The following is a 60,948-nucleotide window of genomic DNA, read 5'->3' as shown; positions in this document are numbered from 1 at the left end:
ATTCACAACTGAAGGCTCCAGTCAGTTTGGCTGTAGTGATAATCCCATACTGTGAAGCACTATTCTGGAAACTTGGACATTGACCTAAATGCTTACTCAATTTGTTTGTGTGTTTGATAATCATATTTCAGTTTGTTTTCACTCCCAAACCTGATCTGATTTATTTTGAAAGACATTTTGCAGAAGATGGCCTGGCAGGTTTAGGAGAAGAGTGTCCATTATTAAGTCATGCTGGGACTGGGCACTCTAATTTCTCCCCCTACTTTTGTTGCATTATGCTACTTACATAACATTTTAAGGAGACACAGGTGTTTTGGTACACTGGTGTTTTGGTACACTGGAAAGTACATCACCTGGTGGCTCTTGGCTTCACTAGGCTGTCCTTACAGAACATTTTTAGGAATTAAGAAATCTATACGTGTGCAGATTCAGGATTCAGTTCAAATATGTTATTTACCCCTTCATCTTACTCTTTTCATGTGATGCATTGTTCCAGCAGCAGCACAGACTCAGTGGACAGCCCACCATTGAACTCTGCATTCCAGCTGACTCCTTTCAGGAAGATACTAAACCATGATGTGTGCTTATAAATGCTTAGCTCTGCCAATTCCTTTAGGCTCAAAACATCAAACACCAAGGCTTTCTGAAGAAGTAGCCTCTTAAGTTTGATATTCAGGAAATCCGTAATGAAGCAGGTTTTTCTTTGAGGCTGTTCAAATAAAATCATGGACTTTTGATATAGACACAATTTAAAACCCCTTTTAATGACTAGACACAAACATTAGGTCTGTTCAAATCAGACCACATGTCCAAAGTCAGTCAGAGTGCACAAACAGTTGTGGTTTTCTTCTGGGCTTCCAAATCCAGCAGAAACCTGATGGCTTCTGTAGCTCTTGGCTTCTCCTGTGTCCAGGAACCTGGACTTCTGGCCCCAGTCCTTGGTGGTGCAGCTCAGAACCTCTCAGCTGCTCTGCTGGCCACCGCCCTAATATTGCCATAAACTTTGGATGGAGGACTTCCTGCAGAAGAAGGCACAAATCTAGTCAGGAAACTGCCACAAAAAATGGATGTGTTGTCCTCACACCTGTGTTAAAATTGGAGAACTAAGCCAAAGGGTGAGAAGGATGGGCAAGGTCAGTCACCATCTTACTGCAACTGCAGAGCTCAACTTCTGCTTCCAAAGCGGGTTGCTCCCTTTGGCTTTTGAGACCCCTTAGGGAATGCTGCAGCTAAATCAAAATGCAGAACATCTTTCTGCAATGTGGTGAGGGTTTTGGAGCCAGAAAGCAAGTCCTGGATTCCCTGCTTCTCCTCTTAAGAGTCACAAGCCAACTGCCAGCAAGCTATTTGCTCCAAATGGAGATGTGGGCAGGACAGGGAAGAGGGTGAGAGTCACAAAGCAGTTTCTCAAACTGCAAGATTCATATGTAGTGAAGATTAGATAAGAGGACTTACCTAAAATTAGGTTGCAAATCGCTGTTCGTGCCATTTTAATGTTCTGAAAAGATCCCAAAATATGAACTTTTCTGTAAAAAGAAAAGTAGCAGTAGTTAACAGAAAGTAACTTAAGAGATTGCACAGTTAATAGAGAATTGGAGGTTAGAGGTAAATGTGGAATTTTGTATCAGTGTAATAGTTTATTTTCTACACTTGTTAAAAAAAAAACCCAGGTGAAACCCACAAAACCTACAACATAAGATTTGTGCTCTTCTAAATGCTTTTAAAATAGATTTTACCACTTGCAAATTTAATAGTGTAGCAGCTTCGGGAGGAAAACATTGCTGTGTTGGTGAGTTCCATTTTGATTATTCATAAGAAGGAATTCTTGTGCTTTGGGGATTGACTGAATTCTAGTGCGCTGGTGACACTATCATTCTCATAACAAAAGGTCAAATAACTTGTGTTCATTAAAATATTCTCTTAAATATTTTTTCTGGCATAGGACATGGATTAGCTGAGGGGTTGTGCTTTGCCTAGGAGGAAGTCAGTCTGTACTTACGTGTCAGCAAGAACGATGCGTGTCCTGGTCACATTTTCTATGGTGAATTTGGTTTTTCCACCTTTCCCTGCTATTCTCCCTATTGCTCTTGACAGATGATCTCCTTTCAAAGGTTTGACTGAAATGAGAATAGCATGCTCAGGGTAACAGCAGTGGTGTGTATTCCTGTTAATGCTTCCCTTGGTCAAGTTGCTGGAAACAACTCATGCCAAGTACTACCAAAGCAGCTTCACTGGTCAACACAGATCCACCTGGATTTCAGCTTTTTTTTGACTAGTAGTGCACACTGCAGCCAATGCTGACACAGGGTTTCTGGAACTCAAAAGTCTCCTTTAGAAGTGCAGAGGAAGGCACTGCACTTCATGTTGAGGAAATGGAGTCCAAGGGCACCAAGTTAACACTGGTAGAAATGAAGTAGATCAGGTTTAGATCCTGCTCTGCAGGGGACTCCAAGGAGTCCCAGTACTACATAAAATTAGATGTTTCTGACTTTGCTGATCTGTGAGGTCAAAGTGATAAAAGTGGAGCAGGGGAAAAGAAAAATCCATAGTAGCAGGATGCACACATGACTTCTTGAATGCTGCATCAGAAAATACTCACCGTCTGTAACTTCAAATGACTCTAGAAAAAGATCGTCTAATCTGATGAGAGCAAGGGCATCCTGAAAGAGCAGGAGATCTGTTATCAGCAGTTATTTTGTGCTAGTAACACAGCAGAAAGCTGCTGTTCTCTTTCTACACACAACCTAGCAAATAACAACTAAAGTTAAATCCACTTTTTTTAACAGCAGTACAAGTATTTCCATCTAGAGAACCCTACACAGGTTTGGATGCCCATGCATTCAGCCCTGCCTCCCCAGTGCTAGTGAATCCAGTACAGGCCTAGAGCAAGGAGCACCCCTTACCACACTGAAAGAAGTGGGTTTGTTTTCTCCAACAGGCCCAGTCCTATTTAGTATCTACTGATGATCTGGATGAGGGGATTGAGTCCATCTTTAGCAAATTTGCAGTTGACACCAAACTGCAAGTGGAAGTGGTGATCTGCTGGAGGCTATGAAGGCTCTGCAGAGGGACCTGGACAGGGTGGATAGATGGGCCAAATCCATTAATAAAAGGTTAAGTCCATGTGCCGGGTCCTGCACTTAGGCCACAACAATCCCCTCCAGAGCTACAGGCTGGGGACAGAACGGCTGGACAGCAACCAGGCAGAAAGGGACCTGAGGGTTCAGCTGACGGCTGAACACAAGCCAGGAGTGTACCCACACGGCCAACGGCATCCTGGCCTGTATCAGGAACAGTGTGGCCAGTAGGACCGGGGAAGTCATTCTTCTTCTGTACTTGGCATTGCTTAGGTCACACTTTGAGTATTACGTCCAGTACTGTTTTACCCCAATTTAAGAAGGACTTTTAGATGCTCAAATGTGCCCAGAGAAGGACAGCAAGGCTGATGAAGGGTCTGGAACAAAAGTCCTATGAGAAGTGGTTGAGGGAGCTGGAGGGGCTCAGCCTGGAGAAAAGGAGGCTCATGTACACCTCATCACTCTCTACAGCTGCCTGAAAGGAGGCTGTAGCCAGGTGCAGGTTGGTCTCGCCTCCCAGGCAACCAGCCAAGAGAACACAGTCTTAAGCTGCACCAGGGGAAGTTTAGGCTGGATATTAGGAAGAAGTTCTTCACAGAAGGAGTGACTGGGCACCGGAATGGGCTTCCCAGGGAGCTGGTAGAGTCACCATCCCTGGAGCTGTTTAAAAAATGACTGGATGTGGCACTCAGTGCCATGGTTTAGTTGATAGTCATAGGTTGGACTTGATGATCACAAAGGTCTTTTCTGCCCTAGTTAATTCTGTGATTCGGTGAGTTTTGTACAGACTGGAGGTTACTGGCTTGGGCTGAAGAAAAATGAGCAGTCTCTACCAGTGCAGAGGACCTCAGAGATTATTACTTTATGCTTGTCTCACACAACCTATGTTCTCTATTTATGTGCTGTTTGAAGGCTACTTTTTTATCCGGCATTATCTTAAGAAACTGGATGTCGACTCCAGTCACAATTTCTAGAAAACACTGATTTCTAGAAAACCACCTAAGGATTTTTCTCTCTTTATTTCTTACTGTAATTTGCAGAGAGGCCAGGGACAGATCAGTAAACTGGAGCAATCTTACAATCTGGCTGTTGGGAGACTCACCTCTACTTGAAATCCAAGTATAAAGGCTTTCACAAAATCAGCTGCTTTTGTCAGAGCACTGAGATCCTTTGTCTCTTGACAAGTCTGCAAGACAAGAAGTTATGTTTGCAAATTAAGACCAGGCAAGTTAGGAGCAGAACTTAAAAGATAAGCCTGTGCTTGGAGAGGGCAGAAGAGAAAAGCTGCTGAAAATCCACACCACCACTAAGTTTTTCTCTCTTTATTTCTTACTGTAATTTGCAGAGAGGCCAGGGACAGATCAGTAAACTGGAGCAATCTTACAATCTGGCTGTTGGGAGACTCACCTCTACTTGAAATCCAAGTATAAAGGCTTTCACAAAATCAGCTGCTTTTGTCAGAGCACTGAGATCCTTTGTCTCTTGACAAGTCTGCAAGACAAGAAGTTATGTTTGCAAATTAAGACCAGGCAAGTTAGGAGCAGAACTTAAAAGATAAGCCTGTGCTTGGAGAGGGCAGAAGAGAAAAGCTGCTGAAAATCCACACCACCACTGACTAAGCAGAACCCTTTTGGTGGAGAAAACCCAAAACCAACACAGACTAAACTCCAACAGCAAACAGCAGGAAAAGGAGAAGTATGGTGACGGCAGGAGAGTTATTCAAATGACAGTATTCTAAATATGAGACTAAACTCCAACAGCAAACAGCAGGAAAAGGAGAAGTATGGTGATGGCAGGAGAGTTTAGAATTCTAATGACAGTATTCTAAATATACCTTAGCAGATGAATGAAATTAATTTTAAAGTTTTATGTTCATGATGGATATGGCCAAAATGAAATCAGCTTGATTAAGAACAAAACTACCTTGATGTCTTTTCACCAGACATCATTTCATATCAAAAGGTGCTATTAAAATCCCAGGGTTTTCTCCTGCAGTTATTGAGTGAAACTGCAGGAGTTCCTGCTCCTCCCTACCTTTCACCTGAGATTATTTCTAGGAAGTAAAGTAAATAAGGGATAATTCTGTCCTCCAATTCAAGGAGGATGGCTTCTACCATCAAATTTGTGATAACATTTCATAGTTAGGAAGCAAAATTCCTGCTGTATTTTCACTACTACATTGGAAGATCTCATATGTCAGTGTTGCTAATACAATTAGTCGTATGTCAAAACTTTAGATATGCCCTTAAAAACTCCTGGTGTGAACATTCCTCAGGAGGAATAAGGATAAAGAATGAATGTCTACAAGAATTACAGGTTTATACTGGGGTCTGTGCCATAAGGTATTCCACTGCAAACCATTAAAGAAAAATCACATGCTATTAAACTATGGGCCCTTATTGTCTGCCACAAACAAAGGCATTAGGAGATTCAGTGCCCCTTTTTAAGATCCTGTTTACTGCCAGGTCAGTATTGGGTAATGTTAAATAGCTGGAAAACACTGAATTACAAAATCTTATCTAAGACATAGATGAAAATTCTTCCTTAATGTATATAACTTTCTCCTACAAAAACTGAACAGTCCCCCAGCTTCTGCTGGCTCCTTCTGGAACAGATCTGTAGTTCTGGATTTTACTTGCAGTAACTATTTGTTCCAAGCAATGTGATCCCCGGGGAGGTGACACCACACAGTTTCCATTTTTCCAAGCATTATATGGGATTTACAACTTCTCTAGTCTTTAATCTGCGGACCAAGAACACCCATGAGGAGAGGCCCTGCTTTTCAGGAGGCAGAATCACAGAACGGTAAGGGGTTGGAGTGGACCATAAGATCTTCTAGTCCCAATGCCGGTGCCACGGGCAGGGACACCTGTCGCTAAACCAGGCTGCTCAAGGCCTTATCCAGCCTGCCTTGAGCACTGCCAGGGCCGGGGCAGCCCCGGCCAACCTGTTCCAGTATCTCACCATTCTCACAGTAAAAAAATTCTTCCCAACATCCAAACTAAACTTAGTAAATTTGTAAACGTGACTCCTTGTCCTGTCACTACAGTTCCTGACAAAGAGCCCCTCTCCAGCTTCCTTGGAGGCCCCTTCAGACACTGGAAGGTGCCTCGAGGTCTGCACACAACCTTCTCTTGCCGGGGAAGGCCCAAGAAGCTGCTCCCCTTACCTTGATCTCAACATTTCTCGTTTTCAAGTTGAACCTGATTTGAAGCTGCAGATGCTCCACAATGGGCGTGAATATCTTCATCCAGTTCTCCTTCAGCGGCGTGTACCTGTTGGCCGGCACAGGGATCTTCCTCAGCTCACCCTTCCCGACCTGCCGGGGGCGAGACACAGCAGGCCGTGAGGCGGGGGACGCCGGAGACCCGGGGGCGGCGTTTCCCCAGCGCCCCGCGTACCCCCAGCGCCTCGGCGGCCACGGGCGGGAACGCCGGCCGCTTGCTGGGCCGCGCTTCCGCCGTGTCCATGGCAGCTCCCGCCGCCGGCTCCTCGCCGCCCGCCCGCCGCTTCCTGCGGCTCCGCCGGGACACAACGCTGGTGAAGCCGCCGCCGGCCGCAGCCTCGGTCTCCATGTTGGCCGCGCAGCACACGTGGGGCGGCTCTCGCCGGAAGGGGCCGGCGGCGCTTCCGCCGCAGCCGCCGGGGCAGGGCAGGAGCGGGGCGGGATGTCGGCGGTGCTGGGTCCGGAGCGGCCGCAGGTGGTGTCGCACGTTCAGCAGGCGCTGAGCTACACCGTGTTCGATTGCAAGTGGGTGCCCCGCAGCGCCCGCCTGCTGTGCCTGGGCAGCGCCGCCCGCGGCACCGGCGTCATCCAGCTGTACGAGCTGCACGGAGCGCGTCTGGAGCTGCTGCGGGAGGTGAGCGAGTCCCCTCGGGAACGGCTGCGGGGCGCTCGTCCAGAGCCCGGGATGTAAAACAGGAGCTAAGACAGATTTGCGTGTTAAATGTGCTGATTCGCTGATGCCCTGTCGTTTCTTGGTAAGGGTAGCCTTGCCGCTCTCCACGACCCCCTGAAAGGTTGTAGCCGGGGGGGAGTCTGTCTCTTTTCCCAGGCAACTACTGACAACTTAAGCTGCTGAGGTTTCCGTTCGACATTAGGAAGAATTTCCTCACGGAAAGGGTGATTAGACACTGAAATAGGGTGCCCAGGGGGGTGTTGGAGTCACCGTTCCTGGAGGAGTTTAAGGAAAGACCGGATTTGGCACTCAGTGCCGTGGTTTAGTTGACAAGGTAGTGGCCGGTCATAGGTTGGACCCGACCACCTCAGAGATCTTCTTCAGCCTGAGGCTGTGATCCTGTGATTTTGTTTACTGCTATGTTTTATAGGTTGTTTTCCTGTGTTGTGTTATAGGTTTCTGTTTTCTGCCTGTGCTTGGATTTTTTGAGGGTATTTTTTCCGTTTGTTTGTTTGGGGTTTTTTTTGTTATTGTTTGGGTTTTAGGTTGGTTGGTTGGGTTTTTGATTGGGTTTTGGAGTTTTTTTTTCTGGCTGGTTGGTTGTTTGCTTGCTTGCTTGCTTTCTTGTTTGGTTGGTTTTTTCTCTCAGATTGACCTCTGAGTGTTCGCTTCTTCTGAGGCGAGCAGTTCCGCAGGTGCATGAGGCCCTAGGCCACAAGCAGTGTTTTCTCCCAGACCAGTAACCTGGACCCTGCTTTTCTGTGCACAAGGACGAAACTCAAAGTGCAGCTTGCCTTTGATAACATTTTGGTAGTATTTTGCACCAAATATCCCATGTGTGTTTCGCTGCCCCTTGCCCCTGTGCACTCCCGAGAACTGTGTGGCCTGTGGGTGTTTTTGCCTTCTCCGTGTGCTGACACAGACATTTCCTTTCTTTACAAGATCGAAAAGCCCAAACCTATAAAATGTGGAACTTTTGGTGCTACATCTCTGCAGCAAAGATACTTAGCTACAGGAGATTTTGATGGAAACCTTAACATATGGTAAGCACAGATATTCTCTGGAAGTGTTTTCACTTGATGCTGTCCATGTCTGTCTGAACAGAGGTTTCTGTTTGTGGATTTTGCATGAGATGCTCTCCATGCTGCCTGTGGTTGGGACCCAGTGCAAGCTTTGCTGGCTACTGTATTTGGACCATTGTAGAAACAACACAGAATTCTGCACTGTGTTTAATTCAGTGCTGCTTCACTCCCATCTTCTGTGTGCAGCTACAAAAACCTGTTAAAGTTCTGTGAGGTTGTCCTCTGAAAAGAGGCTTTTGAATGGATGCACAAGTACAAAGAAGAGGTGGTGTCCAACCTGAATTTCATGTCTAGATTAAATATATATTTTTTAATCTTCACATTTCAAATGTTTCCTCTAGGTCCCTGAATTATTGGTGTAATTAATGTCTAGGTAAATTTATTATCAAATAAAGTAGTAGTGTCAAAAGGGGATTTTTTATTATTATATTGCCCTATATCAAGGAACTACTGGTTCTTGTTGGAATAGCAAGAATTACGTGGACAGTTACTAGCTGAAATGTAAAATAAAATTCTGAAAGCTTCTTAAAGAATGGGAATCATTGGGAAAGAGCCATGAAACTCATGGCTGGAAGCAACAGTCACCTAAAGTTAGAGAGCAGTACTCAGAGCTAGGTGGGGATCAATTACTCAAGTTATTTTACAGACCTACTGAAAGTAAAGATACTTGGAGTGTCTTGATCTGTAGTGTGATTCATTTTTGAGCCCAGTGTGTAAAACTGGGTCTGAGTGGTTGCTGTGGCAAATCTCACAACTGCCTTTACAAACAGGGAGGTCCAGAAAAGAGCCAATTCTTTTGGAGTAGTCCAAAGCAGTAGCTAAAGAAAGAATCAAACAAAGACTTATGGTTCTCAGTGGTGATATCCATATTTGTTTTCACCGTTAATCTGAGCTTTTATGATTTGTGCTCAAGTTTCCTTTCATTTTTGTACAAATCCTGAGTGTCAAGGAAAAATGCCATGTTTTCTGTTCTTTTTCTCTCTTGCCTAGGAATTTAGAAGCTCCTGAAATACCAGTGTATTCTGTGAAAGGTCATAAGGAAATCATAAACAGTATAGATGGTGTAGGTGGCTTAGGAATTGGGGAAGGTGCACCAGAAATTGTGACTGGCAGTCGAGATGGTGAGTTAGTGAACTCTGCAAGTCTTCCCAGTTCCTCTGAGCCTGCAAGCTCTTGATGGCAGGGCACAGTCTGCCATCTGAACTAGTTACAAGCTGTTGCAACTAGTTCTTTGTACACTGTCTTTTGAATCTTGCTTGGGACCAATTTTCTCTAATTCTTCTAGAAGCCACAGATAAGCAAAAGGTGCTGTTGTCACTGGGCATGAGAAAGAAGGAACACAAACCATGATAAATGCAAAGTATCAGCTAGAGAAAATGCATCCTTAACAAATGCTTTCACTCTGTTTCTGTTTGGTTTTGTGGTTCTTTCTTATAGCTACAAAACACTAAGGCTTGGTAGAATTGAAAGAGTTGCTCCTGTTTTTGAATGATTAGGATGAAAAGCAAAGGGCTTTCCTGGGAAGGTGAACACAGTATGACAATGTATTCCTAATAAAAAATCTATTGTCTTCTTTCCCAGGAACTGTGAAGGTGTGGGACCCAAGGCAGAATGACACTCCTGTGGCTAATATGGAACCTGTAGAGGGGGAGAGCAAAAGAGACTGCTGGACTGTGGCATTTGGTAATTGATCAGATTATGACCATTCCTCCCTCTCACATGGCTGTGTTTTTATGGTTGTCAGTGTATTTCAGGATGTTATGGAATACTTTATTTTGTATGCATGCATAAGTAGCAGGTTTTGCTTTTCCACACTGTTAAATTTATGTGTGGGGTTTTTTCTTCAAAATAAACCAGTTTTGTGGGTTTGTGATAGTTAGGTTGTAGACTCATTCTCTAATCACTTTTGGTCACTGTCTGTAGTTGGACTTGATCATCTTGAAGGTCTTTTCCAACCTAAATGCTTTGATGTTTCTGTGGTTTCACAGATAAGCTGTGCAAGTTCTATTTAAGTGCCTAGAAATGTAAAAACAGTATATCTAGCTGTGTGGTCTGGAAGGGATGTAAATGTTGCCATGTACAGGGAACTCATCACTGTTGTAGTGTAGTTGCAGCTACCAAGCATTAAGGAGTTAATTTAAGAGAAGTCCCTTGAAGCTTAAGAGCTAATTAAAGAGAACAGCAATGCTTGATGTGAGCTCTGCATTTTTCTTTGGAGAGAGCAAAGTTGCTTGTGTCCTACACAAGATTTTTCTAGACCCTTCAGGTTTGAAAACCATCCAGTACACCACATCTGTTGTATAAATGGAAGTTGAAACTGCAGGCCTGGGACTTTTACAGGCTAAATTTACAGGTGAAATTTACATGCTAAATTTACAGGTGAAATTTACAGGCTAAAGAGATTTTGTGTTTTCTGGTTAATTTTCTCTCTGTGTCCAGGCAATGCTTACAATCAAGAGGAACGTGTTGTTTGTGCCGGATATGACAATGGGGACATTAAATTGTTTGACTTAAAGACCATGTCACTACGATGGGAGACCAACATTAAGAATGGGGTAAGGAAATCGTAGAAGTATTTTTCATTCCAGCTCCTATGTAGGATGGAAAAATTAAAAGGACTCTTGTCGGTGTGAAACTTACCCAGAAAATGTTTCTGCTGAGATTGTACCAAGGAATAATTTTCTTTAGGTTTGGCAAGTTGTACCCCTCACATTCTTGATCAGGACAGGATGGGGTATTTCTCAGTGGATTAATGTTTTCAGATGAACATGTTTATTTCCTGTTTGATGATGATATTATTGTGGAAATAACCAATTATTAATATATATTTACAAATCACAAAACACCCATTTTTTTTTTAACAGTGACTAAATTACAAGACTGAATTTTTCTTGTTCTGTATCCAGGTTTGCAGTGTGGAATTTGACAGAAAAGATATAAATATGAATAAGCTGGTGGCCACATCACTTGAGGGAAAATTCCATGTCTTTGATATGAGAACTCAGCATCCAACCAAAGGTTTTGCTTCTGTTTCAGAGAAGGTATGGGGAGACTGAGAATTTCTTAATAAGAGACAAACTTTCTAAATTCATGCTGTCAAATTACTACAGGTGTAGTACAAATATGTAAGAAATGCCCAGGTTACTTCATAATTTTTTTGTTTTATTTTGTTGTTTGGTTGGGGTTTTTTTTTGTTTTTTGTTGGTTTGTTTGGGTTTGTGGGTTTTGTTTTATTGTTTGTTTGTTTGCTGGTTTGTTTTATTTTGTTTTGTGAAAAAAATCTGGGGATAATTCAAGAAAAGGCATTCTTGTGGTGAAGTTCATTAGGACTTCCTTTTTTTAGAAAAGGCTGAGTTTCAACTTAGTATCTCTTAGTTTTTCCATGCTATCATTCAAAGCAGATGAGGTGTTGGAGGTACTTGATTCCGAATCACAGAATATTTTACAGAATAAAACAATACATTTTATTTATTTATTTATAAATAAATCTGTAATAAAGTGTGGAAATAGAATTTGTTGTTCATTAAGTGCATTTAAGCTTTTCCTTTTGGACATTTGCAGACAGATATACATTAAGCCAGAGGACAGGTTGGGGTTTTTGCCTAAGTGGTTTCTGTTGCTGTATGATCTTAGTGCCCTGGCTGAGGTTTGAGTTGTTGACTGTGTGTTTTGTTTACACAGTGTTTGTAATATATTCCCTTCCAGTAATGATTTTAAGAGATATCATACAGTGAAATTAACCATCCATTGTGGGAAGGCTGGGCTCTTTTCATACAAGTGATCTCCGTTTTAATATTCTGTGTCCTTTCCTATGAAGTTCATCTCCAAATGACTTCTGTACAATGCTGATTTCTTTTTATTAGGCACAGAAATCTACCATTTGGCAGGTCCGGCACCTGCCACAGAACAGAGATATATTTATGACAAGTGGAGGATCTGGGAGCCTTCATCTCTGGAAATAGTAAGTGATCACTTCTCCAGCCAGGAGTAAGAAACCATTTAATGTTTTAAGAAAGAATCTTTCTGGAAATGATCAGTGGGGTCCTGCTTTCAGCCTCAGAATATCTGGTTAAAATTACAAATGCAGTAGAAAGGGTGATTTCAGTGTCAGTACTTGATCTGGAATCTTGAATTAATCCCTAAGAGAATGTTATAGCACAGGTGAATCTTGCCCTTGTTGTCTTCATATAATGAAGATCTAATTATATCCTTGGTTAACAAGGTGATAAATGGAAAAAAATGGGTTTCTTAAAATTCTAATATGGTAGCAGTTACATCTGAGAAGAATATTGAAAGCCTTGACTTAATCATTCTTATGTTTACATTTTCTTACATTACATGGAAAAATAATTTAATAATCCTAAAAGCAATGAAGTTGTTGCATTAAGTTTCAGAAGCATAGTTTTGATTAAATTTTTCTGGCTGTGGTAAAAGCATTTAACTGGTAACCAACCAGTTAAATGAAGAGCTATAGGATAAGGGTGTCAGGATTCAAAAACTCCTACCTCCTTTTTTCTTTCATGAAATGTCTACTAAAGTATGCAGCATAGAAATAGCTGAATATGATTATTCATTACTTTTAAGACATTTGTTTGCCTTATCTGTAGAGCAGGGAATAAAGAGGATGGTGATGTGTTTGTATCAATACATTTCTAAGTAGATGTTTTTGTTTAATTTTCTCATTGGCAGTGAGTACCCAGCCCAGCGCTCGAAGAAAGATTCGGAAGGATCTGAGATGGGGGTGGCAGGGTCTCTCAGTCTCTTGCAGAATGTGACTCTGTCAACACAGCCCATCTCCAGCCTGGACTGGAGCCCTGACAAAAAGGGACTTTGTGTCTGTGGGGCTTTTGACCAAACTGTGAGGGTGCTGATAGTTACAAAGCTTAACAAAATATGACATGAAAACAAGAATTTCTGATGAGAAAGCAATATAGTTTTCAGTCTGTAAATATGGGAGGGGGAGCCCTTCTAATTTAATTTCTTCTTAAATAAAACTGGATTAAAGAAATAGAAGCCAGATTTTTGTATTGAAAGTTCAGATACGTGCAATCAGAGTTGTTTGGCTGATTGTGCTGTCATGACTTGAAGTTTCCTGGGCACAAAATTTAACTTTCTAGAAATGTGAATTTACACTGAAAATAAAATGTGCCTTTATGTTAACACAGCTCTGTAATTTCAGAGTTCACTTGGGTTTGTGTTCAGTTTATTCATAGTGCAAATCTCTTCACACTTGTTAAATGGTTTGGCTTTATTATATATAGTGTTGTCCATATGCATTCCTGCAGTGGGAACTACTACAGAAACTTGTTGTATTACTGGATTTATTAATTAGAATGTTTGTTAAAGTGACTTAGGATTCTTTACTACAATAGAGAAATGATAACAAAGGCTAAAATACTCAGGTTTAAAGGAGTAAGGTTTTTATTGAAGATCATACTGCAATTAAACTATCGAGAAAAGTGCACTGTTTTATTATTTTAGTTGGGTTTCCTATTAAGTTTATATGTTCTGTTGTTTTTATATCTGTTTTCAATTTGATATTCTACAAATAAAATTATATGTAGTGTTTTCTTAATGTGAACAAATTATATTATTCAAATATCCAGAGATTTAAATAAGTAATGTATAGAAAAACCTCACAGGCTATTAGACCCTAAACTTTCTGGAATGGAGAAATGCTTTATGCTTGTGTAGCAGAAGTGGGCAGGAGGAACATTGCAATAGACCATAAACAAAGTGTGTCTGTGAAAGTCCTTGGTTTTAGTAGGTCACTGATACTCTCCTCTACAAACTTAGGTTCTTGTATTTCAGATTTAGCAAGGGCCAGCAGGGATTAAAACACAGGCAATGTAGGCTAAATATTTTGTGGAAGACAAAGATTTAGGAGATTCACCTGTCTTCCCTAAGACTTGATGGTTTGCTTTTAAGTGTAAATATTTAGTATCTGATTTTTTTGACCCAAGTAATCCCATCTCCTTTTGTGCATGGTGTAATGTTGAGAGCATATTCTGAAACGATTTTAAATGTTGTCCTTCTTGGGGTCCTTCCAGCAGGAGGGAATAGGAGGAACCATTATCTGTACTCTTGGCTGCTTTGGGGGTGTGGAATTCAAAGAATTCAAGTGCTTTGAGTCTAAAATGCACTGTCCAAAGATGGCTTCCATTAGCTTTGTGCTGTAAATAAAATATACTCACCGAAAGGTGTGAAAGGCTGCAGAAACAGGTAGAAATACTTTTTCTCTCTTTAACAGTAACTGAGTCAAGCACAGAGTAAGGGAAGAAGAAGTTCTCAGTGTAGGTACCTGCAAGGGAAAACAAAAAACTCTTCAGCACAGGACTGGGCTCTTGGTGCTATTTTTATGTACTTGTATTGCAGCAAAAATGTCCCTTCTTTATTCAAACAATTCCAGGGAGATCTCCTAGTAGGATACAACTTAGAGCAAGAACTATTAAACAACAATCCTTAAAGCTCCATGGGCCTCAGAAATATGAAATGTGTGTTACCTCTGTGCACTTAATTTTGAAATTCATTTTATTCCTTGTTTTGTAAATGAAGGAATGTGTTCCCCTCGTAAGTAGAGGGGAACATAGTTTCCTGAAAATATGACAGTTTGCATATAAGGAGCTTGCAAAAAACTGAGAGCTGGAGAAAGCACCGATGGAAGGTGGTGTGTCCTTGTTCATTAAAGGTAAGTGGCTGTACCTGTGTACCTACAAAATGAAAGACAGTTACTGGCTGGAGAGAAGAGCTGCTGCCTGTGCCTGTACTGTGCATTATCTCCTCAGCAGATTGGATTTCTGCTTCTTCCAGGCTAAACCAGAAAAAGCTGTCTGTGGCAGTCCAGCCTGCTCTATTTATAGTCCTTCTCCTTCTTGCTGAAGCGTGGCACCTTGCCTCTGCAGCCTGCAGAGCTGAAGTGTGTTCTAAATAAAATCATAATGCATCTGAGATGTCATGCCCAGACCAAATGCTCTCTGACGCAGCTCTGAGGAGTGCTCTGGAAAACCCCTGCCTCGCCCAAGGCCAGGAAATGGAATGTGCTCCCAAATTTGGAGTGGCTGCATTTAACAAGTGTATCTGCCTGGCAGCTCTTGCTTGTTTCCTGTGCAAACCATCCCTGTGTGCTCATGGAAGAAAAAATCTGTTTACAGGCATGACTGCAGCCCATGTACAGGGACATGTTATGTGTTTTTTGGGTTTGTGCTTTGTGGTTTTTTTTAAGGAGATGCTGCCCAAATCCCCAACAATCAGGTTTGGGTCTTCTGTTTCACATCAGTATAGTTCTTTTGAATTTCACCATTTGTACAGGTCCTTGGAGATTACAGGCCTTCAAGGTTTCTGTGCATGGAGTCAGTATTTTCATACAATATATAATTTTCATCACAAAAAAAAAGGTAATTTACAGTTGAGGCATGACTTGGACCAAATTTTAAGCAATGTAAGGCAAGTTGTAACTCTGTATGGGAAGCTGCAATGCTGTGCTCTCACCTCTTCACAACCACTGATTCTGTTAGGGACATCATGGAATTGGTACAAAGAAGGAAGATTGGGAATTGCACAGAAAAAGAAAGACGTGCTCTTCAGTGATTCCTTCAGACAGCAAACACAGCTTGTCAATACAGTTAGCTCATCTTCCCCAAATTATTCCTTTCAAATAGATTTGATAGGAGAGAGGGATTTTTGGTTAAGCTGACTGATCTGTAAGTAAGAGGCTTGTGGCCTGCATATTCAACTCTGTAATGAAGTTATCTAAAGTTGGTGTTGACAAAGCACCAGGAAAATACACTGATTTACTGCTTTTTTACCCCATTATTAATCCTACATTTTCTTGCTTGTGATGCTGTTACTGTTGAGTTTTCAGTAGCATTCACTTTAAACAGAACTGCCCACTCCTCAAAAATGTTCAGACCACAGTCTAGCACGTATTTAAAGCCTTTATACATGCAAAATATTTCGCAGTAGCAAACCCAAGTCCCAGTACATTGGGCAGGGGCAGCTGTTGACTCAGGCAGGAGCCAAGAGCTATATCACTTGGAGTGCAGTGCCAAGCACGGCTGTGGGACTGCCTCTGGCAGTGCAGGACCAGCCCAGAGGAAAGACCAGATGGGATTTCTGTGGAGCTGGGCCGGAGCTATTTGGCGACTTGGTGATGGTGACCAGTTCTAGCCTTGGCTGTGAAATGTTTCCATTACTTCTGGCCTTTTTGGGAGGACCTGCTTTCCACAGCACAGCCTGCCTTGGGAGGTGCACAACATTGACCCACAGAGGACACTGGAACTGGATTCGTTTCCTGATGGCTGCAAGAGTATCCAGGGCCTCAAGGGCACTGCGTAGCTGCCCCACATTCTGGTCTGTCTCCTCCTCAGCCACCAATAAGTCAATTGTCATGGAAGTTCTGTAGGATCCTGCAGGAAAGGTGACCACAGCAGGGCATCTCTTCCCAATAGTAGTCTTCAGTATTACATTCTTAGATAGTTGATCTGGGCCAACTGGCCCAATACTTTGCTGGTGTGATTCAGGACTGTAGTATGGTAGGAGCTGCTTCTAATAGGCAATATGTGTGTGGCAGCCCTGCTTTGGAGACTAGCTCAATTTCACAGTATGGCCCCACATTTTATCAATCAGTCTCTGAGCCAAAGAGTGAGCCCACTGCTGTTAGCTTAGTACAACTACAGCCTCTGGGACAGATTTCTCTTCAGAGTACTTTTCTCTTTCCAAGAGATCTCCCCCTCTCCTGCCTGTACTCCCCTGCCTCTGCAATCTTAGTTAAATCTTCTGTCACCATCTCCATGTCTGGGGATTTGCAGAGGGAGCTGAGGTGCAAAACCATGTAAGGGCACATGGAAGTTCCATCTTCTGTTATGCCTGGCAGTAAAAACAGCCTGTGCAGAATGTATGGATTTGGGATTCCCTTCCCAGAACAATGGCTCTTTCCACTCTTGTGAATGTGCAAGAGGTCACCCAAGGCTGACAGTCTCTGCTTCACACACTGACTTCCTTCTGGGTTAGCCAAAGGAGTGTTTTGATTTTCTAGAGCTTAATGATGGTGACAGAAGAGTTGAGCCTTTATAGGTGAAAATCAGGGGGGCATTCCTGGTGGGAATCTGTTACAGATCATCCATCCAGGGTGAAGAGGCAGATGAAAGACTCTATAAGCAGCTGAGAATTTCACAATTGCTAGTCCTTTTTCTTGTGGGGGGACTTCAACTTATCAGATGTCTTCTAGAAATGCAGCAGAGAGGAAACAGTTGAGCAGGTTCCTGAAGTGTGCAGCTGAACAGAGAGTGTTGTCTGGAACTTGGGAAAAAAAGACAGTTTATGACCTGTGGAAGAAGGGGCAGGAAACTCAGGAGGACAAGAATGTAATGAAGTTTTATGGAGGGAGAAAATTAGAAGGGCCAAAGCCCAGATAGAACTTAACCTGTCAAATGCCACACAATAAAAAAATCCTTAAATATATTAGCAACAAATGGAGGGCTAAGGAGAATCTCCATCCTTTTTGGAAAGGGAAGAGGAAACACAGTGACAAAGAATGAAGGTAAAGGCTAAGGTACTTATGGCCTTGTTTGCCTCAGTACTGAGCAGAATACCACAAGTCTTACAAGGAGCAGCTGAAGGAGCTGGGGTTGTCTAGCCCCAGCTCTGGAGAAAAGAAGGCCCAAGGGCGACCTTAATGCTCTGAAAGGAGCCAGATGCAGGTCGGCGTCTTCTAGGTAACAAGCAAAAGGATAAGGAAATGGCCTCAACTTGCACCAGGGAAGGTTGAGACTGGATATTTGGAAAACTTTCTTCACTGTGGCAAAGACATGGTAATCAAGCTTTGGAAAAGCCTGCCCAGAGAAGTGGTGAAGTCACCATCCCTAGTGGTATTTAAAAGGACCATGTAGATGTGGCACTTAGAGATGTGGTTTAGCGGTGGGCTTGGCAGTGCTGGGTTAACTTGATGATCTTTCCTAAGGATTCCTTTCTAAATAATAGTATGACTATATGTTCTTCAGCATGGCAATGAAGCTGTATCTTTTTCATCACTATGAAAAGTCCATCAGCAGCATAAATAAGCACAAGCAAGCTCTCCTAGGTTGCTTGTGATTTTAAGGTTATGAAACATTGAAAACATTCTCTGAAGCCAGAGGACGTGTGTGTTGCAGAGGAGCAGTAAAGCCCACAGAACTGCACAGCAATTGAGGCACGATGGGACCTCTTCATCTGACAGTGGATCAGAAATAGTAGCTCAGCCAGTTCACCAGATTACATTGTATCATTGCTCACTATTAGACTGTGTTACAGCTTTGCAGTTGAAATTACTCTTTCCTTCAAGTAAATTCCTGGTTAACTCCCTAAGTCCCAGCTGCTTTTGGAGTGTCTACTTACAGTAAAACCCACCACTGGGAAAATTCAGGTAGATGCAGCTAATGAAACCAGTTCAGTTGCCTCCCTGCTAAACCTTTCATTTTTAGGTCATCAGTTTTCCTGCAGAGATGACAGAAACCCTCCTTGTTTCTTTCTAGCACAGCTCAACCAGGTAGGACTCTGTGGCCTGTTCAGCAGATGTGAGGGACAGTCACTCCTGCCTTGCAGAAGAGTGTGATGGCACAGGCCTGTGGCATCTTTATATCCAGCAGTGTTTTCCCTGCCTGACATTTGCATTTCCTTCCTCCCACATCCTGCTGTTGCAGAGTGCATAAGGAACGTAGCAGCAGCCACACTGGATTAGGCCAAAGATTTCTATCCTGCTTCTTCAGAGGGCATGTGCAGATAAATAAATATTAAAAAACACTTTAAAATGACAACTACAATTTGGGTCCTAAGTTTAATTTACTCCTAAAGGTGTCTTAGGCTTTCTGCCAAAACAGGGTATAAAATATATGGTTTTATTGAATTTATGCACAGAAGCTAACAAGTGAGACAGGTGGAATTCTAATGCATATGAAAATAAACTTCAATTTCTAATACAATTTACTTCCAATCTTAGTGAAAGAGAGATAGCTGTAAAAAAATTACAGATTTACATACTAATTGGAAGAAATTCAATCTTAGAATAGTATCAGAACAAATATTCTACACATGATAAACTGATTTCAATTTATTTCTACAGTTTCCATCTATAAATGCATTTAATCTAATAGATATATATACATTCAGTGAATAAGGCTTTGTATGTAAAGTAACCCAGTACTTCACCACATCCTGTCATTTAATCTAGCTGGCATGAACACAAGCTCTTTTGATCTGCACCAACTATCACTATCTCAGTGTAGATCTCATACTCCCTATCTGTTATGCTAAAAAAGCTGTAATTAGAGGACTTAAGCTAGTCTTATTGAATTATATTATTTTTCCTCCCTAAACCAAAGATACATCAGTCTCAGTTTCCTTCTTTCTGTGTACTTTTGTATCTGTATTTTGATTAGAGATCCTATGTTTTCGAAAGAGAAAAGAGTCTGTGTTTAGTAGATTTAAAGTCATTATAATTTAATCTGATTGCAGAAAAAAAAGGGTATTTCCAGAGCATTTTAACTGAAAGGTGAGTCTAAGTTCACTTGGGCTCAGGCTGCCACATACGCTGCCCCTAAGTTCAGCAAAGTGTAACAGAACATGGAAAATTTTGGAGGTTACATTTCTTTTCCACTGTGCTAATGTCACTACTATAGGATTTTTAGTTGCTGAAAATGAGGATTAGCTTCAAGACTCTCTTCTCCTTCTCACCCCATCTAGCAAGTAAGAAAAACAAAACTGGCAGCCAGATAGATACCTTGGCCTCTCTTTCTGGTCTCACCATGTGCATTGCAATAAATCACTGTAAAATCTCTATCCCTGCCCTCCCTCCCTGCATACATCTGCTCTCAGCAGAATTCAGGCAGAAACATAATTTCCCATAAACAGGGCATTGAGCCAGGCAGCTGCCTGTCACTGTCCTTTTAGGAATGTCTGTCTTCTGATTTACCAGAGGAAACATTGGGTACTCACCCTTCTTCCACCAAGGAACAAGAGCACGTCGGGTGATACTGGCAAGCAGATGGATGTTTGTGCTTCAGTTTATTCCTGCTACACCCTCTTCTGGTAACTTGCTGTCTGCCCACACATGGGATTGCAGATTCATTAGATTACACTGCAAAGAAATTAGATTGCAAATTCATTGGATTAGATGCCAAGAAGTAGGCCTCACAAAAACAAAATGCCTATTCCAAAAGGCCCAAGGTGCCCTTCAGACACATGTGTACCACACACACAAACATCTCCCAAACTGGTCTGCTTGCCAGATTTTTAGTCTGATTTTAGAGTCTGTATTTTTATCCTGCCAATGGTTTATTATGCTTTTTGTTACAAGCAGCTTTCAGTAATCTTTGTTATATTCACACCAGATTCACAGCAGAAGAATCTAGGCTATATTTTTTTCACTTACATTTTCTTCTGCATGATATCTCCCAAAGCTTATTCAGTGGCATTGTTTCAGGGAGACAGAGTTGCCACGGCTGGTCTGTACGTCAGGCTGTGATGCTTTGCATGACTCAGGCTGTATAATGATTCCAGTGAGGCCAAGACTGCAGGATTTGGCCTCCACTTTGCTCCACAAAGAACACTGACTTTGCAGAAATCATTATGTTGTATCTACAGGGGATTAGATGCTTCATAATAATGCAGTAATTATTTTAAGGATGCCTGTCACTTTGACTACTTCGGCAAAAATATTCAGGATTGTTTGCTCTTGTTTCCGGAATGATAGAGGAAAAATCAATAATCATTCATGGGCCTCTCAAATGAAATGGTTTCCATTAAGTACCAGATGTCAGTACAGCTTTTTGTGGATAGACTTGTTTATAGATATCCATATATAAAATAATAATATATTTTCAGTGCACCAGCATAAACCATTTGAATTATACGACCTGTATCTCAGTCAGATTTTGGCTGGGATAAATGTGAATTCTTAACTCCTCACTCACTGCTCCTGAAAACCAAAGAGGCAGTGCAGCCATTTTAAGCAGAAAATGAATGTTTTCATACCTAATAAACTCCTGAGTGAATTGGCTCAAGAAATTCCAAGACTTGGCACTCAGTGTAGGCACTCAGTGTAGGAACTCCAGTTAACTGAACAAAAGTATAAACCTGTAGTAGTCCAGAGCCAGTGGGAGCAAATCTACAACAAATGTAAACCAGTAGAAGGAGACAGAACCACACTGTACGACCAGGGAATACAGAGCACAATCTGCACTGCATTAATGCTCTACATGGTTACAATCAGAGTTGGCTGAATCTGAACATTGATCAGCACATGTTGCATTTTCCTTTGATCCTGTAATTGAAACTAAATATTGGGTTTAGGAAATAAGACTCTGGCAACAATTTCTACCTCACATTTGGTAAATCAATTAATCTATCAATCAAATCCCCTCTCTGTATTTCCTGGTCTGTGACATGTGAATACTGAGGTAAGAATGAACTAAACATATGCTAAGTGTTCTGACCTCCTTGTAGACATTTGGCATACTAGAATTGCAAAGTATTATTCTATTTAGGAATGCAGGTCTTGCTAATTCTCTGTTACCCTTCAGACTGTTCCATTTCTGAACACTTTGAAAAGAAAACTCTCCTAAATTCCCTTTTATTTACAGTGAGTAACTTTGTACTTGTACTAGTAAAAATGAACATGAGAAAACAATTAAGACTGTGTTTTTTGAAAATAAGAAATGCCTAGGAAAACGCAGTGAAAAATTTTATTATTACACCAAAATATTAGCATACAGTAGGGATACCATTCTCTACCCCAGTGATTCTACCACCTGTATGCGTCCCACATATGGCTGAAAGGCTCTTAAATAATCCCTGTGTTTGCTGCTTTTATAATACTCATAAAACCCAAGCTTTTATTCGTTTGCAGCCATTTTTGATTGAAACTGAAAAGTTAAACCTTCAAATCTCCTGAAGAAAAAGGAGACAAGATGTAAACAAGTAACAATGTCATCTGAAGATCTCCAGATATGCTTCCATCTGGGACTAGGGAGAAAGACTCTCATTTGCAGTACGCACTGATCTAATTAGAATTGACATAGTATAGCACTTAGATGATGTAAACCAGCTTATTAAAAGGAAGCTCATTTTTGTGGTATTTTTAAAAGCATTGAAGGTGCAGGGAGGTGCACTGAAGCTAGGCAAGATCCCCAAGTTCTACTCCTGTTTCCCCTAGAGATATAACTCCACTTTCCCCAGCCTTGAAGTTGTCCTTCTCCAGACAGGACCTGTGTTTCTCTTCCTCTAGACACTGTTGCTGAGCAAGCCAGCTCAGCACATTCCCTTCAGGCAACCAGCCACAACTTAATCAGCCACATGCAGGCTCCTGGTAACCTATAGCTGAGAGGAGGCCCTCTTCAACTATGATGAAGGACTCCAGTGATCTTATCTTGGTGGGATAGGCTGCAAAACCTAAGTTACAATAAGCTTCACATGAGATTGTGAACAGGAGGCAAAAAGAGGTCTTTGGCAAGTAATGCCAATACTGTTGATGCAGATACTGACTTCTGCTATACTATTTATCAGAATGTAAACCTGTAAAATGTGGATCTTATCTTTGAAAGCCACAGATGTGTTGGTGCAATCTTCCAGTCAGTGAGCTCTTGCAGTAGAGAAATATTAATCCACTGCATTTTGAACTTAGATTTATTTGTTGAAATCTTACAGAATCTTAGAATGGCTTGGGTTGGAATGGACCTTAGAGATCCTCTAGTTCCAATCCCTTGCCATGGGCAGGGACACCTTCCACTAGACCAGCCTGGCCCCTCCAGCCTGGCCTTGAAAATTTCAAAGGATGGGACATTCGCTTCTCTGGACAACCTGCTCCAGTGCCTCACCACCCTCACAGTCAATAATTTTTTCCTAATACCTAATCTAAAGCTACACACAGTTTGGATCCATTCCCTCTCGTCCTGTCATCACATGCCGTTGTAAAAAGTCCCGCTCTGTCTTTCCTGTGGGTTCCCTTCAGGTACTGGAGGCCGCAAATAGATTACCCCTAAGCCACTTCTTTTCCAGGCTGAACAACCAATTCCCTCGTAGAAGAGGTGCTCTGTCTTTCCAATTCTTGTGGTAGCCTCCTCTGGACTTGTGGAGAAACACAGTGGGAAACACAGCCAATAACACAACTGGAAACCAACTCTCACTTGAGGGTGAGGTGAAGATGTGCAGTGTCAGGCAGGAACCAGTGCCGATCCCCTGGGATGACTCCATGCAATCTCTGGCTTTAGGAGACCATCTCTACACACAGTTTGTGCCTCCCTTTTTCCAGGAAGCAACTGCAAGAGCTTGGGAACAGATGGAGATATGTCATGCTGGCTGTTTACCTTCTCCACTCAGAGAAGACAGCGGCTGGAAAGCATGTTCCTGCTTTAAAAGAGCATCTCCCTCCCCACTGTAGAATCCCTGAAGGTTAGGGCCCAGTGTGTGTCTCAGACACTGATAACTGGATGGCTGTGGAGCCAATGAATCAGACAGGAATCCCACCAGACAAGAATTCTTGGTAATATCAAAAGACTGTTGGCATTAATACACTGTGAAGAAAAACAAGTTGTGAGTGGCGAAGGGGGCCAAGAGGAGGTAGGGCAACACTTTTCTCGGACAAACATCCTTGCTTAAGTTCTTGGACATAAACACAACGAACCACAGTGCAAGCACAGGAATGAGGCCAAGACATGGGCACGGGCTGTAGGAGGGATCAAGGCCACTCAAGACCCTCACTCAGACTGTGCATGGGAACTAATTTACACAGAAAGAGAGAAACGAGTCTTCAGGGCAGGGAAACCTAGCCATAAAAAGGTATCCCTGCCCTGAACATCAGCTGGATCCCTTTCTCTTTCCCTTTCTCTTTCCCCTTTAATTCTTCTCTTCCTTTCTCTATTCCCTCTCCCCCCTCCCCTTTACGCAAAACCCCCTGCCGTGCGCTTTTCGTGCATGTCAGGGACTAACTTACACCGGCTCCTATGCCGAGTGCATGATTCCCTAATCAAATCTTCTTGTTTTCTGCGGGCCCTATTGCCCGGCTCCCTTCCGACCAAGCGCATTTACGAGACAGGGATCGTTTCCCCTCCAGGCCGGCTCGCCAGACCGCCGCTTCCGCATCCCGCTCCGCTCCGACGTCACCGCCGGTGCCGGGCCCGCCCCGCTGCCGCCGCGCCCGGGAGCCGCCCGCCGTGCTCGCCCGCCCGCCCGCAGGTAAGCGCGGCCACCCCCGGCTGGCCCCGGCCGCTCCCTGTGCCTTTGGGCCTTTCCCGAGGCCTTGGGAAGCGGGGAGTCCCGCTGGCCGGAGGCAGGGCCGCTGTGCATGCGTTGTGGGCGCTGCTGGCGTTGTTAGCGAGCATTGTAAACGCGGTTTGTGGAGTCGCAGCGTGGTTTGGGGTGGAAGGGATTTTAAAGATCGCGTTATTCCAACCCCTCTGCTGTGGACAGGGACGCCTTCCACTACAGGCGAGGTTGCTTAGAGCTCCATCCGGCCTGGCCTTGAATGTTTAATGTATGACATGTTTACGACTGGCTTACGTGTAGGTGAGAAAAAGAACATTGGCTGTAGGCTTTTTTTTTTTGCATTTTTTGAGGATGGATGTTCTGTGGGCAGTAAACGGTTACATGCCTGTTAAAAACTGGGAAAATAGTGTTGAAACTTGAGGAGCCTTGGGAACTTGGCTCCCAAATTTTTCAAAGAGAAGGTACAGTGTGCACATACAGGCTGTGAGCACAGTTCAGCAGCACCTAACAGAAGGGCAGGTGGCACTTAAAGTTATGAGTACCCTGTAATGAAACATCTGTAGCTCTCCTGTTGCTGCAAAGGTCAAAATGTCCCCTTCCTTACACTTTGTCACAGCTTTCTGACCACAAGCTTAGCTGCTGCCAGCATCGTGGAATGGACTTCCAGTAGCAAATTAAAATTTAGATGATGCCGATTAAAAGGCCTCATTTATGAGACAAACAAAAATGGAAGAACTGGATTTTAGAATCAGCATTGAAATGTGTCTGGCACATTTCTTGTCTTTAAAAGTATAAAAAAACCACTTCAAATCTAAAATACATGGGTATTGCTAATCCTGTGGCAGTATGACATTGGTAAAGAGATAAGAAAACACTCAACCCAAAGCTCTTCTCCAGAGTGTGAGAAATTTAAAAGTAATTGGTAGAATTTTCAGGCTTCATGTCAGAAAAACAGAAACCTTTATGAAAAGTGCCTTTCTCTTTGAAGTGGCTTAAGATTTTTAGCATTGCTTTTTTCATCTGTGGTCTGCTTTTCCTCTAAATAAATAAACAGAACACCAGAATGGACTGGCCACCATAGCTCCAGGTAGATGTTTTATTTCCTGCATCAGTAAAATCGCTGCTAAGAACATAAACATCCCACAATTACTAAATTATATTGAACCAAAAAAATGGGTAAAGATGCTTCTAATATGAACAGCCAAATAAAAATAATAGTTAGCACAGCCAAATAAAAACCAGCTGAAAATACAAGTGAATTGCTGTTCAAAATGGTACAGAGAGGCACTACACAAATTACAAATACAGAAAATTACATTATAGTAAAGGAAATGCTTTTTCATGTATTGTGGAACTAGTGGCTAAAGGAAACTAGGTCAGCAGTTTAAAGGGATTGGAAAAACCTCTTGATTTTAATTCTGGATATTCATATTCATGATGCTGATATCAGTGGAGAGTGGCAGCAGGTTTTAGAAGTAGTAAACTCTCCATAGTTTGCAAGTATACAGGAGGTGCAAACTGCAGGCAGGTAATTTCCTCTTGCTGGAAATTTGTAGGACAGAAGTATTCAGTATTGATTGTTGTCCCCACTGTGTGTAAACTGATTTGTCCAAGGAGACAGTCTTTTGCTGCACAAGAAGTTCGTGGTAGGTTTTTTTCCTCTATGCAATTAGTAAATATGCATGAAAAGATGAATTAATCTAATTACCTAATCTGATTTTTATTAGGTGAAAAATCTGAAAAAAAATAAAGCATCTGAGCTAAGTATAAAGAAAAGGCCTTTTAGTGCTTAAGGAATACGCAAGAATTAACATGATGAGCGGATTGCAATATTTAGCAGAATCTAAATCGCTTTTTTGTCTTCTGTTTGCACATTACAGAATATTTCAAATACACCATTTTTATTCCAAACTTGCAGTTTTAATTCCAGTTGAAAACCACGTGCAAGACGCTAACACTGAGCATTTTTCATTTCTGCTTAAGTGGTTTCCTATTGCCGTGTTGACAGATGCATGTAGCTTCCACTGTGTTCACAATGTATCTTCAGCAAAAGATACACAGAGGTACTTCTGGCCTAATTAGAGTTTGTATCTTTCAGTGTGACAGGGCTTTGCTGGGGTCACAGAGCCCAGAGCGGGGTGTGAGCAGGAAGGGAAGTTTCGTTTTGCTTTTTAAGCCAACTGGCAATTGCTTTCGAAGGTTTGTGTTAAATCACCTCTAGATATATTAAAAGATTATTCATAAAAGCCACCTGAAAATTGACTGCAATTTCTATTTTTCCTGGGTGTGCTTTTCTTAAAAGGGGTCTCTAGTTCTTCTCTTCTTTCTCCTGGAAGATAAATATAGCTAATTTTGCTAGTAGTATTGTCCACAACCATCTGTATTCAGTTTGTTTTTATTTAAAATACCTTCATATGGCATTTAACTTGGTTGTCTCTTAGATCAATAGCCATGTTAACACTACAGCAAACTGCTTTTGATTGTCACCTGTGTAGTTGTTTGTTTTTATAGAGTCTGCAGAAAATGACGTATTTTCTCTTTCTCCTTTTCATGCTTGTGTCTTTTCTGTGGTTCATTAATAATGTCTGATATTTCCCTCCCTTTTTGCAGTTTGTGTTACCTACTTTGGTTTATAATATATTTATATGTTGACTGCAAAGAGAACAAGGTTTTTCTTGTGTTCTAAACAGAAAATGCAGTCCTCTTTCTGAATAATTGAGAATTTATTCAGAATTTTTCAGAAATTTCAGATTATTCAGAAATTTTGCAGCTATAGAAACTAATAAACATTTTTTAAACAGACCTAAATGCAATGCATAAATTTTCTCATGAAAATGGCTTACTTTTGCAATCTAAAGTCCTTTTCTTTCTCAAATACATATTCTTATGGGTTTTTCCCCCAAAAATTACATGGCAGCTCAAGGTTATTAAAAGGGAAGTTTGTTTGTGGTAAGTTGGTGTTAGGAAGTTGTGCAACATTTTTCATCACAGGTTTTTTGCCTCAGTGTCCTTAATCAAAGTAGTAAATTTATTTTGTACTTTATGTTTATGGGTTATGAACCTTTTTTTGCATTCTCAAAATTTAAGATCTTTGAAGTGTTACCATTGTAACAACCACAGGTTATGTGTTGTGCATCATAGGTCTTATTGCTTGATAATGAAAATTCTGTCTTATTTCCTTTAAAATTCCCCATTGTTCGCATTACTTATCTAGCTAGAATTTTTCATTACTTCTCTTATCTGAATATTTCTACTATCCTTAATTTTTAAAGTGAGAACTAAGTGCCAGTAAAATCTGGTTGAAAGTCAGTAAATTCAAATCACATTGTAATTAACATTGTAATTCTAATTAACACTGTCTTCAGGGACTGACTTAAGTTTTTACTTATTCAAAATACAAAAAGAAACACTTGAAGAACTTTGAGGAAAAATTTGTTTGTTATTTAATAACTGAAACATAACTACTGAGGGCAGTATAGCTTTTGGAGTCATGGAGTTCCCTTCTATCCTTGGCTTTGTCATTGTGCAGGTGTGAGTACACAAGCCATGTGTTGATTTTGGCAGAAACAGCTTTGTGGAGTTTCTAGTGCACACGTTTTCTCATGTAGTTTGCTCTTGTTAAGGTTACCAAAATTATTTTAGGCTGTTGACTTTTGCCTCATTGTTGGCATGTATATCCTTCTTAGAGATTAGTTATGCTGAAGCAGCAGTGTAATGAAAAGACAGAGGTCCCTACACAGCAGGAGTAGGAACTTGCTAGTTCCTGTGGAAGTGAACAGAAAACACAAGTTTAATAAATTCTTCCCGCTCCCCAGGCAGAAGCAGCAGACTTAGCAGTGCAGGGTTCTGTACACAGGCTAAAGGGCAGCCTTGTTCCATTGAAGTTCGATTGTTGGGGGTTAAGATTTTTCCTTTTCTTTCTTTTTTCTTTCTCCCATGGAATTTTGTCCCATTTGTTGTAAGAGACAGTAACAAGTACTTAGGAGAGACAAAAGAAATGGCCAAGGTGGGGAAGGGTGCGGCTGGCTACTCTCTTACCCGAGGGGCTTTTTCTTGGGAAGGGCAGAGATACGGTGAGATTGTGGCTGGGATGTGGGGGCTGGGCTTCACCTCGGCTCTCTCCCTGTCGGAGGAGGGACAGAGGGACAGCCGGTCTGTGGTCGCTGCCCGGAGGATTTGCTGCCGCTACGGAGCTTTTGTCCTCCCACTGCTGCTCCTACCGCAGGTGAGCCTTTGCTCGTGAGAGCAGCTGATAAACTGGGACCTAATTAACGCCCGATCCGACTGGAAAGGACCCTCACCATCTACTCGGGTGCCTCAGGGCAAAGCCCGGGACCCTGACCCTCTCCGGCATCCTGGAGAGCGCGTCTCCCTGGCTGCTGCTGCCCAGCCTCGCTGTTTTCTGCCGCTGCCTCGGGTTTTTTTTGCTGCACTCTTATCCAGCAGCCGACCCCCCCGAAGCTCCGGCTAAAGCTGCGGGGGTTTTCTGTTACATTTTGTTTTGCCCCCGGGGTGTGCCTGCCTCTGCAGTCCCCTCTGCCCCTCCGAGGTTCCCGCCGCAGCCCACTTCCCACTTCGCCGTCCATCCCGCCATCACCACTGAGGGGGACGCGGCCGAGCTCGCGCCGCAGCGCCCCCTGCAGGCGCGGGGCGATCACCGCGCCCGCCCCGCCCGGCCGGGAGCCAGCAGCGCCCCCGTCGGCCGTGAGCGGAACTGCACGCAGGGCCCAGAGCGGGGGGCTGGGTTTGAGTTCTGCCGCTGTTGTTTTGTGTGCCTTGTTATCCTCGTACGGACTAGCAAAGGTCTATTATTGCTTTCCCATATCTTTGCTTGGAATCCCCATATTTTCAAATTTATAATAATTTGGAGGAAATTGGGTCATATTTTTCCATTCCAAAGAAGGTTCCCTGCCTTCTTTGGCAGACACCTGTCTTTCAAACCAAGACACCGATGCAGATTTTTCCCTTTCCTTGCTAATAGTGTTGAGTAAATACTCAGTAAATGTGAGGATAAACATAATTCTTTCTGGTTCATGAGACAGCAAGGATAGCAAAATGTATTTCATACTGTATTTGTTATCTTTTCCTTCTATGTTCCTGTTCTTCTTCTGTCTTATTCCCTAAGTTAAGTTATTCCCTAACTTGATATACTGAAAAGAATTTCAAATATGGGACTGTTTATCCTTGTAAACCACCTCCAATTAATTTTGGTAACACATACTTGCTACAGGTTTTTGTTAGTACTCTTTTTTATTCTTGCTGGTGCTGGATACACTGATTAAGGGAGAAAGAGGAGTTGGAATTTTTCACTATGTTCATGCCTGCCTGTCAAATCAAGACCATAGTAGGTAGGTTAAGTACTGCAGTGATGGAAAGACCTGTAGGTGATTCTTGGATTGGATTACCTCTCTCCCTGTTTGTGTAAGTGTAGGGAACATGTGTTGACGCACACCTTCTAACCAAACTTGGCTGTATTAACGACCAGGAAAATCTAGTTGCTTTTGTAGTTTTGAGGGTTTTTAAATGCTGTATTATATGACCAAAATTAAAAACAAACATTGTTTCTGAACCCTTTTAATCAACCTAACATGGCAGATTATAAAGCAGGCGGCCAGGAGGGTAGAACGAAACACAAGCAGTGTTATTGTAAATGTCAGAAATAATTGTATTGGTATTTTGCCTTTCTGTGGGCAGCAACTTGTGGATCCAGCTCAGCTTTCTTCCGTGGGTCTGCCACAGCTGACAGATGCTTATGTGTGTGGTGTGTGGGTTACACGCTGGGGTGGGGAGGGGACCTTTAGCATGGTTGGCATTGTGATTCTGCACTCAGTGTGAAAACCAGCCCTGACCAGGATGAGCAGTCATGCAGCTGAGTAGGATTATAATTCTTAACTGTGTAAACAACAGTGGTGAAACTGGGCTTGTTAACTGCCTGATCATATTTCTGAAATCACACGGTGTGGTTAAAACTGAAATTGCAGACAAGCTTGAGTAGCTCCACACTTTTTCTGCCAATCATCTTTCTTTTTGACCTGCAAGAGACAACATAAATAAAAAGAAACCTCTTTCACACATCCCATGCTCTTGCCAGGGAAAGGGAAAGATCAAATTGATATCTAATACAAACTGCAGTGATGTGACAGCTCTTTGCTGTGTGTACTGACTGTGTGGCTTGGTGTTCATAGATAAAATGCAGCCTCTGTACTGGGCTCCTGGAGAGTGGGATTATCACTCTGAGTCTAAGAAAAGTCTGCAGTGATCCAGGTGCTCTCACTGCAGTGTGAGGTGTTCTCGATGCAGCTCACCAAATAGGCAGGAAAATTACATATTTCTTCTCTTCTTTCCTTAGAACATTTGAAAAGTTGTTGCTCAATAGATGTTGGAGAAAATAACATAGCTCTAAGTAACATTAACTCTCCAGGATAATACCTGATTTATGATTTGAATTAAAGATATTGATTATAAACCAGCAGCCAGATGGCTTGGCAGTAGCCATACCATGGTACTATGAATTCTGGGAACAGAAAAGGGGTACTTTGGGATTTTTCACATCTTATGTCTCAATTGCTGTGCACTGATGTGTTGACAAGATTGCGAGAGTATTCTGAAATCCCCAAAATCAACTCAGCTTTGTTACAGGTAGAGTTATATTGCGGATTATAATACCCCTTAGGGGCTTCAGAAAGTTGGATACAGGGTCCACAAGAAGAATTTTTTGGACCTACTCCTAAATGAACTGACCATGACATAACTGGTGCTGAAGTAATGTCTCTTCCTAAGACAGACTGAAGCTGTATCCCCATTGGTTTAGTTTGGGGTTTTTTCTGGTTAGTTAGTTTTGTTTTTGTTTTTCCTGATGTCCTGCTGCTGCTTGGTGTAGCTCTTTCTGTAGTGTGATTTATAGAGCACTTCTTTTGATCATGCAAATAATTTCTTTCTATCACAGATCATAAAAAGTAAATACTGTTTTAGGACTGTTGCAAGAATAGGTACTAAAGTCATGTAAATTGTAATGCTCCTTCATGCCATTTTGCACAGGAGTTAGGAGATATCTCTGAAATTGCAGGACCTTTAACAGTGTTGCTGCTGGCATTATCTGCTAGAACTCTTCACATGCAGGCTTTTCTTATAATGTTTAATGAATGAATGCTAATGCTTTGTGTAAATTGCAGTCTTTTAAATACCTACAGTCTGTAGGTACTTAATGAAAAGGATTATTATTTTTTCCACTTTCCAGATGGAAATGTCAGAAGATGATAATAACATGGAAGAATACCCCACTGAAATTCATGATTATCTCACAGCATTTGAAAAGTCTCTTGGTTCTGTAGATGAGATGCTGAAGACAATGATGTCAGTTTCTAGGAGTGAGCTTTTGCAAAAGGTAACTTATCTTCCTTTTGAAACTCTTTTCCTTGTTAATACACAAACACTTGAGAGCCTGAACTGAGATAAAAGGGTCTGTTAGGCCAGCCACTGCACTGAGAAATAACAAAAATTACTCCTACACTTGACACTTACTGTTAAGTCCTTTCATTTCTAAGATAGTCTTACAAGCTCAACAATGCAACACATGCTCTTCCAAGCTCATAAGTGATAACTTTACCAGGGAGTCATTTAGCTCAGGGACATTATAGCTTATTCCTGACCTTCCTTAACATGCTCGTCCATAATGGAGAGGTCACTCATATTTTTGACTGAGACTTCTTCACAACAAATTGAATGGAACTGGTGTACCCATCAGGATGTGAAGGTGAACTGGCAGAAGTGGGAATTGATCTGATTCCAGAAGTCTAGACTTGCAGAACCTGAGGTGTCTCCTCTAGCTATGCTATAAGCCTACAAAAAGTGGCTTTATATCAGAGCAAGGTAGTGCCTGAGAATTTCATATAAGCATCTCTGTCTTGTAACATGTAAAGCCTAATGTGTAATTTATTTCTGTAGGGCAAGAAAAAGGCAACACATGAGGGAACTTCTTTATCCTGTGAGAATTTCTTACACAAATAAATTATGAAGAAAACGGTCTTGACAACACAGATCTTTTGACAGTATCCATGTTAGAACTAGTGAGCTCTACAATGATGTTATCAGAGTTTCTGGAAGTCATGTAGGACTAAAATAATAAATTGACTTTGACAGTCAAGGGAAACAAAACCCCTTTCATTACCTTTATCCTTCCTTTGCTTTATATCCATAAGTATTCTGACATGCATTGAAGACACAGTCTGCCATGTGTAGTGTTAACATTCATTGATTGTATATTGATGTTTGTGTTTCAGCAACTTTTAAACTTTTTTTTCCCCTTCCATTGATAGCAACAACTATTTTGAATTAAGTTTCTGTGGAAAAACGGGGACTTAATTTCTGACTATGGGAGCAGTAGTACAAGAGCTTCATGCTAAGGGATTGTGTTTTTTGTTTATTATGGGACTGTGGCATTGAATTCAGAATGGGAGAATTACATGAATGCTCGGAGAGGAGAGAATGAGTGGTCCTGTGATGGCATGGAAATAAGGCATAAACACAGTCTCAATGAACTTGTGATGCAAAAACACGCTCCTTCAGTGTGTATTCTTTTATTAATACATTTACAATTATAAAATGTGCACATTACCAAAATCAGTGCATATCTTGCTTAAAATCCTTCAAATATGATTGGGTTTTTTTTTTTTTTCATTCTAGTTAGATCCTCTTGAGCAAGCAAAGCTGGATTTGGTTTCAGTGTACACATTAAATTCTATGTTCTGGGGTAAGTATGTGGTAGAAAGGAAAACGTAGTATTTATGATTACCATTCGAACACCTAGACAGCTACAAACACTAAATAATCATATCTCATAGCCAAATAATTAAAAACTTGCAATGACCCTGAGGACCCACATTCTTGCCATCCATAGGGTAAATGACCTTGAAATTCTGAATCAAAAGTCTATATTTAGAAAAGCTAATTTTGTACATGTGTGAGTATGTTTCTGGTTCTTTTGTGGCAACTTTTTCTGTTCTTTAAAGGGCTCAAAGTTTAACCATTTTGGTTGTTAAATTTTAACCATTTTAGTTGTCGGGGCTATTTTAGTTGCAATATTTAATAGTAATAATTTGTCAGATACTTAGTGACACCGTTAACAATTCTTATTAATGATTTTGTGTGGAAGCTTTGGTTTTCCTGTGTGACTGCTTGATAGGGTCCTCAGTCACAGACAGCCTTCAGTTTCAAAACAATCTTGTTTTTTTCTTGTAGTATACTTGGCTACCCAGGGAATCAATCCAAAGGAACATCCAGTGAAACAAGAACTGGTGAGTTGCTTACCCTGCATGCGTCCTACTTGTGCAGGATGGTTAGCCCAAATAGAATTTAAAAAATGTTTATATCTACATTTAAAAAATGATACATTGCTCTAATAGCATGCAGATGCTACATGGTGTTATATAACTATTTATATGCCCTGCTGAGCTCTCTAAATTTAGAAATTTTTTACTTTTAAACAGTACTGTTTAAAGTGAAGTGGTAGAGTCTGCTGAAATTAGAAAAGGATGATGAATTATATCATCTTATCTTTTCTTTTTTTCCACCTTTGGTTGAGAACTGGATTCTGTGCAGAGCAGCTTTTCACTTGTATCTGTTAAATGGAAAAATGTTGCAGTCCTGATAATAATTTATAACTTCCAGTATGGCATTTTTTATTTCTTATAAATACTTGGAATCATGTTAATCTCTGAGGCTGCCTTTTCTTACTTTTGTGTGACTCTAAAAGTAGTGCGGTTGATTTACTAGCGAAGACGGGAAAGTGCCCCCTCCCCCTTCCAAGCCCTCCAATAATTCATTTTCTCAGCAGTAAAGAATCCAGTTCAGCAACAAAGCTAAAAGCTTTTTTGGCACCAGTTGTATGTGTATTGTCCAGTAATTCTGCATTAGTGACATATTTACGACCTATAATAAATCTTTAGTTTTGTCTTTATATTCCATTTAGATGCATGACTACAGTATAGAAGGCCAGCTATCTTGAAAATTCTGCTGACTTAAAAAACTGAATCATTTAGCCTGAAGAAGAAACAGAAATCAAAACTTCTCACTACTTATTTTAATTCCTGAATAAATGAAAATATTAAATCTCAGCAGATGTAAAATAGTTAGCTTAAATGTAATCCTTACATAACCATGGAATGGGAGAGAGGACTAAAAATGCAGAAGGATAGCCTGAATATCAAGAATAGTTCTATTTTTAAATTTGTGAGGTTTTCAGTAGTCTAGATTGTATCATATTAAAAAATGCATCAGTTAATACTTCATGAGCTTTCTGTCAGTTTTTTGTTCCTCCTATGTTATATAGTTTCTAAATATCATGTTAATTTAGTGGTACTAAGAACTTTTATCTCTTCTGCTGTGGATATTTTATGTTTGTATTTTGCTTTACAACTGCTGTTTTAACTCTGAAGAAAGAGTGAATATTTTCCTAGCCTAGATTGTTACTCGGGTCTCTTTTCCTTTTGCAAGTATCGAGGTTGAATGAATGCACATTTCTTCCTTCCAAAGGCATTGTGATGTTTTTATTCATGTGGAAAGGGAATTAAAAAAGACTGTTCTGTCATGATTATTTTGTTTGTAGAATTGCTCTCCTTGTGTACATACAGGTATTCAAACTGTATTAACAAAACGCTCACTCAGGCTATCAGAATTCATTTCTTTTGTCAAGTTGACATTTTCCAGCTCCTTTTTCCCATGTTAATACATGTAGGTTTGCCATCTGTTCTCATTAGCCATCTCAGTCACCAAAGAAATATTACAGCCAATCATGATTTCAGACCCTGTAAAGCCCTCCTTGTTAAAGCTGTGTTTCTGATACAGAAAGAGTGGCCAACTTTTTGACAGTTGCTTAAAATGATCACTGAAGAGTTGAAAATCAGTTATGTAGTGTAAGTCTTGTAACTTTTGTTCCAGATTCAAAGAGGTGGCAATGACTGTGAGAAATGTGTGGGTTACATATCAAAAATTATTTTAGCAGTATCCACATGTGTTCTGTTAATCCACATTCATAATTCAAGTATCAGGTAGAGCACTACATATATGTGTACATATATATTTATATATTATTGTTGTTTGTATGACAGTAACATCCAAAGGCCCTACAGTTAAAGGCCATATTAGGCTAAATATGTATACCTGAAATCCATAAACCAAATTGTTAAATATTTTGCAGAGTTACTCTGAGTGTACTCCCTCATGAGTGAAAAGAAGCAGGCACTTATCAGAGGGGGATTCCCATCTTAAAGCTGCTCAGTACCCTCTCAAAATAATTTTCTTTATTTGTTGCAGAAGCAGATGAGGATGAGTAGGCACATAAATGACATTGTTAAGCTGGGAGTGTATACTTTTGTGGGGCTGAATCCAGGTCATGGTTTCGCCAAAAAAAAAAACCCATAAACACCAAATAACTGGTAGGCCAAGATATGTCAAATAAACGTGCCCTTTTCCTTGGAAATAGGCCTGTATTGTTATTTATGGCCATAAAATAAACTTCTGATGTGGCTGGAAAGTCATCAGTCTGCCCTAAATAAGTTCTTTGATAAGACCCCTTGACAATTTCAGGAACTTAACCCCTAGACTTCTGGGCAGTTGTATGTGTGATGCTTGTACCATCTTCAATTTTGTGTAAGATGCCTTTTTAGCTTTGTTTGGACTTGCTGATTTTTTTTTTGTGGACAGCAGTCAGGCAGTATAATGCATCCATAAATGTGTCAAATACCTAAATATTACTTTGGCATTTTTATGTAGGTCAAACTCCAAACTGAGTTCAGTATTTTATTTTCTAACTATGCTTGCAAGAACAGTTCCCACGTCTCTGCAAATTAGATGCAGAGTCTGCATCTCTGTAGGACTGTGTGTTCCTGTTATAGTGGGTGTCATGCAGATGGTGTGGTAGGTACCTGTGATGGAAAATATGCTGAAGGGAAGGCTCAAGTTTGCAAAGGGCCTGGTATATTTATTTAAGTAATACTATTCTTCTAGTTATTATAGTTCTAGAAGTGTACAGTGTGGAGAACTTCTACTCATTGATTCATTTTAGCAGTAATCTTGGGAGAATGGTTTGAAATACTTTTCTTTTTTTTTTTCTCCCTAGGAGAGAATAAGAACATACATGAACAAGGTCAAAGAAATAGCAGACAAGAAAAAGGCATCCAAACTTGATAAAGGAGCTGCTTCTAGATTTGTAAAAAATGCACTCTGGGAACCAAATGCAGAAAATGAACATACTTCCAAAACTCCTGCTAAGGGAAAAAAGAGACAGAGGGACTAAATCTTTTTTTTCCCCTCATAAGAATTGCAGACACCTAGAATTTACTTGGAAATGTTTTGCATACTGCATGCGTCTCATAGAAGTACTGTATAGCAGATTAACTTAACAAATTTTACAGGATTGTATTTTGTCCAGAACACTTGTCACTGAGGTGATCACATTTAATATGTATCTAAAAGTGCCATTTGATGCACATTGGACATTTCATTACTCAGTTGATAATGACCTGACATATACTTGCTGGTAATAAATACTAGTGATGTTTTGTTTATAATGCCTATGAATTCAAATTTTTTAATGATTTATTGACACGTTTTTATATGTCCTCAATCTCCTTAGTATTAAAAAGTTTTAAACACTGCTGTCCAGTGTGTGGTGTTTATGACAGAGCATTGTGTGAAATGCCATATTTTTAGAGTTTTGTAAGGTTTATTCACTGTGTTGAACTCTTTTCAACTTGAAGGTGTGCAATTTTCCCTTTCTTCTGTTACCTCTGAGAAAGCAGGGCTTCAAGGGCCACAAGCAAACACCCTGGATTCTGCTCTAAGCCTGTGTCTAGTCAGTGGAAAAGTTAGATATTTCCTAAGGGCAGTTTGTAGGGTCCAAAGAAAAGGAGCAGGCTGGGGATGGCTATTAGGAAACAGCACATGCAGGAGCTTGATGGAATTTTGGCTGCAGTGCTCATCCCTTAGTGCTAATGCTGGGATGGTGGGAGTGCTCTGAGGTGGTGGGAGTGTGGCCATCTATTGGTGTTTCTCCAGTCTTCATTAGGGAAAGCACTCTCTGGTGCAATAAAAACTACTGCTCCATCTTGGAAATACTGTGTTTTTCCTCAAATTGTGAAGATTAGTTGTTAGGAAGTGTGGGGTGTTAGGTGAGTTCAGCTTTCAATATGCTGCAATGCAAAGCTCAATTATCTGCCCAAAAGCTATTTAACAATTATGAAGGAAAAATAGATGATTTAGCTCAAAAAATGCAGTATGGGTAGCAATTCACAATCCATACAAGTGTTTGGGAAATGTTGTTAGTGTGAAGGACTAAACTATAAGAACAAAGCTCTAGTGCTGCAAGCTGAATGATGCTCAGTGGATGGTTGCTGTCCTTGGCATTGTACTGCAGCAGGCAATGCAGACTGTGAACTAAACTGAATTAGGTATTAAAATGAAGGATTTTCCCTAATTATTATCTAAAAACACACATTTGAAAGGAAAAATTCAATGCATTGACAAGTTTATTAAACCCATTACATGTCTAGAAACTTTTTTAGTTACTGGTATGAATTTACATATTTTTGTTTACAATAAACTCTTCAGGTAAATAGCAATGCCTTCAATCCATCTAACAAGAGAACTATTTAGATGTGGGTACCTAACCTTGCTGCCTCAAATCCACAGGACTGCTTATGTGAGTATGCATGTCAAAGGCCTGTAAAAAGCTAAAATGACAGTGCTTTGTTTCTTCAAGTTGATGTCATGGTTGTGTGAAATGAAGGAGCTGCTGGATTTGGGAGTCCAGAAAAAATAGGAAAGTTGGGAGAGTTTTTTTTTGTTTTTTTTTTTGTTTTTTTTTTTTTTTTTGTTTGTTTGTTTGTTTGTTTTTTCAGGTAAGGTTAAAAATTCGAAAGACCCAAAGGGTGTTCTTGACCAAAAGTAACACATTTATGTGAAGCAGTTCTTCTAAATAGGTTTGGATGCTGTTTGTTTGGAAGTCTTTGTGCCCTGTCTTGTACCCCTTTCAACCTGGCACTGCAGATGGCAGTGTTAGACTGTTATAAATAGACTTACGGACTAGGTGTAAGTGTTGAGGTCTGCATGTACAAAACATGAGGTTCAAAATGTTAATCTCAAACACACTGATCTAAAAAAAAGAAAAAAGGTCACGTATTCTTTGGACTAGTGGGGAAGAGGGTTGGAGGATAGAAGTGGTCTGAAGTAGCACAAACCAGAGCACTTTAATATAGAAATTTTCTGGGAGATAACATCTTCTGCTTTGAGAGGCATTGTCTTGAGGAAATGAGTAGCTCAGCTTGTACTTATGTGCAGTGCTGTTAATTAAATGGGGATTGGAGGACATTTCCATTACATTATTTTCCTCTTAAGCTTCAATTATAGGTTTTGTTTTAAAAGGATAATTTCTGAAAAGGATCATAATTCATTGTCCAGCAAAGTACACAGGTTTCATTGGTAAATGTTTAAACAAGAGTAATGCAAGGCTATTAGCTGAGCCTTACTGAGGTAGAAGTCCATGTGGCATAATTGATTATATGCAGGTATTTGACATTTGTAATAGGACAGTTTAAATAGACATAGCATGTGCAATTTTGTGATTTTTTTTTTAAGGCTTACATCTTTCAGTACAGCTGTTAATGGTGTGGATTGAAACTTTGGTTTTCTGACACAACACAACCCAGACATATACCCCACAAACTAAGAATCCTCACCCTGTGCTTATTGTTCACTAACAGCCCTATTTGAAAGAAGCTTGCAATCATGATTATGGATGCTAAGTGGTTTTTATATCGTTGAAGTGACTACTTTGTTAAAGATTTTGTTGTGATTCAGACATTTAATGAGTGCTTGGAACTTTTTTTTCTTTTCACTCCTTGCACCAAGGAAGTGATGAGGTTGGTGAGACCATAGGAAGTTAGCAGCTGGGACTAGAATTTTGTATGAGGTCACATGAGGAATTTTCCAAGTTCACAGAAATATATTTCAGAAGAGAAATGCAAATGCAGCTCAGGATGTTAAATTCCACTCTTATTAGTGGCAAATAACTGCATAAAAATAGCAATTTGACATTAACTGTCTGAGCCATTAAGGAGATTTTACTGTAACAAAAGGAATATCTGACATGAGGAACAAGGTATTCTCTGAGCTCTGTGAAGTTTACACAGATCTACTCCTAGAAAACATTTCTCTGACAGAGAGTTTACTGTGGCTGTGAACAAAGGGGGAATTTTCCTAGGGCTTAAATTTCCTGCCTTAAAAGTGCTTGCCATATGCCTTGGGAAGTCAGCATATCAATGAGGCTCATTTCTGCTGCTTCAGTATTTTTATTTCTGGAGAACTGCATTCATAAGAGTTTTTTTTTTTTTAATTAAAAAATAAACATTTTAATTTAAATATAAAAAAATAAATTAAAAATAAAAGAGTTTGTTTTCCTGGCCTTGAAAATCAGTGCTAACATAGAGGTTTGTCAAAAACTGTCAGTGTTGCAGCTATATTGAAAATCTCAAACATATTTATCTGGAATAATAAAAGCTAAGAAAGCAAAATTCTCTCAGGATTAGGAACTTTCTTGGGTTTAAGAGGGTAGACTGATACTCAGTTTTTAACTGCAGGGCTGGGAAATGTAAAGAGAAATCCTAGTTTTCATAGTAAATGACATACATTGCCCTGGAAATGATGGTGACCTGTTTCTGCAGCTCTGGAGGGTGAGACCTTGGTTACCTAGTTCAAGACTTGTATCAGCTTTTGGGAGCCATCAACAGCAAGCTCCAGTGTGAAACTGGAAACATGGGTGGAGTTACATTGGTGGAATTGGCTCCTCTGGCACAAGGCTTCCAACTTAGAAGTGCCAAAATAATTGAAAGTGGTTGCACCCCAAATGTATACATGTTATTAACTTCTCATAAACTGAGATGTAAAGGTGTCAAAACAGGGCATTATTAGTTTGTGTTATTATTTCACTTTCTTAGACATTCACTTGTTAGTGACTAAAAAAACCCACGTGTTAAGCTACATCAGTTACAGAAAATAACTACAATTTTTCATTTTAGAATCACACGATACATATTTGTTAAAAAATGCATTTATGTTCTGCAGTGTGACAGTGTAGTTTTCTTCTAATCTGCTTTGAGTAGTATTTCTTACACAAAGTTTCAGAAAGTCCACATTAATGCTTTTGTTTTGCAGAGCACTCTTAGCATCTTAGCATTAGTGGTTTTTTGTTTTGTTTGTTTGTGGGTTTTTTTGTTTTGTTTTTTTTTTCTTCAATTTATGCTTTCCAGTGGGATACGCTTGTGATATTTTATTGATAAAACCAGCAGTGTATCTTTTTGCTGACTTTTAACCTTTCCTGTAGAGAAGATTACAGATCTATGGAATATTTAGTGCTGGTGATCTAAGAAGCAAACCTTGAACTGCACTGTTTTCATCAGCTGTACCAAAGGGGAAAGAGCAAAAGCTTGTTTTTACTACTAAGCTGAGTGAATATGGCATGGAAATATTGTAATGGCAAGGTATCAATTTGTAAAGTGATATATTTCAGAAGGGATACTAAATTTGACTGTGAATAAGAAGTTTTATAAATGGAACATTTAAGAGGCTATCTTTTACTTTTCAGTGTAGGGTTGCCTTGACAGGCATCATTTCAATTTGGCAGCCCCGGCAAATGGATGGATGCAATTCAGTATGATAATTCAGTATTGCCAAGAGGCTTCTTCTGAGTCTAGTGTGGACACGTTCCATGGACAAATTTAAAGTCTAAGTGATAGAAAATGGATTTAATTCGGCTCTACATTGTTTCAACTTTACATCAAGACAATCTTGGTATCAAAGGTACCTAGAGAGCATATCCAAAAGAGTACATGAAGCACAAACTATTTTTTTAGTGAAAGGTCACCTTCAATTTATGGTGCATAACAATGCATAACAGTGCATAACAATGATCCAGAATAGACAGAAAAGAAGTAAAACTCAAATGTGGTTGCAAATGTACCTTATTAGAGTACTAATTCTAGGGGTAAATTCTTAGCTGCTGTTTGCCACCAGAGTCTGTTAAAGTAAATGAGCAGCTGCTGAGTTCTGCAAGTGAAAAAGCAGTCTTTGATATTCTCTCACATGGTACGGATATTTCCATGAATATGGTGTAGCATTTGTTTTCTAGAATGCTTTTTTTCCGTTGTCACCTGAGTATTTTTTGCCCCCATGGGAACAAATGAGTCATTGTTTAAAGTAACAAAATTCCTGTCCCCATTATTGAAAGGTGAGAAGGAGAAATGCCTGGTAACAAATGCTGACAAGTTAGATAGCATAAACAATCTTTTTAATTTGTTGCCCTGGGCTGAAAGACCTACTCCCCAACTCACACACAAGACAAAACATTTTCTCCTGTGAAGTTTCCATGGAGAGAGTGATTCCTTAAGGCAGTTAATCACATGGGATGCTGCTGTCTGAGGATGTACCATTACACATTCACCTGTGTGTTATAGATCACTTGGTTGTCAGGAAGTTCAGTGTTCAACAATACAAAGTGCATGTTACTGAAATGCTATTGTTGGGGACTCTGTATAACATCACAAGCTTAATTATCTTTGCTTTCCGTCAGTTTAGTTCTTGATTTCATTAAGGTCACAATAGCAAAAATCCAGTACAAAAGAACTGAGAATTTGTCTTTATGTAAGTATGAATGTCTTGAATGTCTTTATGTAACAAAACCAGCACTAAGATATTTACTTCCAGTGAAATTTATTTGTCTGGTAAAGTCTACTTACTCCCTTCTTTGACAGTATTTGTTAAGTTTTGTTTACCTTTTATTATACACAGGACTTACTATTTGTAGTCCCACACAGTGCCTCAACTTCTTATGGTAATATGTTCCCAAATGTCTGTAATTTTGCCAGCTTTTAAGTACTTGTATTGGACTTTTTCATGTTTGGTCTCTGCCATGAGTGAATTCCTCAAAAACCAGAAAGGCTGAGTAGTTCTGAGAGTTGTTGAAGAACATGGTGTGCAAAGTACAGGCCACATTGGAATGTCAGCTTAAAATTTCCAACTGTGTTTTTCTAAAGGTTGCAACTCTCCTTCACTGAGGTGAAAATTCAAAATGCATTGTTAGGAGATTAAAAAGAAAAGTTATCTCAGTGAAAATTTACCCAGATAAGGGCTCTGGGGAACCTCACAAACTGCTTGGCCCTTACTCTGCTCGTGTTCTGGTTTGCCATGCACGAGAAACTCTCGGCACAGTTCTGAGGCCACAAATTGCTGAGGGAGGAATATGGGCTTGAAAATTAAAGTTCAGTACATCCCAGATGATGACAGGGCTCTGTCACATACTATATTTGAAGAATTGCAGCTCTAGTACAACTTTGCCATTTTTAACAGTGTTGTTTTAATGTAGCTTTATATTAATTTCAGATTTTAAAATACTTAATGTAGACCACAGATGCTCTTATATGTATCTGATTGCTTTACATTATGATCACTCTGGGATTTAGTTTTGTACCAGTTAAATTAAGGTGGGATCAACTCATGTGTGGCATCTCCCTAAGTGGTAACTCCAGTGTAAGGGTGCCTCTTTTCACTGTTTAAGTATGTTGAATGTATTAAAAAGCTGAAATTTTGATTTTGTCTCACCTCAGATCATAAAGAAGGGTAACAGTTGTCATACTGAGTTTATTTGTTTTGTAAAAGGAGGTGCATTTATTTTTATAGATAAATATGTGGGACCTGCTTCTTGTTTGAGCTGGTAAAATGAAAACTAGTTAATTTAAAGTATTCTTTTTAATAGGTGTTCTTGTGATGTGTAGAATGAAGTATCCTATTTTTTTGGAAGATACTCAGATCATTAAGGACTAAGAATTAGACCTCATCCCTCATTTATAGAATTACACAGGAGACCTTTGGTAGGTAAATGAGTAATTTCTGGGCATAGGTTGGTATTTCTAGGTGTACCTGTACTTTTTCCCCAAACCAGGGCAAACTGCCCAGACTGAGACTTGTGCACCTTGCACACTTTATACCCACTTGCGGAATTTAAAAGGAAGAAAATAAGCTTGGAAAAACCTTCTTGTTTTGTTTTGTCTTTTGCCACGTGGGTGAGGTTGTACTATGAGAAAAATTAAGGGCCAGATTTTGCCCATGGATTTTCTTGCACAGGTTTTCAGAATGCAAAAGGCCAGATTCTGATGTTAGCTACAGTGAATTCTGACCTGCACAATTATCTTATGCTTGGATTCTCATGGTAAAAAGGTAAGATATAATTGAGCCAAGCCTTCAGTTAATGCATAATGGTAAGTTCATCTTGTCCAAAGAGAATTTGAGGTTCTAAGTCGTTTAAGACAAAGCCTGAGCAGAGTAGCTGGCTGGCTTCAGGAGCCTCAGTAGTCAGTACCTCAGCTAGCAAAGACTAGTAATGATTTACTCTACTCAAGCATCCCACCAACAACAAGGAAAAAAAAAACCAACAAAAATCTGAAAGCTGATTCTCAGCTGGCATTGCCTACAGTGACTTTGCTTGCCGTGTGTTTGTGAACATATTTGTGACCCCCATGTTGCTAAAACATCTGAATATTTCTTTGATCTAACTGCAGAGCACAGAGCTTAGGTTTTGAAAAGCACCTGGAAAATGAACCAGTCAACCATGAGCTTAGAAGTTTGTAATTTTTCTCTATCTAGTGTATCTTGTGCCTCTTTATTTTAGTAGTTTAACTTACTTATTTAAGTCATAAGTTTGGGGTTTTTTTCCAGTTTGATTATGGCACAACAGATAAGGTGGGCAAATTGTCATGTTTAATTATGTTAGTGCTTAAAGGCCATTTCATCTCTTTTTCAGTCTTTCAGCTGCCTTTCCTATGTTCATGTTCAACATAATTCAACTGTGTGGCTCTATGTCTGCCTCTGAAATTAGACTGAACGAAAGAAATGCTGCCAGAAATTCTTCAGGGTTTCTCACAACTCTGTGCTCTTTGAGCACATCTGTGTGATATTACCTAAAAGACAGTAATTGCTACAAAAACAAGATGTATGAAAACGGGGAGAATATCTTACAGTACGTTAAATTAGTTTAAATTGAAAGCAAAAGTGAACAGTGTATACATCCCTGGAAACCAGTATGAACTGCTGGACTCCTTGAGAGCATCTTCTCCCAAGTGTCTCCCTCAGCAATCTCCACAGTGTCCTATGCACCCCTCCAGTATTGGTAGCATTCCTGTCCCAAAATCCTCTGTTCACAAGACAATGAAACAGATGTTTGTTCCTTGAACCACTTCATTCATCCCATCAGCAGAAGTGATTAGTGGTGCTGCCTTGAGGGGCACCTCCCCTCACCTGAGCAGGCCTGTCAGATGCTGTGCTTGCTTCCCAGCACTTGTTGGCCTGTACTTCACTTCCTCTACAAGAAAAAGTGCGAGTAAAACATCTACTTCTCCTGGAATGTATATCTGCATTAAGCTCGTGTGTCCCTTAGTGGAGGAGCAGCACAGGGGGGACGCGCTACTGTGGAAATACATTTAATCCCTGAGGAGCCCCTTGCGTGTCTGTTGGAGGTGCTGTGTAGTGCTGTCCTGCCTTTGTTACTGTGGCAGTCTCTTTTGGCGTGTCCCGTTTCCCGGGTGAAGGCAGTGCCCTGGAGGCTGCTCGGGGTGGCACTGCCGGCGGTGTCCCTGCGCTCACCGCCGCCACTCCCCATGCCTGCAGGCAGCCCGGAGCGGGCAGTGCCACTGGGACAGGAGGGCATGTAGCTGGGACAGCAGCTTGGGAGGAGCCCTTTGGCCTCAGCTCCCGGCGCTTCCCGCACGTTTTTGCCGCTCCGTTTCTTTTCCACGTGGTGGCAGCAAAGGAGCGTCAAAGAGGCGGCGGCGAGAAGCGCTCCAGTCACAGAAACCTGCTCCCGCCCTTCTGGGGGGGAAAGAAAGACCCCATACAGACACCCCCCACCCCCCCACACCCCCAAAAAAAAACAACACACAAAAAAAAAACAAAAACAAAAAAAAACCCCAAAAAACAAAAAAAACAAACAAAAAAACCCCCCAAAATCAAACCCCCCCCAAAACCAAAAAATAACCCAAAAAAACTCCACCCCACAACAAAACCAACCAACCCCAAAAACCAAGCTCTGAAAGTCTTTAAAACTGAAAAAATTCTGCATTTCTGAGACAAGTGGAACTGCTGCTCCACCCATGGAGTAGTCTAGTTTAAAATGATGCTTTTTTTTTTTTTTTTTTTTTTTTTTTTTTTTACTTTTCCCTTTTTTAACAAGCCCGTGTAGCAGACTGCACCATGTCTTTTGACTTTGGCAGATATTAGCAGCTTTTTATGAGCAACCAGTTAAATTTCCATATGTTCTGCTTAGTTTGTCTGATTTCCTGGAGAGGTTTTAAAGATGGTGTGCGTATATGTGTGTGTTTATGTACACACATAATGTAATGTAATCTTTGCAAAATTGGAAAGTAATACACTGACTTCTAAATTCAGCTGAGTTTATAGACCTGTTTCTACTCTCACTTACACCTGTTTTATACCCATGGAAGGCTGCTAATGTGGATAGCTTTGTTCCTGATTTACAATGGTGTAAGCAAGAAGTAGATTAGGTCCTTTATTCTCAGGATCCTGATATGTGGCAAGTATTGAGTAGAAAAGGGCAGTGTTTCTCCACTGCAGACTGGAGAACAGGACCCCAGCTGGTGCTCTGGGGGCTCTAAAGGCTTTGCAAGTCTTCGGGGAGGAATGATTTTATCAGAACGGCTAAGCAGGTGTTGCCTTGTGTTCAGTGGTTACTGCTGGCCTGCTGTGTCACACTGGCTGTGTTTGAGGTGAGCACATCTGTGCAGTGCCCTCTCCAGATTAAAGCTGTGTCTTTCCCACTGGATGGGAAAAGATGATCAAGGGCTTGGCCAGCAAAAATAGATGTTCTTCTCTTAATGGAATGGTGTTTAGTTTCACCAGCACAGGATGGTATCCCCAAATATCCTTTTTTTTTTTTCTTTTTTTTCTTTTTTTTTAATGACTTTATCTAGGAAAGTTTTTGAGGCAAGGTCTAATTTTTGTGGGTTTTTTTCTCTGCTTGGCATCTAGTCACAAATTATTTTTATGCCTGTGCCTAAACTAGTATATAAGCACATCACGGGTCCAAGAAACTTCTATGTTAAGTCTTAAATCTTGCTTTAACTTTTACCTCTGTATAAATCCTGGGTAGCCTAACTGATTCCTGTGGATTTACACCATTAAAAAAATATTAAGATATTAATAATGACTTATTTTAAGGGTTTCCTTGGACCTAAAATTTGATTCTGTTTTTTAATAAATCAGGTATGACTCTAATGAAATCACTGGTGTAATGTGGTTGTGAAATCCTGATGGGGGCAATAGAGCTTGAGTTCTGGTTTACATTCCAGGGGCAAACCTTCTGGTAATTCACTTCTCCTGCCCAAGTTTGCCCACTGAGTTTAGGAGGAATGCAAAATCAAGTCCTTTGGGTTCAGTCACAGCCCACTGACCTATGTGGTTATCTGCACATTGGTTTTTCTCTTTTTCTGTCCAGAATTTTAGCAGTTGCAGTCCTTTTGAAGATTTTGCTCCTGAATCAACCTATTGGTATAAGATTATTCTGGCTGAATTCCAAGGTGATTTCCCTGTTTGAATCTTGGAGAGTGAATGCAAAATACTCAGCTTCCAGAAGAAACCCTGTAAAGAATTAATATAGTTGCCAAACCCTTTAGCCCTTTCTAATATTTTTTCGTTTTTCTTATATCTTTTTAGAGGGAAAACACTCTTAGCCTATCCATTGAGAAAAAAAAAAAAAAAAGGGCTTTTAGTCTTTCTTCTCCTCCCTTTTCTTCTTAAATGGTGTGTCTAGACTTGTTCTGCTTCTTACAACACTTCTGAGTATCACCATAAAAGGCATCGGTGTAACAATTAAGATGGATTTTAAGACACGCATATGAAGTCCTCCATTAGGGAACTATGGTTTCTGCACTTCATTAGAGTTGCCTAATTCTGTTAAAAAATCCTGCCAACATCCCTAACTAATTAGGTTTATTGGCCCCCAAAAAGTTGTTCCATAACTGTATTCCTGTATTGAAGCTGTTGGTTTAGTGATAGCTTTCTTATTTCAAACCAAAATGTGCCCATGTGCAACTGACAAGCCAGTTGTTCCTGTGTCTAACTACTGCTTTAGTTTAAATGGAAAACCCAGTTTTGCTTCAACTGAAGTGATTTTCTTCTGGTTTTGATCCATTACAATCTTTGTTATTCATCGATTTGCTTTGTGATGGAGGGAGTAGGACTACAACTGGTAGAAACCTGTCTGTAGGTGCTGAAAGTACCATACTAGCACTCTGATCTCAAGTCCCAAGCAAATTTCCCAGTGACTTTGGCTTAGGTTTTGACATTATAAGTTTCCTTCTGTCTTCTGGATCTGGAGGTGAATCTCTGCCATGAATGCAGAACTTAACTTACTTTTCTACTAATGAGTGCTTCTAATAGTGGGTGCTATTTTCTAGTGAAAGAAGTAATTAGTCTTCTCAATCTCAGCAGGAGGCCCAAAACTTCAGTCAGCACTGGGTTGTGCCCATCGTCATGAGAGATTGGAAGAAGGGAGGATATTAAAGATTAATTTTTTTTTTTTTTTTGAGGCAAATTGCCAAAGGGGAACAGCAGTTTGCCAGCTCGTGACTTTGCAATGTTATTTACAGGTGCAGAGACCTAACCCTTTTTAAGTCCTCAAACCCTCCTCAAACAGCAGCAAAAAACCTCCCAGGCTTGTATTCCAGCCAGTGGCAGAGAAAATAGAACTGGGAAAGGAATGTATCCACTCTTTTCCCTGCATTTCCCTGAAAGGGCAGGTAAGCTCACTTCTGTCCTGTGGGGATAAGTCCCTCCATGCTTCCCCAGCAGCAGCTGGTACATGCAGCACTTTGCCATGGGGAAAGAGGTTGGGGTTTTTTCCCACAGTCCCTATGAATCCATTGTTACTATTGTTGTCTGCTATAGGCAGGCATGGAAAATTTTTTAAATTTTATTAAATTAAATCCATTAAGGAAAGATTGGCAGAATCATTTAAATTGATATAATTTTGATTATAAGTTTATTATGCCTTGATGATGGATGAGTAAAGGAAACAGACATTTTTCCTGACAGAATCAGGTTAACTTGCTGGTTATACTGAAATATAATTTTCTAGTTGCCTTTAGTGTTTATGGCAGTGAGGCCTTTAAGTTTGAAGCCATAAGTGCTCTTCACATCACTACTGGCTGAAGGAGCATTATTTTGAATTATGCCACCTCCATGTGTGGGGCCGTGTTGCAGATGGAACAATCTTGAAAAGAAAAGTTATGGTTTTCCGCAGGAATTTAGCAAAATTTTAGCTGAAAAGATAAAGCACTTTCAAGAGCTTCTCCCATCCCTGCGTACAAGTGTGAAGGGTTCTCTTTTTGATAGAGTGAGAGCTGTTTGGCATTGCTGCAGCTTTGTTCAAGGACTGTCAAACATGTCAGAAAAAAGGTGAGTGAAGGTAATGCTTGCATGTTGATAGACCACCTAGAGCTGCCTTCTGAGTGCTCTTGCCCCTCCTGCTCTGTGCCTCGTGCCAGACCTGGCCTTTTGTACTGCCTCTGGGTATTGTTTAATTGTCTGAGGGTCTGTCTTCTCCTTGCTGTCACCAGACCATCACCTCTGTAAAACTGAAAGCTGTAAAGAAGTTCTTTGTGTCCCTCTCGGCCCTGATGTTTTGTTTCTCCTCTTCAGATACATCTTAGTCTCTTGTGCTCTTGCTTGTGATTCAAAAATCAGCAGTCATGCATTTCCTTTTCTTTTGGCTTTGGACAGTAAGTATAGAAAATAATTTTGTTTCTACAAGTGTCAGGTTCTTGAGGGCAGAGATACATGGTGACAAGAGCAGGGCCTTGAAACAGAATATGTAGTCTCAGATTTGAAGAAGGTAAAGCTTATTTTGCATGCAAATAACAGAGTATTTATCTTAATTTTTAATTTAATTGGCTGCTCAAAGTGAGCTACAGAGCTTCTTACTGTCATCCACAGAAGGGGCAGGATTTCTGGGTCAGGTCATTCCAATCCACGTGTCATTTTGTCTGTATGTCATAAAAGAAAATTCTGGACTTGTGGTTAGACTGGAAGACTTATCACTTTTCATATACATTGTTCCCCTTTTTCCTTTTGTTTCCCTTTGTTCTTGTTAACAAATACAATCACAGGACCCTAACAAGGAAATCTGGCTGATGTTTTGAGTGGATGAAAGGCAGCAATCCTATTTTTAAGTAGCCACTAGAGATGAGGAGGTTCAGCCAGTGTTCCTCAATGTTTTCCTTGTAAAGGCAGGATCCCACTGCAGAGCAAGTCGTCACAGATTAACTGAGACTATGATTTCAGACAAAGAGGCATTGGGCTTCTCCAGATGTTTCTTCAGATTCTTCTCCAGATTCAACCAGTTACTCCTTTTCTATTTAAAGCTGACAGTTAAAACTATTTAAAAGGGCTCCCTTTTGCAGATTGTTGCCTGAAGATCACAAAAGATACTAGGAACATTAAAAATAAGAAAGTAAAACATTAGGCAAGAAATGCAAGGGAATGGAATGCATAACCAATCTTTCTCCTCAGTATTTACCTTGGAGTGTTTCCCTCAGAGATCATCCTATAATGTCAGCTCTGTTTACTCCTTGAGTAAATGTCTGGTGTCACTTTAATACATCAGATGAACTCTGCTCAGAAAGATATGAAGGCTGTCATTTGATCATAAAGATTATTTACTGTAGGGTATGTAGCTGAAATACAATAGTAATACACACACACACAAACCTAAACTCCTAAACAGAACAAAATTAATGGATGAAGCCTGACATAGTATGTTTTAAGGTAAAAGGACATAAATCAATCAGTACCTAGTTTAGATCATTGTGATGGTGTTTGATGCAGAACATTCTGAGCCAATCCAAAATAGTACAGCCTGTTTTAAGTAAATCAGCACAATACCTAAGACTAATTTTTATGGGCCATCTGTACATAACAGGCTGCTTTCAGATATTTTTTCCAAATGCTACGAGATGTAACATGCAGCTCACAGAGCAATGTAGGCAGCATGAGTTCTTGGGTGTAGGTGTATTTACAATTGCAAAGCTGTGCTTTTACCCACGGAGTTTGCTTTCCTTAGGGACGAGCAACATGATGTTGACACATTATCACCTGCATTTCTTTGTTTCTGTACTCTAGAAATGAGTTGTTTACATTTTGTCAAATTCATTCATGTCCTCAAAATCAGAGTGATCATAAGAGAAATATGTCCTCAGCTAGCCCCAGAGGTTGTAGTTAGGGAATATATTATTTTTTTTTCTTCTTGATTTCAAGATGCAAATAGCTTTTCATTACAATTATAAATGGTGCCAGCATGATTCCTTGAGAAGCCAACAGACACTGACAGAGACCTGGCAGCTCTCTGACTTTGCAGCTCATGCAGCTTAATCCTGATTGAATTCCTCTGTGGATGAGCAAGGCCCAGAGCAAGGGGCAGGCTCTGATATCTAAATATATAATGAGATGGCATAGAGGACCAGCCTGCCTTCTGTGGGAGGACCTACAGGTGCTTTCTGACATGTTCTGTATAAGCTGTGACCTGACGTGCATCTGGATATCATTCAGAACGGACAGTTAAACTGTGAAGGGTTGTGGTGTTCCGATAACTTCTTCAGGATAAGCCCAAGGGGAGATTGATGGACTAGTGTGTCCACATTAAGAACAAAGACTTGCAAAGAGACTCTTTGCAGGTCTCCAGGCAGGTTCTGCCTCTGGTTAAGGAAAAGGGGGAGCTGCCTGTTTATTTTAAGTGTTTCCCCACACCAGGAGTGCCCTAGGACTTTCACTCTGTGATCCGCAGGTGCTGGAGAAATAATTGTAGGACTGGGGTGAATGCTGTCTTCCTCCCTAGGCTTTTGTGAGGCCAATGGGGTGCAGTTAATGCCCTCAGGAGCCAAATTTCACCTGGATCTGCTGCCTGCAGAACCTTGCACACTTGTGGGATCCAATTGCAGGCCATGGTCTGAGCTGTATGGAGTTTCACAAGGAAGTCTGGGTCAAAGTCTCAAGCCTTTGTGTAGCAGAGCTGTTAAAGATGTGCTGAGCTTGACATGTGAGTAACCCCCACGTTTCCTTCCAGCAGAGAGAAGTGCAATGACTCAGGACAGCAAAAGCCATCGTGAGCAAACACGGACATGTGTTCTACAAAGAGCTGTTCTGTAATCCCTTCTCTACTGGCAGCACAGACTGGTGTTCATGTACACCTGTAACATGTATGATTCAAATGGGGTTTGGTTTTTGTAACTAAGCTGAAACAGACTGGGGGGGAAATAATTTTATTTGGAAAGAAAGCACCTGAGGTGTTATATCCTATGTTCTTCTGTTGACATTTTCATGTTTGTAAAACCTCACAGTTTGATTTGTTGATCCCACAAATTCATCAGGGGACTGAAAGACCAGAAAAGACTGTTTGCCATGAAAACAGATAGTGGGAAATGTACTGGACCACTCTGCTAGTCACTTGAAACAGTAAAAAATTAAATAAATATGTGAGAGAGAGAGTGGTGGGGAAATGGCAAAACAAGCAGTGGGAAATACCATTCTAAATTTGTGTGGTCTAGGATCTCTAATGATAGGCTTTTATCCCATTACATCTAATTGACATAGAACTTCATCATTAACAAATTGAGAAGTATTTACTCCCTGAAATATTTGAGACATTTTAGTGACTTTCTATTCATGATAGACTGTTGAAAGGACTATTACAGCCTGGCTGACATGTAACCTGGGAAAGTGATCCAGCAGTCTTCAAAGTTAATGAAATATCATTTGTCATAGGCCTTGCAGGTGTGACTCTGTTTCTATGTTATAATATGTGATGGAGTAATAGCTGGATTGCAGGCCTATTGCCAAGCATAATGCACATTCTGTGAGTGTCACTGGTGCAGAATTGCATAAATCTTGCTAATAGTGAGAAGTTTGAAATGCATGATCTTTCTCTTCTAAGGTCAAGCAAGACTACACCACAACTTAATTTTAGCCTTGCTGTCTCTGCAGTCAGAATGGTAACAGTCAACACTGGCTGTTCAGTGTCTTCTTCTGAAGGCTTAATTTTGAAGGGCTTCATTATTTTATTGTATTGTTTTGTTTTGTTTTGCTTTTTCATGTTTCCCTCCATCTCCCCCTCTCCCCTCCCCATCCCCAGCCAAGAATGGCATAAGTGAACTGGCTCTGGAAGAGTGTTTTGTAAGGAATTTGTAAGAAATCAGTGCAGAAGAGGTGGCATTTATTCTAACTGCATGACTGAGGATGGGAAAAATTCTCAGATAGCTAACAGTAGCTTTAGCAGGACTATTAGTGGTATACTGCAAAGGTTGAGATACAAAAGCTGTTGAAGTAACTTGCACACAGCAGTGTGCTGTTTTCTAGAGCTCTAATTGCAACAAATAGTGGTGTTCTTTTTCAGTGTCAGATGTTCAGCTGGGGTAAATCACTGAGTGCAAATGTTGGAGAAATTTAAAAGGGAAAAATGATACCCAACCCCCTTTAGTTTATCTTGTTAAAGATTTAGTCTGTCATTTCTTGAAAATTATATTTTCATGTGGTTACTGTTTGGATATTTTATTTGCACTCGCTCTCCCTGGGCAAGAAAGCAAAACAATGGAGAAAGGTAGGTTCTTTGCTGATATGTGAAGCTGATACCTCTGTGTAACATTTTCTGAATAGTTTAGTCAATTATACACAAACCTTAAATTCTTCCAAGCTTGAAGTGCCTAACACACTTGCCTAAACATCAAATCTGAGGTTCCTGGAACAAGCCAGTTCATAGAGGAACCTGGAAATGCTCTTTATGCTTTTGTGTATTTCTGCTGCTTCACATTTCTGTCCCTCTCTATGATGCTGACCCTCACAGCATCACAGCATTAATAACCCCTTTTGGAAGCAGCAGGTAAAGTAGCAAAGTACAGGTCTTCTTCTGCCTTTTTTTTTTTTTAATTTATTGCAATATTGCACCGAAGGTGAAGCCCATCCTTACTTCTGTAAAGTCTCGTATGCAGAGAAGTTGAATTTTGATGGGTGCCTAGAGACTAAGCTTTACCTATGTGAGTACAGAACTACCCTGTTGCACACACTTTACCTTCCAAGTAACCTTTCTAAGATGAAACTACTTGCACAGCATCCTTAGTGCTAAATGCTAAAGGCCAAGGATAGATTATGAGAGTATGTTTAGCAGAATCAGGTGTTGTATTGAAACTAAGTTCTTAAATTATTTTGTTGTTTTGGTCATATTAAAAATAATAATTTTTAAATGCTAGTTTATTGTATATGTTTATAAATTATTTTCTGGTTCAAGAAGCTCATGGATTCTGTTGTCCTGAATTTTATTTACCTTTGTAGTAACTGAAAGAATCTTCTAGGTCTGTGTGGATAATGTGGCTTGAATGAGTCATGGAGATACACCTCACTATGTAGCCTTAACCGAGCTTGTAAACTCCATGAACCTAATTTATATTTTTTAGACATGTGAAGCTGTTGCAATCAGTTCCTAAGTAATATGGTGTGTGCCTTACAGGAAGACTAGTGAGCACAAAATACTCTTTTTTTTTCTTTTTTTTTTTTTTTTTTTTTTTAAATATGTCCCCTGTGGCCCCTCACCTTCCTCCTTCATTGGTACTGAGATCAAATTTCAAAAGAATTCTAGAAGCATATTAAATTTCAGGTTTTGTTTTCCCATAGCAGTGATTCTGGCCAAAAAGGTTTTTAATCAAAAGGACCAACTGTAACCTTGTTAATAACTAAGAAAACAATGGCCAAAGGGAAAAGACCTGCCAAAAGCTACAAGTCATTTCTGTTGGCAGAATAATTGGTAGGTCATTATTTTGGTTGAAAACAATGTGATTTGTATTTCTAATTTTGTAAAATTACTTAATTAATAACACATGGTCAGCAATGTTGATTGCAGAGTGACTCTTGACAGAGGACACTTTAAAAGAAATGTTATGGGGGCAAAGGTAAGATTACGCAATAGCTGAGCAAATAAGGCCATGACTGCTGTTCAACAGATGATTCTGCCCTTCTTGGAAAGGCATAAATTATTATGACATTGAAAACACAAGACACTGTAAAGAGGACAGAAGGATACATTCGTGACCATGGGATCATCACTAGGTGCAAACTGGGTTATTTCCACTTGGATTGACAAGTAGAACAGCCTCCTTAGAGGAGAATGCTACTTCATGGCTGCGCATGGGAACTTTTGGGCTTTGAGAAGATACCTGCAGGGGAAGTGTATACTCACAAAAAAGAAGTCTAGGGAATGTTGCTGGCTCTGCAGGAGTAGTGGTATTGTCAGTGTTGTGCATGAGTTTAGGCTGGCTTAGACTTCAGCACTCATGTGTGTCCATGTTTGTGAGCAGAGAATGTGGGATCATTAAGGCAAAGTGTGGAGATACCATCCTGGCCTGTAAGCCCATGGTTCACAAGACAAAAAATCCAAATCCTTTGTTACAATCCAAAAATGGAAATTCTTTAAACTGTCCTTGTTTCTCAGTGCATGCCTTTCTTGCATTGGTTACTGGCTGCCATGAGACTGAATGTACAGCACAACTTTCCTCTTCCTTGTTTCTTTTGTGCTGTCTGACTGTGCTCCTTTCCCTGGGCAAACCAGCTCACAGTGAGTGTGGAGGGGAAAGGGTGGGAGAGAGGAAGCAGAGTACAAGAGTTTTACTGCTGCCGAAGCCATACAACCAGCAAGACACTTGCTGTAATTATCCAGAACAGTTTTGTGGCTCTTGGGATGCCTGCAAGTGCTTGTCTGCTGTGTTATGTACAGTAGTTGATTAGCTATTGTTTCACACTGATGAAGGAGGTCGTTCTCTCCATGACTGAGATCTTCACAACCTCTTTTCTGTAAACCTTGTCTTTTTTCACCATGCGGTGTTAATTATTTCCTTTCTGTAGAGTGTGTAGCCTAACACCTATGTACATTGAGTGCCAGGGTTTGAAAAAATAATAAGGCAAATGCTCACCTTTGAAGCCATTATTCCAGTCATTACAACAGAGTTTATTCCTCTAGAGGACATTAACATTTGAAAATGTGTCAACTAGAGTGCGAAATTTATCATGATCATGAACCATCTGCCAACTCATTAGACTTAACATTCTGATTTCCTGTGCTCTAGTATTAATCTAATTCTTTGCAGCCATATAGATTTTTAATCCATTTTAGTTTCTAGCAAATTGTTTTTGAAGGCCAAAGCAGTATGTTCTGATGTGGGAGAGATCAAGTAAAGAGCCAAATGTGTGGTCAAAGTGGTTGCAAAGCTCAATCAGCAATACAAGCAATGGCAAAACCACTGGAATGGGGGTGAGAGGAAGAGATATAAAAAATTTCTTTATATAGTTAAGGAGCAGTTTTAAAATGTCCAGTCTTTAACAAAAGAATATATTGGAACTGTTCTACAATAATGGAAGAGTGTTAAAGCTGAGAAGAGTTTCAGAGTATCACCTTGCTAGAAGTCTGAAAATTTCTGGTAAGTTTTCCTCTAAGTGAGGGGTCATACTTCAGCTCAAGGTGTTAATATAGCACTTGGTCCTTCTGCCCATTTTTTCAGCAAAACATTTCTTGTAATAGTAATCATTCTGCTATTGGAATGAAAAGCTTTTTCAAGATTTTATTAAATGGTGTGTATGAAAATGGCTAAAGCATGTGATGACTTTTACTGGCAAAGTAAGACCCCCTAAAGATATCTTGTTTTTGTTAGTTCCTGAAGATCCACTCAACAGATGATGTTGCAAAATCATGCCTTTTAGGGTGTTTCAGATTAATAAAATATGCTATGTGATGTTACAAGGCTGAGAGAAAGTGTCCCTTAGTTTGAAGCTGGAATTTACATCTCAGCTGAATCCTCTTCCCCCACCTTGCAATGACCAAACTATTTTGCTGTTTGATTTACCTCACTTGTCAGTGTGCCAAAGGGCTTTATGTGAGAGAAACATTTGCAGAGAGGTGTATTAAATCCCGAGTGGTTAATTATTTGCTGTAATTGTGATCTTTGCTGTATGCTTTGCTTTTTCTCCACAGTAATTTCTAGTTAAAAAAAAGGTAATAAATATGCATAGCACTAGGATGAAAATGAATATTTGGTCTTGGAGATCAGTAGCTCTGCCCCAAGGAATTAAAATAAGTCTTAGGCAGATAGCTTCAAATTGATGCTTAAGGAACTGCATGATCCCAGAACTGGTGCTTTTCTGTTGACTTCAGTTCAAATCTGTTTTTTTCCAGAACACTTTTTTGATTCTTCAGGAAGAGAGAAAGATTGAGGGAATAGTAAATGCAAACAGACAGACACAGCTGTGCAGAAGAGTTAATGGAAAAGCAGTGCCAGGAAGAAGGGGGAGAGGGGAAAATAATTCCTTTCTTCACTGTGTGAAAAGGCAAAACTTTAAAACCTCTGCCTAGAAAAAAGGGATTGTCATTCAGAATAGCTTCATAAACAGAACTTTGTAATAAAAGCTTAATTTATAAAGTCTGACTAGATGCTGTATATGTGTTACAGATGTGAGCACTCACAGGATTACAAGCCCTTGGTTGAAGAGGTAGCCTTGCACTGCCTTGGCACCATCAGGGATGTGAACTGCAAGTGTTCCACGTGGTCCATCTGGTGGTCTGAAGGCCAGCACCAGGTTTCTGCTCTGATCCATCCAGCGCTCAGCTTCTTCCCTGGAGGAGCTGGGGAACAGCTGCCTGAGCTACAATTGTACCTTCCAGCAGCTGAACTTGTCCTCCAACACAGAGCCAAAATGCTGCTGTTGTTGACAGGAAGTGTGTGTGTTTTGGGGCAGAATTAGTTGTTACTGAGGGGCAGATGTCCAAGGGATTCTACCCAGCATCCGTGGTGCCTGTGCAGTGCCTCATTGCTGGTGCTGTGTGGAAGGTCTGGAGGCACTGCTGTTCTGCCTTAGGGAGAGGGCTGGATGCTGCTGGGGACAGAGAGGCAGGATGCAGCCCACGGTGAGGAAGGCAGGAGGGGAAACTGTAAACAAAAATACACCCCCTGTAGCTGTTGAGGCTGGACCAGCCTGTGCTGTCTACAACAGCAGGGTTCAGTCAGAAGTGTGTGTGTATCTACCAGGTATCCATCAGAGATGCTGTGCCCCTGCATTCTCTGAGAAACAGCGAGTCTGGCTGACAGGAGCAGGATGTTGTCCCTGCCCTCAGAATAGCTGTCCTGGCTGCCTCTTACAAGAGACAAGCATGTGCTTACCACACTGGTTACAGGCAATACAATCTGTTGAGTGGATCTTCAGGAACTAACAAAAACAAGACGCTTTAGGGAGTCTGATTTTGCCAGTGAAAATCGTCACATGCTTTAGCCATTTTCATACACACCATTTAATAAAATCTTGAAAAAGCTTTTCATTCCAATAGCAGAATGATTACTATTACAAGAAATGTTTTGCTGGAAAATGGGCAGAAGGACCAAGTGCTGTATTACACCTTGAGCTGAAGTATGAGCCCTCACTTAGAGGAAAAGTTACCAGGAATAACTAGTGGGACTAGTGCCCCACTGAATTCCACAAAAAAAGGATTTGGAGAATCTCAGGTGAGAAACACGGAGAAATCAGAGAAATCAGTGACTCAGCAGGGAGGTGAGACAAAGAGGAGTCTGCCCAGTCTTCCTGCCAATATATGTAAATCAACAGCAATCCAGCCTCATGAAGGGTGTGTGAAGAAGTACAGTGATGGGCTGCCATGAAAATAAACAGCAACCAAAACTCAGGACAGATTTGGAAGTAAAAAGTCAAAGGTGTAATTTTTTATTTCCTCGCTTTGTGTGTAGGTATTTGGACATACAGGAAACAAAACAGAAAATATTTTTCCTTGAGTCCCACGAAGGAATATGCACCTGACAGTGCAGGAAATCTGTGCTTTGTCCAGGGATTTTACTGGCTATTATTTTCTTCTTCTCCCAGGGATGTCACAAAGCCAATGGAGTGATGAAGCCATAAGTATAAACAAAATGGACTCAGATCTGCTTTAGGACATGTCTGTATTATTAACCTATTTATTTTTTCCTAATTATTACATTTAAGCTCATTGTCCGCTCAGCACCAGACATACCAGTTCTGCAGCCTGCCACCTATCAGTTTCACAGCAGATAGCACATGTCTGGATCCAGCCTCCTTGCAAGCACAGTGAAGTTGCCATCTATCCCAGCAACAGTGAAAGGATGAGGTGGCAATGCTTGGTTTTGCCCTTAGCTGACCTGCTGTGAACTAGAGCTAATCCCCAGTGAAGTTATGCCTGCAGCATAAGCTGTGTGTGGGCTGTGAGGATCTGATCTGTTGTGTCTTACAGTTTGTGGAGCAGTTTCTCATTTCCCAAGTTGGAAGGGGAGAAGGAATCCTGTGGTTAATGACTGCTGTCTGAGCCCTACTAAATTAGAGCTACTTATCTAAGTACAGCAGGAAGGCTTCGTTCTTGGCTGGTGCAGTAACTGGAAATGAATGACCCACGTTGCTTATTCTTATTTGCAAGACCACTTCCTTCTTATCAAAAGCCTTCTGCTGGATCCAAACCCTTTTTGTTCCCAACATTATTGTAGAACAGATTCTGATTCTCTCCTTACCTGGTGCCACATGCAAGCCACTAGCAAGTACTAGTTGTACTTGCTAGTACTAGGTGCACTTGTGAGAAGTACTAGGTGTACTTCTCACAAGTGCACAGCAATTCAGTGGAAGGGCTGAAGTCATGGCCAAAACAACTTGCTCTATTTATGAGGGTTTTTTCCCATGGCTTGCCCAATTCTATGACAGCTTAGGGTATGTAAAATTACAGTGGGTGATGTCTGAAGGTCACAACGTGTCAGGTAGTATCAGTAGTGATATTTCTTGTCTGAATTTATGCAGAATACATTGGTCCATAGCTACCAGATGGCATTCTCAGGAATTAAGGTAAGCACTTTATGTAGCACACACAACTGCATAAACAGGTTTACAAACTAACCCTGTAAACACTGCATTGGCAGAGATCTGGTTTGGTATCACTCACTACTTGCAGCTCTCCTGGCTTCATCCCAGTTGAGGGAACTCAGTCAAACAGAAGAATCCCACCAAAACATCTGGAAGGGACTTTTGACTTTATTTTTTCTCTGCTGCTAAGGCTGTTTGGGGTGTGTGGAAAATATCTTCAGCTCTGAAGAATGATATCGTGTAATGTGATAATGAACTCTCTGAAGGTTATTAGTGATATAATCAAATCTATCTGTGGGACAAAGACACTCACTGTACAGCTAATTAAAACTTGTTTCTTCTCTGCCTGTTCTCATTCAGTGGCCATTATTTAGAACTGAGCTGCAAGGCACTGGAGCAGAAAGTTAACTCAATATTTTAAGAGTATCTCTGTCCAAAACCTTGTCTTGAAAGAAACCACATACACTTTTTCTTGTGGGTTGCATGAATGCCAGATCATGAAGCCATTTTAGGGAAATTTTCCTCTGCTTCAGGCAGAGGTCAGGCATCTGGAAAAAACCCAAAACAACTGAACAAAAAAAAAATCCCAAAGAAACAAACAACCCCCAAACCAAACCACCTAAAATGCACCACCAGACTCCAAAACTTGCCCTTTTAAATTTTCTTTGAGCTGGTCACATTATTGCAATGGCAATATATTAACTCTGTCTTGTCCCATAATAAAATGTGCACCTGTATCTCAGATTAATCTCCAGCACTGATTTCTTGTGTATCACAGTATTATGGGTTTTTTTTTTCCTTCCCTTGGTGTCCACTCAGCTACTTCAAAAAAAGGCCATATATAGGACAGGAGACTTTTGATGAGTTTTGAGGGCAAGCTCTGCCAAGTCAGTGCCTGTGATTTCAGCAGCATTACGGAAAAGTGAATGGGGTGCAATGTTGTTCCGTGTTTGGTGCAAAGAAGAGCCCAACACCTGTCCCCAGCATGTGAGCAATCCTTCCTGGTGTGGCACTATTACGACTTTTGTTTCCCAAAGCAGGACTTGTGCATCCCAGTGTGGTGACAGCGAGCTAGACCATGACTGCTGGAGCAGGACTGGTCTGTGAAAGGTGCCAGTAATAGCATTTGTGCCGTGGAAGTGACAAGGGCCTCTTGCTCTGCTATGCCAGGCATGGCACATATGTAAAGCAAGAGTCATGCACTGCTCCCTGAGACGTGCAAAGGCTCATGGAGAGTCCTGAGGAAGTGAAGGACTGTTCAAGATCCCACAACAGGTTGGTGGTTCAGCTGGCAGTAGAATTTGGAGAGAAAATTCTGATGCTATGGCAGTCCCCCTATTGAATTTCTTTAATTTCTTAAAGCCAGCATTTTTCCTCTAGACCCAGAGATTGTTTTGCTTATTAAACTGCCTGAGAAAGAGATCTTAGTTTTGGGACCTGTTGAGTGCTTTCCCATTCCTTCCATAAGACAGGCATATGTGGGTTGTATCTGCTAATTCCTGGTTTGTACCTCAGTGATGGATTCCCAGACCTGTGCTGGGCTGCTTCTTAAAGGTGATGGTATTGTTGACCATCTCCTTCTTCCACGTGTAAATTCAGGGAATGACATAGAGATATCCCTTCTCCCCAGCTGATAGGAAGGGATTG

General features: G+C 40.6%; 3 protein-coding genes and 1 long non-coding RNA gene across 8 annotated transcripts; 2 read left to right on the top strand and 2 right to left on the bottom strand.

Annotated features, from left to right (window-relative positions):
- Window positions 1–739: 739 nt before the first annotated feature.
- Window positions 740–6,760, bottom strand: PNO1 (partner of NOB1 homolog). The gene is made up of 7 exons (XM_041404398.1): window positions 6,479–6,760; window positions 6,247–6,396; window positions 4,485–4,568; window positions 2,600–2,660; window positions 2,000–2,117; window positions 1,456–1,526; window positions 740–1,019 (listed from the first exon to the last, which is right to left on the bottom strand). Exons 1-7 carry the CDS (start codon window positions 6,650–6,652, stop codon window positions 952–954), a joined length of 726 nt encoding a protein of 241 aa, XP_041260332.1. The 5' UTR covers window positions 6,653–6,760; the 3' UTR covers window positions 740–951.
- Window positions 6,746–13,633, top strand: DNAAF10 (dynein axonemal assembly factor 10). 3 transcript variants are annotated; one of them, XM_041404394.1, is made up of 8 exons: window positions 6,746–6,937; window positions 7,919–8,019; window positions 9,049–9,179; window positions 9,640–9,741; window positions 10,498–10,613; window positions 10,965–11,099; window positions 11,922–12,019; window positions 12,748–13,633. In XM_041404394.1, exons 1-8 carry the CDS (start codon window positions 6,746–6,748, stop codon window positions 12,953–12,955), a joined length of 1,083 nt encoding a protein of 360 aa, XP_041260328.1. In that variant the 3' UTR covers window positions 12,956–13,633. The 3 variants fall into 3 exon arrangements, with proteins under 3 accessions (XP_041260328.1, XP_041260329.1, XP_041260331.1); XM_041404395.1 differs by lacking the exon at window positions 9,049–9,179 and having other exon boundaries at window positions 6,799–6,937; XM_041404397.1 differs by lacking the exons at window positions 7,919–8,019; window positions 9,049–9,179 and having other exon boundaries at window positions 6,807–6,937.
- Window positions 13,634–13,731: 98 nt separating this feature from the next.
- LOC121335853 lies at window positions 13,732–24,150 on the bottom strand. Its single transcript, XR_005952659.1, has 3 exons — window positions 24,020–24,150; window positions 20,026–20,167; window positions 13,732–14,359 (listed from the first exon to the last, which is right to left on the bottom strand). It is a non-coding gene; the product is annotated as an uncharacterized LOC121335853 (long non-coding RNA).
- Window positions 24,151–24,207: 57 nt separating this feature from the next.
- C1D (C1D nuclear receptor corepressor) lies at window positions 24,208–36,945 on the top strand. Of its 3 annotated transcripts, none has more exons than XM_041404302.1 (5): window positions 24,208–24,261; window positions 31,529–31,675; window positions 32,974–33,040; window positions 33,529–33,584; window positions 36,407–36,945. In XM_041404302.1, exons 2-5 carry the CDS (start codon window positions 31,529–31,531, stop codon window positions 36,581–36,583), a joined length of 447 nt encoding a protein of 148 aa, XP_041260236.1. In that variant the 5' UTR covers window positions 24,208–24,261; the 3' UTR covers window positions 36,584–36,945. The 3 variants fall into 3 exon arrangements, with proteins under 3 accessions (XP_041260236.1, XP_041260237.1, XP_041260238.1); XM_041404303.1 differs by lacking the exon at window positions 24,208–24,261 and adding an exon at window positions 25,898–25,937; XM_041404304.1 differs by lacking the exon at window positions 24,208–24,261 and adding an exon at window positions 28,417–28,516.
- The last annotated feature ends 24,003 nt before the right edge of the window (window positions 36,946–60,948 follow it).

This window comes from Onychostruthus taczanowskii, unplaced genomic scaffold (assembly GCF_017590055.1).
Source record: "Onychostruthus taczanowskii isolate IOZ18803 unplaced genomic scaffold, ASM1759005v1 scaffold21, whole genome shotgun sequence".
NCBI classification, from domain to species: Eukaryota; Metazoa; Chordata; class Aves; order Passeriformes; family Passeridae; genus Onychostruthus; species Onychostruthus taczanowskii.
The sequence above is the reverse complement of the archived record's forward strand: the minus strand, read 5'-3'. Positions and strand labels throughout refer to the sequence as shown.

Coding starts and splice junctions, on each gene's coding strand:
- PNO1 (XM_041404398.1), bottom strand. CDS start 6,652: ATGGAGACCGAGGCTGCGGCCGGCGGCGGCTTCACCAGCGTTGTGTCC. Junction 6,397..6,478: donor TGGCCGCCGAGGCGCTGGGG/GTACGCGGGGCG, acceptor CGCCCCCGGCAG/GTCGGGAAGGGTGAGCTGAG. Junction 2,118..2,599: donor GTCATTTGAAGTTACAGACG/GTGAGTATTTTC, acceptor TTCTCATTTCAG/TCAAACCTTTGAAAGGAGAT.
- C1D (XM_041404302.1), top strand. CDS start 31,529: ATGGAAATGTCAGAAGATGATAATAACATGGAAGAATACCCCACTGAA. Junction 31,676..32,973: donor GGAGTGAGCTTTTGCAAAAG/GTAACTTATCTT, acceptor TTTTCATTCTAG/TTAGATCCTCTTGAGCAAGC. Junction 33,585..36,406: donor ATCCAGTGAAACAAGAACTG/GTGAGTTGCTTA, acceptor TTTTCTCCCTAG/GAGAGAATAAGAACATACAT.
- DNAAF10 (XM_041404394.1), top strand. CDS start 6,746: ATGTCGGCGGTGCTGGGTCCGGAGCGGCCGCAGGTGGTGTCGCACGTT. Junction 9,742..10,497: donor CTGCTGGACTGTGGCATTTG/GTAATTGATCAG, acceptor CTCTGTGTCCAG/GCAATGCTTACAATCAAGAG. Junction 12,020..12,747: donor AGCCTTCATCTCTGGAAATA/GTAAGTGATCAC, acceptor TCTCATTGGCAG/TGAGTACCCAGCCCAGCGCT.